Source organism: Bos indicus, chromosome 10 (assembly GCF_029378745.1).
Source record: "Bos indicus isolate NIAB-ARS_2022 breed Sahiwal x Tharparkar chromosome 10, NIAB-ARS_B.indTharparkar_mat_pri_1.0, whole genome shotgun sequence".
NCBI lineage: Eukaryota > Metazoa > Chordata > Mammalia > Artiodactyla > Bovidae > Bos > Bos indicus.
The window spans coordinates 94,358,764-94,430,852 of NC_091769.1; the positions used below are offsets into that span (position 1 = coordinate 94,358,764).

Consider the following 72,089-nt stretch of genomic DNA (forward strand, 5'->3'; position numbering starts at 1 on the left):
AAATGTGTATGTGTAAGAGAGAGAGATGAAAAGAGAGATTCTGGAGTCAAAATAGTTCAAAAGATTGTAATTTCTCTGTGTAAGTTATACGTGCTGAGATTTTCTGTGTGGGCTCAACCTTTTGCTTTACTTCATTTATTTTTGATAAAAGTATTTATGATCTAATTTTAATGTAGAGAAATTCAGTAATTAAACAGAGCAGTTCTGAATGTTGTTAACGCGTAAAAGTCAAGGTTCCAAATAGTCGTTTGGGAACAATAAAAAAAATAGGTTCAGTTTAAATCACTTTCTAAGGTGCTTGGTGTAGGCTTTATAATTTATGCAGATTTTTCTGGTCTCCCAAATATAGCTTGAAAACATGCCGAAAGGGATATAATTCTTCCCCATAACTGTCTGCTCCCATTTGGAATGCAAAGTAGTTCAGAGCAACATCTTACACGGTATTATAACTCTTTCAATTCTGCCGACTGAACTGCAGAGGATAGGAATCCATGTCACTAATATCTGGTAACGTTTTCTAATGTTTGGGGCGAAGTGGAAATTAAGAGGATCAGTGCAAAATAGTAGAAGGACAGGAATGGCTGTTTGAATTTCCATTTCTTGAGTTCACTTGCTAATCCGAGCATTTCATTACTCATCTCCCTTCTTCCTGGAGGGGCTGGTTGACTGGCAGACCTGCTGATATCAGGTGTATGTCTCATAACTTACAAACTGGCATTTCTTCTTTCTGAACTGAATCTTTTGTTAGTGATGATAAATCCCTTTGAGATTTGATTATTTTTTAAAATTCAAAACTGGGGAAGTGAAGCGTTCCCATAGTTACAGCTATTGTATCATTTCTTTCTTTAATGCCAGTCTTTTCATGGTAAAGTGTTTATTTGGGGGGATGATAGGTGAGAGGTCAATATTACAACCTGTCACTGTGTGGTAACCTGAGCTTGTTTTCTATTAAAGATCAGAAAGAGACTTTTCTTTCCTGCTTCTTGAATTGCGTTGAGCATGTGCGGCACTGGTTTCAGATCTTCCTGGTTCTATAACCTCTTTGCTCTCCAGCTACTGTGTGCTCAGGCTTCCCTGGTGACTTAGTGGTAAAAAACCCACCTGCCAACGCAGGAGATGCAAGTTCAGTCCCTGAGTGGGGAAGATCACCTGGAGAAGGAAATGGCAGCAACCCACTCCAGTATTGCCTGGGAAATCCCATGGACAGAGGATACTGGTGGGCTACAGTCCATGGGGTCACAAAAGAGTCAGATACGGCATAGCAACTAAACAGCAACACCCTGTGCTTAGTGATTCTAGAGAAAGAGATACTACTCCCTGGTATGAGTAGCAGGTATTAAGACTATCATTTTTATTGAGAGAGATTTTAAAAAATCAAGATTACTTGAAGAGATAAAATTACTTTTACTGCAATTTTATGAAAAAGAAAGCTAAAGCAAATAGTTTGTAATGATAAAACCTGAGCCCCGAATGTGTGTCAATTACTATGCTGATGTTGAAGGACCTGTAAATAGACCTCATCTTCTATACTCAAGGAGTTAAGAAGTAGGAAAGAAAAACATTTAAACACTGACTCAGGACTCCCCTGGTGGTCCAGTGGCTAAGACTCCATGCTCCCAACGCAGGGGCCTGGGGTTCAATCTCTGGTCAGAGAACTAGATTCCACATGCAGCAATTAAGAGTTGGCAAGCTGCAATAGAAAGACCCTGCAAGCTGCAGTGAAGACTGAAGAGCCCAAGTGCTGCAACTAAGACCTAGCACAGCCAAATAAATAAAAATACATATTTAAACACTGACTCTAAAAACTATGCATAGAATAAACTGTCACTTGTTAGGACTGTGATGGGGAAAATCTAGTGGAAAAAAGGAAAATAAATAGGTTGGGCCTTGAAGTATGCATAGGAGTTCACTAGCCCCAAAGAGGAGAATGGAAAAGGAAGGAGATGGTTCCTTGAGATGGTTCTCCTCAAGGAAAGAGACTTGTCAGGTTGCTGTCTTAATAGCATGGGCTTAGGCAAAGGCAAGCAGAGCCCAGCAAACACAGAAGTGGCCCGCCTTTGGCATGCCTGGGTACCGAAGGAGAGCGGGTGAGACTGGAAGAGACACTTTTCCAAGGGGCCGTGTCCTAAGGCCAGGTAGAGAATAAGCAGGTTCTTGATAAAGATATACTTAGCCCCGTTCATTCGAATGAGTTCCAAGTGTGTTTGTAAGTCTGGCACATTCGAAAGTATGACAGTTAGCTTAGGTAACACAATCAGCTATATAGTTCAGTTCAGTTCAGTCACTCAGTCGTGTCTGACTCTTTGCGACCCCATGGACCGCAGCACGCCAGGCCTTCCTGTCCATCACCAACTCCCAGAGTTCACCCAAACTCATGTCCATTGAGTCAGTGATGCCATCCAGCCATATCATCCTCTCTCGTCCCCTTCTCCTCCTGCCCTCAATCTTTCCCAGCATCAGGGTCTATTCAAATGAGTCAGTTCTTCACATCAGGTGGCCAAATTATTGGAATTTCAGCTTCAACATCAGTCTTTCCAGTGAATATTCAGAACTGATTTCCTTCAGGATGGACTGGTTTGATCTTGCAGTCCAAGGGACTCTCAAGAGTCTTCTCCAACACCACAGTTCAAAAGCATCAATTCTTCGGCACTCAGCTTTCTTCACAGTCCAACTCTCACATCCATACATGACCACTGGAAAAACCATAGACTTGACTGGATGGACCTTTGTTGGTGAAGTAATGTCTCTGCTTTTTAATATGCTGTCTAGGTTGATCATAACTTTCTTGCCAAGGAGTAAGAGGTTTTTAATTTCATGGCTGCATATAGTACGATAGCTATATAGTACTATACAGTAATAGGTTTATAGTACTTTTCACACAAATAATACATATAAAAAGCAAACAAAAAATAAAGAAAACACTTGTAACCTTACAGTGCAATACCCTGAAAAGTATAGTAGTGCAATTCAACAGCTAGCGTACAAGGGCTGGCATCGAGTGAGCAGGCAAGAAGAATTCTTGACTGGAGGAGGAAGCAGAGGTGGGAGATGGCAGAGCTGAAGCATCGCCAGCAACAGGAGATGAAGGGCAAGCTGCAAAGTCACTCACACCTGCCGTTGATGGCACAGGCTCTGGCTCCTTACTGGCACCAGTTGCACATCTGCATCTTTGAAAATTCACAACTTGAAGGGTTGTATGTAGAGGACTCACTGTATAACATAGGGAAAGGGCAAAAAGGTTTTCCACACTGTATAAGGAAAATATATTTCTCTCTTTTCAGAAAAAAAAAAAAGACCCAGAGGGCTAGATTGCCACAGAAGCCTTACTGAAGGTAGCAGAGAAAGAGAAGAGAAGAGTGTATCAGATGCTACGATTAAGGAGTAACAGCTTTATCTGCAGGGAGCATGAGGGGTCAGTTGCAGGAATCAAAGCAGAAAGAGGACATATGCAGAGCCCGTGTGTAGGAAGATTCATCTGGCAGAGTGATGGCTCAGAGGGACAAACGGGAGGCGGCCAGGGGCTGGGAACAAGCTATTAGTTCAAAGCCAAAGTGATAAAGGTTGCTATGAGGATGGTGTCTGGGAAACTGAGATCACACAGCGGCCATAAGCAATGACCTTACACACACAGTGTAACTTCTTATTCTCCAGCTCCTCCACTCACCCAAGTTGCCCCCTCTAGTGCGAGGCCAGGATGGACCTGAGACACGGCCTTCCTTCACAGGTGAGCAGTTACTTTTGCAGCACAGATTTCCACTAGATCTTCTGATTTTGAGAATGAACTAGAAAAGACCAGGAGGAGCCGCTTGTACACCCTACAGCAGGAATAAAGGAGGCAATAAACGTTTTCATGTTCCTTTACTTTGGCAGTGAGAGCTCTTCCTCCCTTTCATCTGCTCCGTGCTTGGAGCAGCGAGTCAGAAGACAGCAGATGAGTGTAACTGCAAAGCCTTTGTTTTGCTACCAGAGGCATTAAACATAACCCCTTGTTTCATGACACTCTGTCCCAGAAAAATGGAGTACTTCTTCTGCATGGCCTCGGCTTTCTCTGCTCTACTCAGATTCAGTATAAGGAGAAAAACACCAGGGGGTGAAGGGGAGAAGCCAGCCTGATATTCTGTGCACTGTGGGGGAGAATCCTGCTGAATAATTCACTGATAATGCAAACAGGCTCCAACTGGCAAATAATTCCTGTTCATCCAAATGATTTATCTGAAAATTAAAAAGTCTAACTAAAATCAAAATAGCAGTATTAATTTACAGAACTCAGAGCATGAATTAGAGGGAAACATTCAATATGTATACCAAGAGAGCATTTTGGGAATGGAACTAAAACAGTACAATTTTTTAAACTTAAAAAAAAAAAATCTATGAGCAACTGCCATTTATATTCAGTTCAACCTGGAAATTAGATTGCAATGATATATAGATGCTATTAAGGTACAGATAGTAGGGCTATACTCTGGTCCCCAAGAACTGCTAATTGAATTGTTTCTGTGATAATGGATAAATGTTAAAATTGCTCTATGCAGAAAGAAAAAATATATATATATATATGTATTTCCTGTGATCCATTTTATACTCACGCCACAGGCAAAGCCCACTAAAGACATTCAGCCTTTATTCAGTCTCCTTAAGTCCCCATCCTAAAGGTAACATTTCAACCACTTTTCTAAATGATGATAAATACATGAAGCCAAGATATCCAAAGGATGGAATTATTTTATCAAAGTTAATTCCTCCACAGAATCACCACCTTACCGTTTTCCGTCAAAGGTGAGTGGCCAAGGCTGAGTTGAATTATGTTACCTAGGCAAGAGATGGATCAGAAATAATGAGTGGAAGATTGGATGCTATCTCTAAGAGGCTTCTTTCTTTCTGACACAGAGGATTTATCTGTTTTCCAGAAATCAGCTAGGCGGATGTGTGTGAGAGAGAAAGTTCCACACATGTGCTTCATACATAATATACCCTAAAATCATTTAAGAGTTTAAAAAATTGGATAATTAGAGTTTCTAAACTTTAGTTGCCCTCCTGGTTTACCAAAGAGTCGAGAAAAATAAGTAGATGGTAATGCAAATTTATATGATATGTGTGTAACAATGAAATAAATTCACGTGAGTTCAAGGTTTCATTTGAGCGCCCGTATGAAAATGCAATAGCTTTCCCGAAACCTTTCTGAATGCAAAATTGGCTCTAGAATTCCCATGCGAAGCAGGCTCCCAAGTGATATTCTTGGCACTTGCGCTGTTAATACCTCCTGGAATCCAAAGGGGAGATGGCACATGAAAATGAGAAAGTATGGTAAAATAGGTTCAAATAATGGCCACAGAAATGAAAATTACATAAGCCGAATAACACCCTGAGATTAAGGTTTGGGGGAGGTGCTTGTCTATTTTATAAAAAAGATTATGATTTTTGTAACTAAAATCATTCTCCTTTCTTCTTCTCTTTATATCTCTTATCATCAGATTGTGCCTCCAACAAATTATATTGCCTTGTTGGAGTTATTCATAGGCCTCTGCCTCACTGGTCTTTGTTTATGTACATAGTAAGGTTTAAGTAGCATTGACATAAGGGGCTTCCTTGGTGACTTAGTGGTAAAAACGTGGCTAGTGGTGAAGAACCTGCCTGCAATGTAGGAGATGAAAGACATGTGGGTTTGATCCCAGGGTCAAGAAGATCCCCTGGAGAAGGAAATGGCAACCCACTCCAGTATTCTTGCCTGGGAAATCCCATAGACAGAGGAGCCTGGTGTGCTACAGTCCATGGGGTCGCAAAAGAGTCAGACATGACTGAGCGATTGAACAACAGCACTGAAATAGCCTGTTTTGTCTGCCACCCCCAATTACCTCCTAAACTTTAAGCCCGGTCTCCTTCATTTCTTTATTCCAATGCCACTTCTGCAATGTCCCTCCCATCCATTAGCCAGAACACATAATCTACTTTATTTTTCCACAGTCATTACCTAATATTAATTTCTTCACTCACAATTTTGTCTTTATTCTTTGATTTCTCTCACTCCAAATACAATCTCTGTAAGGAATGGCACTTAGAATTGTCTCCTGCATGGAGATATTAAATAAATATCTTGTTACAAGAACTATTTTTCTTAGGAAGAACCAACCTCTGGAAGTTTGTATAACCTTTGCTAATGATTAGAAAAATGTCAGCTCTAGCTGCTAATGAATCTGTGAATTAAGTATAACAACAAAAGACAGGAGGAAGTGATGAAAAGTGGAATTTTCTGTTTCTGAGGCCTCCAATTTTAAAGGGGAAAAAAAACAGGAGGAAGTGATGAAAAGTGGAATTTTCTGTTTCTGAGGCCTCCAATTTTAAAGGGAAAAAAAAAGGCAAACTGTATAATTCACTATAATTTAAATTTTGAGGATCCCTACAGAATTCTGTAGCATCAATTAGAAATTAACTATCTTCCTTTTGATGGGGACTATTATTTAGATAAATTTAAGTCCTGCATAAGAAACTAATAGAGTGAAGGAATAGATATTGTTGTTCATATTGAATCTATGACTTTGAAAGAAAGAGGAAATTTGGAAAGTAAGTGTGGGTGGTATCCTCTTTATGAGTTATATTTGTAGACCATGATTTCCATATACAAGGACAAAGCACTCCTGATGGGTAAAAGCAATCACACCATTGTGAAGTTGGGAATGCCCAAGGAATACTAGCACTAATGTGATAAGGCACGGGCATATATTCTCTCTCTTTTGCAAACACACACACACATGTGTGCCTATTCACACATACACATACTGAAGCCCACAGGTGAGCAATCAGAACAGTAAAGATTTATGAGTAACAATTGAAAGATGAGATGTGAATTGAAGGATTTTAACAGCCCTTAGTTAAACATTTTCATGATTATCTAGATATAAGGAGGTCTCCCAGGTGGCGTTAGTGGTAAAGAACTCGCCTGCCAATGCAGGAGACGCAAGAGGGTTCGATCCCTGGGTGGGGAAGATCCCCTGGAGGAGGGCGTAGCAACCTACTACAGTATTCTTGCCTGGTGAAGCCCATGGACAAAGGAGCTTAGGGGGCTGCAGTCCATGGGGTCGTAAACAGTCAGACACGATTGAAGGGACGGCATGTATGCATGCAAGAAGGAGGTTTAGTTTCTGTCTTTTCACTCATTCAATAAACGTTAAGTATTTTTGCCCATTGCCAGGACACATACTAAAGGATATAGTTTTAGATGGTAACAATAACCCTGTATACGAGACAGCAAAAGAGACACTGATGTATAGAACAGTCTTTTGGACTCTGTGGGAGAGGGAGAGGGTGGGATGATTTGGGAGAATGGCATTGAAATGTGTATAATATCATATATGAAATGAGTCGCCAGTCCAGGTTCGATGCACGATACTGGATGCTTGGGGCTGGTGCACTGGGACGACCCAGAGGGATGGTATGGGGAGGGAGGAGGGAGGAGGGTTCAGGATGGGGAACACATGTATACCTGTGGAAGATTCATTTTGATATATGGCAAAACCAACACAATATTGTAAAGTTAAATAAAATAAAATTTAAAAAAAAATGCACTTGATAAAAGCTTCACCCTGATGAAGCTTACACTCTTGTGAGAAACAGTAGAAACAAATGGATTGAAATGAACTAGTGTATAAAATTAAAAGGAAGAATAATTTAACTTAATTGGAGAATGTGATCTTCAGAAATAAAATATATTTCTTGTGAAGACTGAGCTCTTTATCACTAGAAATAATTGTATAGAAACTCATGGAAACTTTAAAAATGTTCTTTAAAATCTTACCATATCGGAGAGAGGATAATTCGAAAAGTTTAAGTGTTAGTCGCTCAGTCGTGCCCGACTCTTTGTGACCCCGTGGACTGTAGCCCACCAAGTTCCTCTGTCTATGGGATTCTCCAGGCAAGAATACTGGAGTGGGTTGCCATTTCCTCCTCCAGGGGATCTTCCCAACCCAGGGATCAAACCCAGGTCTCCGGCAGTGCAGACAGATTCTGTACCATGTGAGATACCAGGGAGGATAATTTAGACAATTCTTAAGCTACTTTCCTGGAGAAGGGAATGCCAACTCACTCCATTATTCTTGCCTGGAGAATGCCATGGACAGAGGAGCCTGGTGGGCTACAGTCCATGGGGTCGCAAAGAGTTGGACACACACACACACACACACACACACACACACGATAATTTCCAGGCTTCTCTGGTGGCTCAGACAGTAATGAATCTGTCTGCAATGCAGGGGGCCTGGGTTCGATCCCTGTGGACGGTCCCTGGAGAAGGGAATGGCAGCCCATTCCAGTATGTTTGAGTGGAGAATTTCAGGGACAGAGGAGCTTGGCTGGGTTGGAAAAGAGTCCGAGACAAATGAGCAGCTAACACTTTCACTTTTCACAAGGTACTTTTCAACTCATGAATTCTATGATTCACTATTCAAGGGGCTCAGTATCCACAACAGGATTATTTAGTTTATTGATCTATTATATAGCTGTGGGAGAAATTTACCATCAAACTAATTGCCTGGAGTGGCCCAGTGGCTAAAAATTCGTGCTCCCAATGCAGGGGGCCCAGATTCCATCCCTGGTCAGGGAACTAGATCCCACATACCTCAACTAAGTGTTCATATGTTGCAGCTAAAACAATTCATGTGCCACACCTAAGACCTGGTGCTTCCAAGTAAATAAATCATTCAGTCACTAAGTCGTGTCTGACTTTTTGCAACCCCATGAACTGCAGCAAGCCAGGCTTCCCTGTCCTTCACCATCTCCTGGAGTTACTCAAAGTCGTGTCCAGTTAGTCAGTGATGTCATCCAGTCATCTTATCCTTAATCACCCTCTTTTTCTGCCTTCAGTCTTCCACAGCATCAGAGTCTTTTCCAATAATTCAGCTCTTCGAATCAGAAGGCCAAAATATTGGAGCTTCAGCTTCAGCATCATTCCTTCCAATAAATACTCAGGGTAGATTTCCTTGAGGACTGACTAGTTTGATATCCTTTCTGTCCAAGGGATTCTCAAGAGTCTTCTCTATCACCACAGTTTGAAAGCATCAGTTCTTTGGTGCTCAGCCTTCTTGATGGTTCAACTCTCACATCTGTACACGACTACTGGAAAAATCCTAGCTTTGACTATACAGACCTCTGTCAGCGAAGTGAAGCCTCTGCTTTTTAATACACTGTCTAGTTTTGTTATAGCTTTTCTTTCAAGGAGCAAGCCTCTTAATTTCACGACTGCAGTCTCCATCTGCAGTAATTTTGGAGCCCAAGAAAATAAAATCTGTCACTTTATTTACTTTTTTTTGTTAATAAATACTTTTTTTTGTTAATAAAAACATTTATTTTGCATTTTATACAGAACAACCTGAAGTCTGCATCATGACAGTTACCCAAGGGTTTACAGACAGTATTATCCATCTCAACAGCATGGTTCTGGGGATTAGGAATCCACACAAACACAGGCAGGAGTTGCAAGGGAGGAAGGGGGGCACAGCAGGAGTGTATTTTTAATCCTTTCTTAAAAAGACAGTAAAACCTTCTGAGTCACTTGAAACCTGTGCATATGGGGATTCTAAAACAAACAGTGTACTGTGAGCTCTTGGGGAAGGGACAGGATAAGAACCTTGATAAATAAAGGGATATTGGCTTGTGGCAGGGGATGAGGAGGGAGGTTTACTATTTTTAATGTCCTCAGCCCCAGCACCCGATAGTCAAAGGAGACCATGTCCAATCTTAAAAATCATTTCCCTGTTCAGAAAGAGGTACTAGTACTCCTGGGATCAGGCCATGAAGATATCATGCTGGTCTTTCCTAAGTCCCTGTTCTATAGCCCATAGCATATTAAAGGGGAAAAAAAAAAAGGTCAGAGGGTAGTGGTTTGTGTTCCAAGGAAGTAAAAACTTAGTTCACATTAAGCACTGATAAAGCCAAATAACTAGGAAAGACCACATAATAGACAGTGCTGTATATACCTGCTGAAAAGAGGTCTCTAGGACGGACCAGTAGGGAAGGTCCACAGCAACCTTGGCTTGAGGTGCAGCAGGTACAGAAAGTCTGGAAAGAGGTGAGTATTCAAGTAATGGGGAATAGAACACTCCTAGATCTTAATTTTAATAGGATAATTTTAAAAAAGAAAAATAAGAAAAATAAAAACCAAATATTGGTTGCCAGTCAACAACAAATACCATGGCCTTTATGATCATCTGGTAGCTTAACCAAAAAAAAAAAAAAAAGGCCACACCATCACCCAATAGATCTTGCTAGGAAGTGTCTGTGTGCATGGGAGAAGTTAATGGGGCTTAGTACAGCTGACAATCCAACATGATTCCTATGGAAACAGAAGGGGTAAAGTCCTGGTTTGCTGGTCTATTAAAGGGTGGACAGAGTAGAACCAAAAGTTCTGAAGTGATGGCAAATTCTCTGCAACCAGCTTTGACCTAGGGAAAGAGGAGCCAGATTCCCACTCTGAAGATGGGGGTGAGGTGAAACCTAACCCACACTACATGCATTAGTCCTGGTCATCCTACAGTTGGTGGGCAACTCACACCAGGCAGGGGAAAGGAGCTGGTCAGGGAAGAACGGGTTACTTTTCTTCTTTTAAAAATCTTAATTTATATTTTAACCTCAGACTTATCATCAGTGCCTCAGATACAATGTAATCTTAAGTCTTTAAAAGCCCCGAAACAAAAGTATACTTTTTTTTTTTTAAAGATCCCTCACTCTCTGGTGGATAGTTTCCTCCCCATCTTCAGTTTCACCCTGACTTAGAGTCCACAAACTTCATCAGACCGTCTGTGCTCATGGACTTGGGTCTCTCTAGAGGGAAGCCTAGGGCTCGGCTCCAAATGAGCTGTGCTAATACACCTAGTGCCCATGATACCCCAAACAGGACTGTGTAGTAATTCATCTCCATCATGCCGTAGTACTGGAGCAGCACCCCGCTGTGAGCATCTACATTGGGCCACGGATTCTTTGCCTTGCCCTGCTCTAGGAGGATATTGGGCACAATCTTGTACAGCTGAGCAACCAGCTTAAACATGGGGTCCTGAGGCAGGTGTTTCAGAGCAAACTCTCATTGACAGGTATATCGTGGATCAGTCTTCCTTAGTATTGCATGGCCATAGCCCGGGACAACCCGTCCTGAGTTGAGTGTGTTCCAGATGTAGTCTCGTAACTTCTCATCTGACACGTCTTTGCCAACTTCCTTCTGAAGTTGTGTCAGCCAAACAAGCACTTCCTGATTTGCCAGTCCATGCAGGGGCCCTGCCAGCCCATTCATGGCTGCTGCAAAGGACAAATAGGGGTCTGAAAGGGCACTGCCCACCAAGTGGCTGGTGTGGGCACTTACATTGCCACCTTCATGGTCACTGTGGATGGTGAGGTACAAGCGCATGAGCTCCGTGAACTGAGCGTCAGTATAGCCTAACATGTTGGTGAAATTGTGGGACCAGTCCAGCTTATGGTCAATGGCCCCAGTACTGCTGCCCTCTCGGTACAGGTTCCAGTAGATCTTTGCTGCAACACAAGGAAGCTTTGCGATCAGATCCATACAGTCTTCGTAAATCAACTCCCAGTACTTGGTTCAGTTGATACCCTCTGAATATGCTCGGGCAAAGTTACTTTCACTGTTGAGAGCTGTAACAGCTGCACTGAGCTGAGACATGGGGTGTAGATTAGTGGGAAAGTTGTCCAGCATGGTGACCACGTGGGAAGGCAGAGCTGCCCTCTTTGCCCACTCCTGTGAGAGCCAAGATACCTGTTCCTCTGTTGGGATTTGTCCAGTTACCAGCAGCCAAAATAAGCCCTCTGGCAAGGGTTCTTCGCCCCCTTTAGCCTTTGGCAGCAGTTTCTGGCATTCAGGGATGCTGTAGCCTCTAAAACGGATGCCCTCATCAGGATCAAGAACTGATATTTCATATACCAATCCCTTCATGCCTCGCATGCCACCATACATCATGTCCAGTGATCTGGCCCACCACCGTCTTGCCATGTTGCTGCCTGAAGGCCTTCACTCTGGTCTGCTCCTTAGGTATCACATCAGCCAATATGTCTTTCAAATTTGTGGAAGTGCTTCTTCCACGAATTTAAATAAATATTTTTAAAAAATAATTGCCTAACACCTATAAACTGCAGCCCAGTCTCTCTCCTATTATTAAAAGACAATATATGATACAATTTGAACATTGGCAAGTCTGGCTTTTTACTGGCTGTGAAGCAGTTTAATCAGTAATCTGCAATTAAAAAAAAAATTGTATATACCCCACTCCGCCCGAAAAAAAAAAAAAAATCTGCAAGAAAGCTTTTCATTGCTTTTTAAAAAATACCAGAATTGAGCAAGCTGTGGAAATCCTCCAGGACTATGGCTTTGGAGGAGTTATCCTTCACTATGAGTCACAGTACAGATTTTTACTGAAGTCTATTTGATATGATCTCTGATTTATATTGTGCTTGGGAATCCACTTAATGGGGGCTCCTGACAAATGACACCCAGCTTTATTTGTGACAATTGCCAGAAGGATAGTCTGCATGATGCATTCTGATAGCTCCTAATAAACGATAAATGTGGCATTGAGTTTGAGTGTGCATAGCACACCTGGCTCCGCAAACCCACACAGCTGTTGACAGGTGAGAACACTTGTTTACCTGTGTTACTGGCATTTGCTCATGTGAGCCGTCTTCCCGGGTTTACCACCGCTGCTAAATGAGGCAAACTTATCTTCATAGCCGTGTTCCCAGTGTCTGTGCTTTCCTGCCCTGCTTAATTTAGAAGAAATCGGTGTAATTGAAGAGTGACTTTCTTACAGCTCATTTTGGTTTGATCTTCCCAGGAGTGGGGACTTGGTTTCCAGGGCACATATCTGTTTACTCTGGGGTTTCTGCCAAAGAAGAGAGTCTGCCATACCAGCAATGCATTTGCAATGATCAGACCTTGCTGGAGGGAAGCGTTCATGAATTGGAAAACTGCCTGAATGTATCCAGGAAGAAAGTTCAGAGAGTGGAGACGAAGGGAACTCTTTCTCCCTCGAGCATTTTACAGCATATTACGGTTTAGATTCATCTGGCAAAGTTTAAAATCAATGGTCTCTCCCTGGGTACTATTTTCTTTGCAACAATTCTACCTCTATACCCTCGAGGATCAGGGTTTCATGTTGGTTATAGGAGTTAAACTTCACCTAAGCTTTCAGGGGGAAAAAAAGGATACTCAAAGGGTTTTTGATACAAATTCCTGTAGCTGTACTGTGAATGTTGTTGGCATGGAGACAATCTGACAGTATTTGGATTCTCTTTGACAGCCGACACCATCAGTACACGATTCCCCTCTGTCACTGAGGAGGTGTTCGCAGGCCTGAACGTGACTTGTCATTGGTACAGACCTCAGTGTACAAAGACACTGCTCAAGTGAAACCAGTTTGTCCTTATCTGGGAGGAGGGCACCCAACAGGCTCAAACGGAATTGGATCCGTTAGGTTGTGAGGGGTGAACGGATGAGGGGAGCAAAGTTCAACATCCCTCGTAGACCGTAATTAAGGAGCAAAGAGCAGGGCAGAGAACACTTGGCTAAGAACAACTCTCCCGCAGCCCCATGTGACAGGCTTCTGTACATTATTTCATCATGTAGGTCTCACTAAAACTGAAAGAACATTCCTTCATCAAGCAAAAAAAATTTAATAATTTTATCCATATTTTAAGGACAACTGTTATGAATAATTAAATCAGGTGATGCTTTGACAAGCCAGATCTATATGCCAGGCCTATACATGTGTGCTCAGTCATGTCTGACTCTGTGAGACCCCAGGTACTGTAGCCCCCCAGGTGCATGCCTCTGTCCATGGCACTTTGCAGGCAAGAATACTGGAGCAGGTTGCCATTTCCTCCTCCAGGGGATCTTCCTGACCCAGGGATCCAACCCATATCACCCGCATCTCCCTCATTGGCAGGCATATTTTTCAGCACAGTGCCACCTGGGAAGCCCATTGGCAATCCAGAGATGATTCTACTGAAAAAAAAAAAAAAAATCACAAAAGAGTTGACTACATAAAGGGAGACCCTCAATAGCAAACCAGGTTTCTTAACCAAATGTAATCTTGTTATCTCTGGGCCACTTCTTTCTTAACAATGGTTATTAATCCTTTATACAGTGCTATTTTCCCGATGTTATTAAATCACCATAAATGATTAAGATCAAATATTAGAACCTACTTATAAAAGAACAGTCAGTTGTTCTTGTTCTGAAGCCAAACTTAGGATCCTCTCATGTTCTTTATAATTAGTCTCTTGGCTCATAGCTTTGCCTCCTCTCTGCTGTTTCAGAGGCTGGTGTCACTGTGAGAAAGATGGGCAGGCCTCATCTTGAGTACACTCTGCTTGGTGATGGCAGGGTTCTAAGGAAGAAACCACACTGTAGGCTGACTTTTAATTGCAAAATTCCTTACAGTTATTTCTCCTTTGTCTCTCAGTTAATGCTGGTGTTACAGTATAAACAAACTCACCTAGGACATTGTCAGCAGAGCATCCCATCGCTTTCTTGAATTGACTACATTCTCAGGGAGTAAGCTGAGCAATTTCTGACACCCCGGGGTGACTTTTCCAGGTACTAATTAATCCCTGTTGGAAGGTAATGTAGAAGGATCCTCGGGGTGTTGATTGAGATTCTGTAGAGCTGAGTACCTGAAAATTACATCGACTTATAGAAATAGAGAAACTTTGAGGGCTTTCCAGGTGGGACAGTGAGAAAGAATCCACCTGCAATGCAGGAGACGAAAGAGATGTGGGTTCAATCCCTGGGTTGGGAAGATCTGGAGAAGGAAATGACAACCCACTGCAGTGTTTTTGCCTGGAGAAACCCACGGACAGAGGAGCCTGGCAGGCTACAGTCCATGGGATTACACAGAGTTGGACATGACTAAACAGGCAGGCACTTGCACACTTGAACCACAGAGTGAAGTTGCTCAGTTGTGTCTGATTCTTTGCAACCCCAGGACTGTAGCCTGCCGGGCTCATCTGTCTGGCAAGAGTACCAGAGTGGGTTGCCATTTCCTTCTCCAGAGGATCTTCCCGACCCAGGGATCAAACCCTGGTCTCCCGCATTGTAGGCAGACACTTTACCATCTGAGCCCCCAGGGAAGTCACCTATATACTGCACAATATGTGCCTTTGTTGTGTTTATTTGCCCATATGCATCTTTCTGAGTCTTCCACAGAAGTGTTTCCTCGCACCCTGTGGCATTAAAGGAAGGAAGAATAATGGAAGAACTGGATTAAGCACATTTCTTTAGCCTATTCTAGAATTTAGGGACCAAAAATATTAGATACAACTGAATACGTAAGAGAAAAGCCTTTGAGCTCCACACATATATAGATAGGTAGATAGATAGAGAAAGAGAGAGAGAGAGAGGCTTCTTCTGGTTTTATAAGAGAAATATCTTTGTGTTAGATAAGATTTAATTTACTAGGAGAATGTGAAGGGTCAGTCTCTGTGACATTTACCTCTCCAGAAGAATTCATTCAGTTTAATTTCTATCCCTACCACCAAGCTTGCTTCTCAATTTATTTAAACACCAACCCAATTATACTCACTGAATTCTTTTTAAAAATGTGTGTTTATTTGGCTGTCTTGGGTCTTAATTGTCGCATGTGGGATCTAGTTCCCTAACCAGAGACTCCCTAACCCATGCATCGGGAGTGCAGAGTCTTAGTCACTGTACCACCAAGGGAGTTCCATGAATTCTTTTTAAATCATTAGAGAAGGCCAAAATTTCAGCAAAACCCTCATCTTGTTGTCACTTAATGCAGTTTCCCATCCTTCAAGGTCTGTATTTATCACACTTCTTGCTTCCTGGGAACACACCATCGATTGCTCTAATCCCAGCCACCAACAGTGCAAGAAAACTCATTGAGTTTCAGTGTGTATGTTTCCTCCCCCCATTTCAGATCAGTTTCCAGCTAAGGAAGAGGTCTCTTCTACATTATATTGAGAATAGAAAAAAAAAAATCAATAAATCTCTGGAGCTGAGATGACTAGCTCCTAAAAAAAGCAGGCGGAGAGCCTTTATTAAAGGACTTTTTCATTAGAGCACTACTTCAATCATAAAATAATCATAAAGGAATTATGCAAATGTGCTGAAATCATATCATGCATGCTAACATTCAGTTCCAAGTCACTCTGAAGAGAACCTGAGATCAGACCTTGTTGGGAGAAAACATGAAGACCTTCAGAGTTAGCTGATAAGAACTTGACTGATTATAAAACTTATGACTGCCTGTGTGCTCAGTTGCTCTGTCCTGTCCCACTCTTTGTGACCCCGTGGATTGTAGCCTACCAGTGTCCTCTGTCCATGTAATCTTTCCAACGAAGAACACAGGAGCGGGTCGTCATTTCCTACTCCAGAGAATCTTCAAGACTCAGGGACGGAACCCATGTCTCCTGCATGTCCTGCATTGGCAGGCGAATTTACCACTGTTTTCCCTTGGAAAGCCCCAAGTGACTACATTAAGTAAGCACAATTTTAGCTAACATCAAATTAGGTTACTCTTCAGGGAAGAAGTCACTGAATTGTCTGATAGAACATGCGCAAAGGTTTTAAAAATATTTACTCTTTTATCTAAAACATCACTCATTGATTAAGAAGTTACCATGTCAGACAGAATTCTAACCACTTATGTGTATTATCCCAACTAATTTCATTTATATAACAACCTTGTAAGATCCTAGTAGATTTTCCATTTTACAAATCAAGAAAATTAACTTCAGAAAGGTTAGGCAATATGTCCTGGGTTACAAAGCTGTGAAAAGCATATTTTTAAACACTATCCTATAAAATTTGGAAACTTCAGAACATCAAGCCTAGGAGACATTTCAGACATTGTTTTTCCATGTTACTCAAGCTTCTACAAATGACTCAAAACTGAGCCTCACATGTTAATGACTTGCTTGAGGTCATATTTAAAGGCTCTGCCTCCAGGCTCCTACCTCAAAACAACAGCTTTAGCAACTTGTCTTCATTCATTTACCTATTCACATGGGTCAGTGTTGTCATTCTCCATAGTTTGTATTATCTCTTACTGAGAAAATGCAGTCTCTGCTCCCAAAGTAAACTTTCTAATGATATTTTTATGCATATTTGTAGAAAAGACAATGCTGTGACTGTCTTTATTCCAACTTGAATAAGTGAACCTCATTATGTCATGAGCCACAGTGTGCAAAGACTAACTCTACTTGAAACCTGTACTCCTGTTTGTCTTATGAAATCTTTGTCATTATAGCTTTGGTTGTTCTGTCACTTAGTCATGTCTGACTCTTAGCGACCCCATGGACTGTAGCCCACCAGGTTCCTCCATCCATTGGATTTTGCAGGCAAGAATACTGGAGTAGTCTGACATTTCCTTCTCCAGGGGATCTTTCCAACCCAGGGATTGCCTGTGCTGCAGGCAGATTTTTTACTACTGAGCCACCAGGAAAGCCCTTGAAATCTTTATACAGAAGAATTAAGACTTCTTAGGACAGCTATCTATTAGTCTAACTCTTTTCCCCACTCCATCCATAAAATCCACAGCATTTGAACTTTTCTCTCCCAAACTTCTATGGGTCTCAGGCAAGATTGACTTAGAAGTGGTTTATGATCAGATGCAAGCATGCTCAGTTGCTCAATTGTTTCCAACTCTTTGTGACCCCATAGATTGTAACCAGCCAGGATCCTCTGTCCATGGGATTTTCCAGGCAAGAATGCTGGAGTGGGTTGCCATTTCCTACTCCAGAGGATCTTCCCTACCTAGGGATGGAAACTTCTTCTCCTGTGTCTCCTGAATTGGCAGGCAGATTCTTTACCATGAAGCCACCTGGGAAGCCCCAGGTGGCATTCATGAGTACACTTTAGAAAAAAAGAACTACTTCATTTGTAAAAGTGTCAAATGTATTTGTCTCACATGCTAACAAACTGCATAGTTATTAACAATAAAATTCAGAGCTTTTAGAGATCTGTTTATAATGATGGGGATATATATATATTTTTCCTTATCATCATTCAAGGCCAGTCTATTGACCCTGAGTTAAAGGCCCCTATCCTAAAAAATGTAAACCAAACTAAAACAAGAACATAATAATAATGAGTGAAAAGTGAGTGAAAGGAAGAACGAGAGCTCTAAAACTTTGATGTTTTCTAAGACTATAGGTTGAATTATATAAACTTTATAATTAGCCTTTAGATGAAAATCCAGGTCACAAGTTAGTTCAATTAACCTCTTGAGTGTCTCATTAATCAAAACCTGCTTAAAGTGATTTTCTCATTCTTAGCACAATGTAATGTGAAATACACTATGTTTATAAATCCCCACTGTTTGCTCCAGCAATGTTATAGCAGACTTTTGTGTGTTTCTGTCTTTGTTTATGTGGTTGGTTTGGAGTTTGTTTACTTCTTTGCCTTATCTTTCAAGACATTTATGAGAAAAGAATTACCTGCCCATTTCATGGTGTATACCTTTCCATTCACTAGTCCACTGCTTTAGGAAATATGAGATACATACAAAGAGGAAAGTTAGTTTAAATTTAAAATGTGTAAGTCATGGTAGACAAGCAGCTCAGAGATTGTATCAATGCTATTACAGTCACTGACAGATTTGGAGAAAGCAAAAAAATATATATATATATATATCAGATCAGGACAGTTGGAATCTGCCTACCATTCTCCCCTAACATGTATTAAGTTAGATATGACTGAAACAGTAACTGCAGAATTTTCTCAATCTGTCCATCACTTTACTCAACAGTAGCCACAAGGATAAAAATGACACATCTATAGGTTATGATAACTTTAAAGGAAAATGTGTTATGGTGCACTCGGTAAAATATGCAAATTATCAAGGCAGCAGAGATAATTAAATTTTCTCAAATCAGAACAAAATGACCTTCTTTGATTGAACCCCCCTTTTTTTTTGGAAGAGACACAAATTCACTGCACTCATTGTTATAAGAGCATGTCTTATAATAGTCAAACTTGACAGATGTGGAAATTAAGAAGCTTGAGGATTTATAAGAAAAAAGAATCAGTAAATTGAGGCAAAGAAGATGCTAGATTCCTGACATACGCCTCCTTTTCCTCTCTACTATTTCAGTTGTTTTGATAATTCTTGTATGTACATGCTCAGTCACTCAGTCATGTCTGCCTCTTTTGCAACCACGTGGACTGTAGCCTGTCAGGCTCCTCTCACCATGAGATTCTCCAGGCAAGAATACTGGAGTGTGTTGCTATTTCCTCTTCTAGGGGATCTTCCTCACCCAGGGATCGAGTCTGTGTCTCCTGCGTCTCCTGGCAGGCAGATTGGCAGGCAGATTCTTTACCACGGTGCCAGCTGGCAAGCCTTTGATAATTCATGAAAGTGAAAGTGAAATCGCTCAGTCGTGTCCGACTCTGCGACCCGGTGGACTGTGTAGCCCACCAGGCTCCTCCTTCCATGGGATTCTCCAAGCAAGAATACTGGAATGGGTTGCCATTTCTTTCTCCAGGGGAATCTTCTTGATCCAGGGATGGAACCCAGGTCTCCCGCATTGCAGTCAGACACTTTAACCTCAGAGTCAGCAGGGAAGCCCCTGATAATTCATAGGTGCTGTTAATTAAATCTAGCAGAGTGCTGTATACAAGTAAGCAGAGCTATGTCAGAAGACGTGAAAATGCTTATTTAATCAGAGGTGGATCTATGATACTTTTATTGAAAATAGATACGCATGCTTTTGTTATTTACATTTTCACTGTGACCTGACACTTAGTGAAGTGAAAGTGAAGTCGTTCAGTCGTGTCCGACTCGTTGTGACCCCATGGATGGTAGTCTATCAGACTCCCCGGTCCATGGGATTTTCAGGCAAGAATACTAGAGTGGGCTGCCATTTCTTTCTCCAGGGGATCTTCCCAACCCAGGAATCGAACCCGGGTCACCTGCATTGCAGACAGATGCTTTACTGTCTGAGCTACTAGGGAAGCCCAGTGAAAGTTGCTCAGTCATGTCTGACTCTTTGAGACCCCGAGGATTATACAGTCCATGGAATTCTCCAGGCCAGAATACTGGAGTGGATAAGCTTTCCCTTCCCAACCCAGGGATCGAACCCAGGTCTCCAGCATTGCAGGAAGATTCTTTGCCAGCTGACCACAAGGGAAGACCAAGAATACTGGAGTGGGTAGCCTATCCCTTCTCCAGCGGATCTTCCCTATCCAGGAATTGAATCAGGGTGTCCTGCATCTCAGGCGGATTCTTTGTCAACTGAGCTATCAGAGCTACCTTGACACTTAGTAAAATGTTTGGAAATTCAAAAGAACTCAATATTTGTAGAATTAATGACTAAATAAAATAATTAAAAAGTTATTATAGTTTATTGATTCAGTTTCTCATTTCAGACTCAATGTAAATGTCTGTGTGATATTAGTACCAACTAGTGCCACCCAAGTTGTTATTTTCTTTAAGCTAGATAGATTTCTCAGTGAATAGTTGGGCTTGAACAGATTAAAATAAACATTTGAAAGCTCATTTTGTCACAGGTGCATACTAAACATTTTAAAGTCAGTTATCTACCTACCTTGTCTACTGCACTGATCCTCCTTGTTTTAAGTTAAAACTAGAAATGGTGTGGGTGCACACATGTGAGTGTGCAGGTGTGTGTACACACTCACATGCATGCATGAATGCATGGTTTTCCTAACTGGACATCTTTCGATTTGGCAAACCTTTTGTTTCCTCCTGGGCGATGCTACCTGCACCATAATCAGGACATTAATTTGGCTTTTAAAGTCAGCAATAAGACTATGAAATGAGCTTTGGGTTGTAAATCACTGCTTATATCCAGAATTACCAATTAGAAGATCTGTGACTTGGAGACAGTAATTTCATTTCTCTGGCCCTTGCTTTTCTTGTCAAAAATAAGAAGGACTTAATCTGTAATTACTCTCAATATTGTCCATAGCTATTTTGAGATGCAAAGAAATTTTGGGTTCTAAAGAGCTATAAGTGAGAAATTTTCTAAATTAACCAATATGGTTTCAATAAACTTATTTAAAGGGCTTCCCAGGTGACTCGGTGGTAAAGAATCTGCCTGCCAATGCAGGAAACACAAAAGTCATGAGTTCAGTCTCTAGCTTGGGAAGAGCTCATGGAGAAGGGAATGACAACCCACTCCAGTCTTCTTGCCTGGAAAATTCCATGGCCAGAGGATCCTGGCAGGCTACAGTCCATGGAGTTGCAAAGAGCCAGACGGGACAAAGCAAGTGAGTATGCATACACGCAGCTTATTTGAGAAACACTTGTAATGCCTCTAAGAACACATCTAGTTCTATATCTAGCAGTTTGCCAATGAAGATGCGGTGGGCAAGGCAGTGTAGTGGCTGATGTATGTACAAAGGTGGGAGTGGGGGCTTCCTCTGTCACCGCGTTTGTTGTAGCTACAAGTCGCTACACCTTTCTCTCCTTTTAGCCACCTCTTCCATCCCTGGGATTCTCCAGGCAAGAACACTAGAGTGGGTTGCCTTTTCCTTCTCCAATGCATGAAAGTGAAAAGTGAAAGTGAAGTTGCTCAGTCATGTCTGACTCTTCGCAACCCCATGGACTGCAGCCTACCAGGCTCCTCCATCCATGGGATTTTCTAGGCAAAAGTACTGGAGTGGGGTGCCATTGCCTTCTCCATCTTAAAAGTATATATTTTGGAAAACCCCTCCTAAATTAAAAGAAAAAAATCTAGGGCTAAAATACTTAGATTTGATAATGCAAATTAAATGTCTAGACAAATCACGGAAGGGTAAGGAGAAAGTATGACTTGATATGGACATTTCATTATCTTTTTCTGTACAGACTTCCACTTTCTTTACTACAGATATCATGGCTTTGAAGTCATGGTCATGGATTATTCGTCTCTATTTGCACTGCTCAGACGGTGAAGAGTCTGCCTGCAGTGCAGGAGACCCAGGTTCAATCTCTGTGTCAGGAAGATCCCCTGGAGAAGGGCATGGCAACCTACTTCAGTATTCCTTCCTGGAGAATCCCATGGACAGAGGAGCCTGATGAATTATAGTCTATGAGGTCGCAGAGTCAGAGGAGACTGAGCAACATCACTTTCACTTTCCCACTTTATTTTTTCAAATAGCTCACTCTTCTCTAGACATCGATATTCAGCCCCTAGTCAGGAGTATGGAGAACGCAATGACACCCCACTCCAGTACTCTTGCCTGGAAAATCCCATGGATGGAGGAGCCTGGTAGGCTGCAGTCCATGGGGTCGCTAGGAGTTGGACACTACTGAGTGGCTTCACTTTCACTTTTCACTTTTATGCACTGGAGAAGGAAATGGCAACCCACTCCAGTGTTCTTGCCTGGAGAATCCCAGGGACAGGGGAGCCTGGTGGGCTGCTGTCTATGGGGCTGCACAGAGTCGGACACGACTGAAGCGGCTTAGCAGCAGTCAAGAGTAAACCCTAAACTTCATAGTCAATAGAGTTCCAAATTAGCTGGGAATCCCTTGCTATGGTGCACAGACATCCTTAAACCTTCTCTTTCCCAGTTTCCTGAACATAACAGCCTGCTAAGTACCTCCTACCTGTCATTCCTTTTATCTGTATTTACCATTAGTTTTAGCACATTCTTAGTCTTTATTTTCTATTGAGCACACATTTCTCATAAGCTAGTTTCCTTTTCCTTCTCCAGTCTCAATCATGTCATGCTTAGTTAACGTTTCTTATTGAAACCAAATTTCATTTCTATCCTGTTCTCTTTTTAATTCACACTACTATGCCCACTTTGCCCCAATCACATTTTATCCTAATTTTCCTTCCTTTTCTTCTCATCTGTGGTGCAAATTCTCAACTGTTTCCTGCCTGAGTCTAAGTTAAGTTCCTGAGTGTAAGTTAAGTTCTCATCTGTGATGCAAATTCTCAACTGTTTCCTGCCTGAGTTAAGTCAGTTCTGTCTAATTTGATTTCAAGCTTAAGCATATTCATGTAGATGAAATTTATGACACTGTATTATAAAGAAAGGAAACTGTTGATATTTAATGTGTTAATTAGTAAAAAGAAACTAGTTCCATTTCTTTCTTTCTAAGATGTTAGCACACAGCTAATCCTGGAGAGTAGTTTTAAAAAGATGTTTTAAAGAATGTAAATTGTATACTTATTGTTAGTATGGATATTGATAATTTAAAAATATATAATTTCTTGAGGGCAAGGGCCATGTATTATCTTCATAGCCTCAATAATGAAAATTAATTACAGTATCAAACAATTATTATATTCTGTCTTTAACATATCTTGTATAATTGAATCTGGCCTCTTCTATTACTTGGGTCATGACAATTTTATAAATTTATCAATCTTGGTCAACAATGGATCCTACCTAATTGATTCAATTATTGATCTCTTATGTCAAGTATTTTTCTCAGCACTTGTAGAAAAATAAGTGGTGTTTATATTATATATTAATTGTTTAATAATATAAATTTTCATACTTTATGTAAATATTTTGCAAATACTGCCTAAATTCTTTTGTTCAACCATTAAGTTGACAAGCCCCATTCCTAGTGTTGCCTATATTTGTAGATTGCTCATCACTGTTGCTGCATGGTATTCCCTGACATGTGTACATCATAATTGCTTGAACTGTTTCACTGTTGATGGATATTTGGGCAGTTTTCAGCTTGGAGTTATTAAAAATAATATGCTGCTATAAATATTCTAGTCCATTAATATGTGAACCATGAACTTCCTGATGTTCAAGCTGGTTTTAGAAAAGGCAGAGGAACCAGAGATCAAATTGCCAACATCTGCTGGATCATAGAAAAAGCAAGAGAGTTCCAGAAAAGCATCTATTTCTGCTTTATTGACTATGCCAAAGCCTTTGACTGGGTGGATCACAATAAACTGTGGAAAATTCTTCAAGAGATGGGAATACCAGACCACCTGATCTGCCTCTTGAGAAATTTGTATGCAGATCAGGAAGCAACAGTTAGAACTGGACATGGAACAACAGACTGGTTCCAAATAGGAAAAGGAACAACAGACTGGTTCCAAATAGGAAAAGGAGTTTGTCAAGGCTGTATATTGTCACCCTGTTTATTTAACTTATATGCAGAGTACATCATGAGAAACGCTGGACTGGAAGAAACACAAACTGGAATCAAGATTGCCGGGAGAAATATCAATCACCTCAGATATGCAGATGACACCACCCTTATGGCAGAAAGTGAAGAGGAACTCAAAAGCCTCTTGATGAAAGTGAAAGTGGAGAGTGAAAAAGTTGGCTTAAAGCTCAACATTCAGAAAACAAAGATCATGGCATCCGGTCCCACCACTTCATGGGAAATAGATGGGGAAACATTGGAAATAGGGTCAGACTTTATTTTTCTGGGCTCCAAAATCATTGCAGATGGTGACTGCAGCCATGAAATTAAAGGATGCTTACTCCTTGGAAGGAAAGTTATGACCAACCTAGATAGCATATTCAAAAGCAGAGATATTACTTTGCCAGCAAAGCTTCATCTAGTCAAGGCTATGGTTTTTCCTGTGGTCATGTATGGATGTGAGAGTTGGACTGTCAAGAAGGCTGAGCGCCGAAGAATTGATGCTTTTGAACTGTGGTGTTGGAGATGACTCTTGAGAGTCCCTTGCACTGCAAGGAGATCCAACCAGTCCATTCTGAAGGAGATCAGCCCTGGGATTTCTTTGGAAGGAATGATGCTAAAGCTGAAACTCCAGTACTTTGGCCACCTCATGCGAAGAGTTGGCTCATTGGAAGACTCTGATACTGGGAGGGATTGGGGGCAGGAGGAGAAGGGGACGACAGAGGATGAGATGGCTGGATGGCATCACTGACTAGATGGATGTGAGTCTGAGTGAACTCCGGGAGTTGGTGATGGACAGGGAGGCCTGGCGTGCTGCGATTCATGGGGTCACAAAGAGTTGGACATGCCTGAGCCACTGATCTGATCTGATCTGATGTTACCATTTCTGAAGGCAGGTTGGATTTCCCCTGATTTTAATTCTTCTATATAATTCAAATAAATTGCCAAAAGATAGAGATAGAATTCATCTTGACTACATATCCACTTTTTGGTTGAGCCTCATTCCTCTAGGAGCTTCCCTGGGGGCTCAGAGGTATAGAATCTGCCTGCAATGTTCAAGAGATGCGGGCTTGATCCCTGGGTCAGGAAGATCCCTTAGAGCAGGGCATGGCAACCCACTTGAGCATTCTTGACTGGAGAATTCCATGGACAAAGGAGACTGACAGCCTACGGTCCATGCAGTTACAAAAGAGGCAGACATGACTGAGTGACTGAGCATGTACACACACACAAGAATTATCAAAACAACTGAAATAATAAAGAGGAAAAGGAGGCCTATATCATGAATCTAGCATCTCTTTGGAGAAGGCAATGGCAATCCACTCCAGTACTCTTGACTGGAAAATCCCATGGAGAGAGGAACCTGGAAGGCTGCAGTCCATGGGGTCGCTAGGAGTCGGACATGACTGAGCGACTTCACTTTCACTTTTCACTTTCATGCATTGGAGAAGGAAATGGCAACCCACTCCAGTGTTCTTGCCTGGAGAATCCCAGGGACAGGGGAGCCTGGTGGGCCGCTTTCTCTGGGGTTGCATACAGTCGGACACGACTGAAGTGACTTAGCAGCAGCAGCAGCAGCATCTTCTTTGTCTCAATTTATTGATTCATTTTTTTTTTTCTTCCTGGGGCAGAGGAGCCTGGCAGGCTACAGTGCATAGGATCACAAAGAGTTGAACACGACTGAAGCAACTGAGCACATATGCAGGCAGGCATTCCTTACTCCCATTAGGAGAAAATGTCCTACAGAGAGTTATTTATACTTTTTCTCTTTTTTTCCTTGAAATCTCTCCTAGCTAAAATGAAGTTTCGGATTGTCGAATTGGAGTTAGATGTTTCACTACTTTAAGCATTACTATTAATTTGAAGGAAATAAGCAATCAAGGAGCACAGGTGAAGCCAAGTGTCCCCTGTGTTCTTCACTGCACTCTCAGACGTTCTCTTTAACCCAGGTCAAAAGTAGTCTCTTAACTGAAATGGGCTTCCCTGGTGGCTCAGATGGCAGAGAATCTGCCTGCAATGTGGGAGACCTGGGTTTTATCCCTGGGTTGGGAAGAACCCCTGGAGAAGAGGATGGGAACCCAATCCAGTATTCTTGCCTGGAGAATTCCAGAGGAGTCTGGTGAGCTACAGTCCATGGGACTGCAAAGAGTCGGACAAAACTGAGTGATACATAGACATATTAACTGAAATAAAAGTTATCTCACACAAGAGGAGAAATTTAGGTAGTGAAAGGTTTCCATTCTAAATTCAAATGGTTACATATTTTATACAGTACTTTTCCAGGAACTCAGACCTTATAAATCTTATAAAACAATGATACTCTACTAAATTAATTCAATGAGTAAGAACTCTCCTCCAGTACTATAGGTTTATTTGATAAAATATTCTTATCAATGTTCTAAATGGAAAGAAAACTGGAGTCACCTGTGTTCATTTGTCCCTGGAAAGGTAAACAAACAGACCACAAGCCAGCTGGTAATATCTTTCTTCCATACTGCAAGGGAGTATCTTTCCACATCTATTTATGAAGGCCATCAACGAAACCTAATAATTTTTTTTTTTTTTAAAGTTCAGTGATTCATTCTGGATGCTTTACCTACTTGATCTATCAGCAGCAGTTGACACAGCTGATTATCCCACATACTTTCCTCACTTGGATTCCAGGGCAGCATTTATTTTTCTCTGTCTCTCTCGTATTTTGCCTGTCTCACTGACCACTCCTTTTTTTTCTTCTTTATGATTCCTTCTTATCTTTGGGATGCCTTAAAATGGGAATGTATCAAAGGGCATGGTCCTTGGAAGTCTTCTCTCTTATTCCCTTTTTATTTCACACAGTCTTCTGACTTTAATTCCCGTCTATAAGCTGAAGATTCCCAAATTTGCATCTTCCTTCCAGTCCTTCACCTACCTTTCTTTTGTTCCCCTAGGCTTATTGAGGTATACTTTACAAATAATATTGTATATGATTAAATAATTAATATTGAATATTTAAATTATTATATACAACATGGTGACCTGATATAAATATGTATTGTGAAATTACGCTTTCTACCCCCACCCCCGATCTCCAGATTTATGCATCCAGATGCCTTTCTAACATCTCTATTTGTACATCGATGACCTATGTAAATTTGATATGGCCGAAACTGAATTTCCCATTCTTAATCTCAATTCAGTCCCAAATATTCATTGGAAGGACTGATGCTGAAGCTGAAACTTCAATACTTTGGCCACCTGATGCGAAGAACTGAACCATTTGAAAAGACCCTGATACTGGGAAAGATTGAAGGCAGGAGGAGAAGGGGATGACAGAGGATGAGATGGTTGGATGGCATCACCGAGTCAATGGACACGGGTTTGAATAAACTCCTGGAGTTGGTGATGGACAGGGAGGCCTGGCATGCTGCATTCCATGGGGTCACAAAGAGTCGGACACGACCGAGCGACTGAACTGATTCTCAAATATTCCCCTCCCATTGTCTTCTCCATCTGAAAAGATGACAACTCTCCTCCTCCATTAACTCAAGCTAGAACCATGGTGCCTTCCTTGCCCACTTTCCTTCCTTTACACTCACACTGACTCCATCATTGTCTTCTTGATTCTATCATCAACATTTATAAAAAATTAGACTTTTTTTTTCCCCATCTCCACTTCCAAGAGTAGACTTCACTTCAAAGTAATAAAGCTTAAACTTCATAACCTTTTTGTGCCAGCTCTTTATACCCCTCTGGGGATTCAAGAGAAAGTAATCTAGCCATGGGCTGGAGGCACAGAGTATAGTCTGCACTGTGATACCCTCCAAAGGGGGGCCTGAAGTGGGGAATAGGGTGTAAGATGCTAGCAGTACTCTTCTCCAGAGCAACACTTGCTCCTGGCTGAGCTTACCAGTGTCTGGACTCTCCCACTCACACCAAGGGGAACTCCCTAACAGCATCATGGTTCTTCTGTCTGCTGGGTGACCGTTATGACCCAGGCTTATCCAGCCCCTAGGGACTGACCCTGTGGGAGTGATGGCCAGGGGAAGTAAGAAACCCCAGGAGATAAAGATTAAGTCAAGATAAACCACAGTATGGGGCCATGGATTTCTCCTCTCCAGTGGTTGAGGAAGGGAGATTAAATGGCTGGAGCTTTTGAGGGCTTCCATCCATCAGTTGGCACAGCCTCAGCAAGAACCACAAAGGGAGTTGGGAAATTAAAAGTTATTTTTCTACACTGTCAAAAATAAAAGGCAAATTTTGTTCAAGCAAGTTTGCACAAAAGAACAAGTTTTGATTTTTCAATGAGAGAATTATCCTTCTATTCTCTCTACCATAAAATTGCTACATGAAAATGTGATCAAGGAAAATGCTTTTAGACATGTAGGGGAAAAAAAACAGCAGAGAAGTGTATCAGGCACCTAATAATAAGAATAATTTATAAATTTGAAGACTTTTATGATGGCTGTGTTATTTGTCAGCTTTTTAACGTTTGTAATGTCTTATATTTTGAGAGGACACCAGAGCAGCCCTTCTGCTCCTCTGCGTTGTTATCACCTGTGTCTAGAGGTCCATCAGTCTCTAGCCTGGATTAACTCAGGAGTCTCCAAACTTCCGATTTGGTTTGACCCGCCCCTCCCCGCCCCTTCCTAGTTAATTCACACAACAGCCCCTCCCCGCCCCTTCCTAGTTAATTCACACAACAGCCGTCAGAGTGCTTGTGTTAAACTCTAACCCAGGCCACGCCCCTCTTCTACTTGAAACCTGCCAGTCCATTCCTGTCTTGCTCAGAGTCAAAGCCAAAGCTCTTACCTTGGTCTGCTTCTTGTCTCGCCTAACTCCCTGAGCATGTCTGTCCTCTCTCTTCTCTTCCTCATTCAGCTTCATTCGGGTCTGTCTCTTTACTGCTTTGGCTACGTATCTTTCTGCCTTGGGAACTTCTTAAATGAATGACTCCCTCTTCCTGGAGGATTCTCCCCAAGACACACAGACAGCCTTTCACCTGGTCTCTTTAGGCTGCTTGTAAATAGCAGTGTCTCAGTGAGATCTCCCCAATCATCCCACGTAAAAGTGATTGTTCCCATCACATGCGACGTCTTCTCCTCTCTTTTGTTTTTCTACATACTCTTATCATCTTCTAAAACACTCTAAAGTCAGCTTTCTTATTTCTCCATTCCCTTCTCCTCTCATCGTTCCATGAAGACTGGGGTATTGTTTTCCGGTAGGTCTACTACTATTCTCCCTTCCAGTATCTAAGCAATGCCTGGCACATAGTTGGCCCTCACTAAATGTTTTATGCATTCATGAATGAATAAATAATTGGATGAATGACTTATGTTTCCTGTATTCTTGCAGACCAGAGTTTAGAGACAGAAATATCTTAAGAGCTTGTTTGGAGGTTCTGGCAAGGGAGCTCAGTTACTCGTATACCCTTGACCAAACAACAGTCCTCCTCTGTGGGGGAAGGTAGTCCTCTTTGACGGAGAGTGTGGCTTCAGGAGGGACACACATGCAGAGGTGGAGGAAGAAGGGGACACCCGTCTAGCCATCTGAATCAGCTGAATCAATCCTGGCGGATCAACCGGATGACAGGTGTCACAACCAGATCAGCCTCACATATTAAAGATAGAACTATCTCAACAAATATTGTTTTGGTTCTACATGTAACAGAAAGTCGTTAAAGGTTGTTGACTGAGTAAGTAACATTATGAGACCTTTGTTTATGCAAGATGGTTAAGAAAATGTCCCTGAAGATGATCTGATTAGAGTCAGAACAGAGACAAGCAGACCAACTATTTAGGAGTATTGCAATAATGGTCTGCACTAAGATAACAGAACAGAGGCTATAGTCCTTGGCACACTGATGCTGAAAATTTTGTAAATGACATTCTGGGGGTCTCGGGGGGGGTGCTTTTCTAATTTAACCCAAATATTTAAGCTGTGTGGGAAAATCCTGAATTTAAAGTTGAATAACCAAAGGGTATCCAAAGGATACCCAAAGAATTCAAATGTAGCATTGGTGGGATGACATGTCTTCAAGATATTTCTTCCAGAAGGGTAAAGTTTAATACATAAATATGCATTTGTTACCAAAATTTTAGCCTTTGAGGAATACCTGTGAAAAATACCACCTTAGCATTTGTTGTAAAAGTACATCCATCAGTTGCGTCTATCTATAAAACAGTAGAGCATAGAGCATCTTATCACATGGAATACAAAAGAGTTGCAGTGGGAACAGTAGGTGTTTCTTCATCCTTGGGTCCCAATGTCTGTGGGCATCCCCTCCCCCCCAAAACTGAAGATAGCAAATTGATTTTCACAGACAAAAACACACGAGAAACTGGTGAAAAAGGAAACCAGATGGAGAGGGAGAAGGAGGGGGTGGAAAGAAATGGAAGCGAAGCACGCTGACACCTGTTTTCCAGCACAATGATCATTAAAGTTATTGCATGTTATGCCAGAAGCTTTATTTTAAATATCCTGTCTGCTACCTTCTGGGTTAAATAAATAGTTTTGAATATGCATCTCATTCAAATTACTTTCCATCACAGTCAGTGACTGCAATTAAAGTTACAGTGCTGAGTAGCTTTGAGTTCTTCTAGAAAACGACAAGGCGTAAAAGCAATACTATCCCCATCTTGTTAACTCTGGAACACACCTTGCTCCTGGATGTAGTCATGTTCAGTACCTCAAAAAATGCTCACTTATAGGGCCTGCTATTAGTATTCCAAAGTCAGTGTCACCACCACCACCATCATCATCATCGCCATCATTTCCTAGGGGATGAGTAACAGGCAGTTGTTGTTTAGTCTCTGAGCCATGCCCAACTCTTTGTGACCCCGTGAGCTGTTGTCCCCCAGGCTCCTCCGTCCATGGGATTCTCCAGGCAAGAATACTGGAGTGGGTTGTCATTTCCTTCTCCAGTGGATATTCCTGCCTCAGGAATCAAACACGTATCTCCTGCATTGGCAGGCAGATTCTTTACCACTGACCCACAAGGGGAGCCTGAGTAATGGATTGGGACAGGCAATAATTTGATAGATTAGCACTGGTCCCAAGAGAATTTCTCATCATTAGGCAGAAATTAATCTTCAAATGGAAATATCTGGATATATAAGCCATACTTACATCAACTAAATTTTTTTTTTAAACAAAGAAGTAGTGTGTTGTGTTATCAACTATTTCTCTCTATATAAATAATACATACACACACACATATGTATATCAGCACTGGTAAGTACAATGTCCACCTATGTATAGCAATAAATTTTTAAATTAGTTTTTATTGATTAGTAAATATTCATATGCTTCACTGTTATCCCAGTAATAATTATATGAAAGTAATAATTGTTGCTGAGCACAACAGTTGGATTCTGTTTTCTCTTGATATTTATATGTTTATTGCAATAAACATATTGATGATCTGGAAATCTTAAGTTCTTACTGTGCTAACACTTAAGTTTCTAAACTAGTTTTTGATATAATTAGTAGTTATAGAATTTATTACAGGCTCTTAGCGTAACTGGTTGCCTGGCAAAATGGTTGTCTGAGGAGGACTTAAAAATAGCTGAGAAAAGAAGAGGAGCTAACGGCAAAGGAGAAAAGAAAAGGTATACCCATTTGAATGCAGAGTTCCAAAGAATAGCAAGGGGAGATAAGAAAGTCTTCCTCAGTGATCAATGCAAAAAAAAAAAAAATAGAGGAAAACAACAGAATGAGAAAGACTAAAGATCTCTTCAAAAAAAGTAGAGATATCAAGGAAACATTTCATGCAAAGATGGGCACAATTAAGGACAGAAATAGTATGGACCTAACAGAAACAGAAGATATTAAGAAGAGGTGGCAAGAATACGCAGAAGAACTGTACAAAAAAGATCTTCATGACCCAGATAATCATGATGGTGTGATCACTCACATAGAGCGAGACATCCTAGAAGCCAAAGTCAAGTGGGCCTTAGGAAGCATCACTATAACCAAAAGCTAGTGGATATGATAGAATTCCAGTTAAGCTACTTCAAATGCTAAAAGATGATGCTGTGAAAGTGCTGCACTCAATATGCCAGCAAATTTGGAAAACTCAGCACTGGCCACTGGACTGGAAAAGGTCAGTTTTCATTCCAATCCCAAAGAAAGGCAATGCCAAAGAATGCTCAAACTACTGCACAGTTGCACTCATTTCACACACTAGCAAAGTAATGCTCAAAATCCTCCAAGCCAGGCTTCAGCAGTACACGAAACGTGAATTTCCAGATGTTCAAGCTGCATTTAGAAAAGGCAGAGGAACCAGAATGCAAATGGGCCTCATCCACTGGATTATCAAAAAAGCAAGAGAGTTCCAGAAAAATATCTACTTCTGCTTTATTGACCACACAAAGCCTTTGGCTGTGTGGATCACAACAAACTGGAACCACCTTACCTGCCTCCTGAGAAATCTGTATGCAGGTCAAGAAGCAACAGGTAGAACTGGACATGGAACAACAGACTGGTTCCAAATAGGAAAAGGAGTACGTCAAGGCTGTGTATTGTCACCCTGCTTATGTAACTTATATGCAGATTACATCATGCAAATGCCTGGCTAGATGAAGCACAAACTGGAATCAAGGTTGCTGGAAGAAATATCAATAACCTCAGATATGCATATGACACCACCCTTATGGAAGAAAGTGAAGAAGAACTAAACAGCCTCTTGATGAAAGTGAAAGAGGAGAGTGAAAAAGTTGGCTTAAAACTCAACATTCATATATCAACATGCATCTGCCACAGGTATACACAGGATAAAATAAAATTAAAAAAATAAAAATAAACAAAAAAAACAAACAAAAAACTCAACATTCAGAAAATTAAGATCATGGCATCAAAATTAAGATTCATGACAATCAATGGGGAAACAATGGAAACAGTGAGAGACTACTTTAAGGGGCTTCAAAATCACTGCAAATGGTGACTGCAGCCATGAAATTAGAAGACCCTTGCTCCTTGGAAGGAAAGCTATGACAAACCTAGACAGCATATTAAAAAGCAGAGAGATAACATTGCCAACAAAAGTCTGTCTAGTCAAAGCCATGGTTTTTCCAGTAGTCATGTATGGATGTGAGAGTTGGACTAAAAAGAAAGCTGAGCACCAAAGAACTGATGCTTTAGAACTGTAGTGTTAGAGAAGACTCTTGAGAGTCCCTTGGACAGCAAGGAGATCCATCCAGCCAATCCTAAAGCAAATCAATCCTAAATATTCATTGGAAGGACTGATGCTGAAGCTAAAGCTCCAATACTTTGTCCAGCTGGTGTGAAGAACTGACTCAGTGGAAAAGATCCTGATGCTGGGAAAGATTGAAGATGGGTGGATAAGGAGCCGACAGAGGTTGAGATGGTTGGGTGCTATCACTGACTCGATGGACATGAGTTGAATAAGTGCCGGGAGTTGGTGATGGATAAGGAAGCCTGGCATGCTGCAGTCCTTGGGGTCACAAAGAGTCGGACACGACTGAGTGACTGAACTGAACTGAGTGTAAACATTCACTTTTAGGATATTAATAAATATATATTTAATTTTTAAAAAGTATATTCTTAGATGAAGTTTTGCAAAGCTCTAAAAATATATTACTATTATACAAAGAGCTGTAACCTGCCCCATTGCTATTTCTTGTTAATTCTACAAATTTACTTAATGGAGGCTAACACTGATGTCCTCACACACTGAATAATATGTATGAGTAATTTTGGTAAGTACACAATTAGTTGCTATCCCACCACTCCCTCCTTCCCAAAGAAAACAATCCTAAAATCTAGGCATAATTAAAAAACTAGGCATTGGACAATGATCAGTAGCAGACAGACTCTGGTGGGAAGGATCTGCATTGGGAAAAGTGGAATGATAAAGAGAATTCCAGTCCTAGGATTTAAGCCTGGGGCCAAGGATAATCGGCATAGTACAAGCCAAATGTGTGCTACAGGTGTACTAATACTACTAACTTCAGTATTTTGACCTGGAAGATCAGAGAAGTGAAACCAGGGAAGCTTTGACTATTACAGAGAGCAGGATGTCCCTTAAAGGTGATCGTCTATTCTATCACAGGCTCTGAACTACACATACATGGTACCCACTCAAAGCACCTAAGCTAAAGACAGAAGGCATGGACTGAGATGGGGTTCCATCCAAGAAGCAGCTGCTGCTGCTGCCAAGTCGCTTAGGTCGTGTCCGACTCTGTGCAACTCCACAGACGGCGGCCCACCAGGCTCCTCTGTCCCTGGGACTCTCCAGGCAAGAACACTGGAGTGGGTTGTCATTTCCTTCTCCACCCAAGAAGCAGAGTTTACATTTAAAGTCTACCTAAGGTAATGGCCTGCTAGACAGGAGAAGCAATATCAGGCTGAGAAAATAACAGATTCCACAGAGTGCAATTAAAAATTGATCAGTATGTAAGAGGAATAAATAAAATGGAACACTTTTCAAGAGAAAAGAAAACTGACTCTGAAATGTCCTATATGTTGAAACTAGTAAATAAAAGGTTTAAAGTGGCTCTTCCCATTCACCCCAGAGAAGTAAAGCAAGTATAATCACATGAATGAAACTGTAACAAGTCTCAGCAGAGTCATACTGGCAATATAATATAAAAGAAATAGAAATTGTAAAACTATAAAAGGTATACATTATATTAAAATTAAAATTTTTAATGAATGGATTTAACAATGAATGGATATAGTAGATGAAAGATTTCAGTGAACTTAAAAAAGTAATTAATGTAAAGAAAGAAAAATAAATACTAAAAAATTATTTAATAGAGCTTCAGGGATCTTTTATAAAATATAAAATAGTCTAATGTTCATGCCTTTAGAGTCCTAGAAGGAAAGGAAAGATAGAATGAACCAAAAGAAAAATGAAGAAATAATGACCGAGGACTTCCTAAATTTGATTAAGGACAGAAATTTCATATATTAAAAGCAGAGAAAACAACACAAAAATGCTCTAGCACATCACAGTAAAATTGTTGACAACTTTCCTGAAAACCAAAAACGGTAAAATCTTGAAATCAGCAAGTGATAAATGACACATTGTATAAAATACATAAATAGGATCAATGACTTGATTAATAATTGACATCATCAGAAGCATACATGACCACTGTAGCATTAACCTACACAGTTGCAAGTTTTACCTATTTTACATGACTGTAAAATACATAAAATTTCTAGTACAACTTTAAATTTAGTGCCTAGTGAAAGCAATAAAATTCTGATAAGAGAAGCGGAGCTAAAAAGTTAACAGGAAAATTGAAATAGTATCTTAAAGAAAATGTCAAATAACTTTAAAAATGCAGAAAACAGTACTAGAAGAACAAAAATGGGAGAGACAGAAAACAGATGATAAGAGACTGGAGCATCCCAAACATTTGTATTAAATGTTCACAGACAAAATCTATAATCGAAACGTATGAATTGTCAGGGTGGAGTGGAAAGCAAAAATCCAAATATGAACACATGGAAAAGAGAACCACTTTACAGGGGGGCTAGGTGGAAAGACCCTGTAGTCACAACATCCTGCTGCTGCTAAGTCACATCAGTCGTATCCGACTCTATGCGGCCCCAGAGAAGGCGGCCCACCAGGCTCCCCTGTCCCTGGGATTCTCCAGGCAAGAACACTGGAGTGGGTTGCCATTTCCTTCTCCAATGCATGAAAGTGAAAAGTGAAAGTGAAGTCGCTCAGCCCTGTCCAACTCTTAGCGACCCCATGGACTGCAGCCTACCAGGCTCCTCCATCCATGGGGTTTTCCAGGCAAGAGTACTGGAGTGGGGTGCCATTGCCTTCTCCTACAGGCACATAAAGATGACAACTATTCACAGAGCATCTGTCTAGAAGGATGGCCTGAAGACTAGCAGAAATGGTGTTCTTCATCTAAAGATATAAAGAAAGAACTGCAGTGAGCTGAGTGGGAGGGCTGAAGATGTCAATATATCAAGACCCACACTCCCAGAGAAGCAACTCACAAACAGGAGGGTGATTGCAGAGGTTTTCCTGAAGAAGCAAGTGGTCCAAGGTCCACATTAGGCTCCCCAGCCTGGGATTTTTTTACGGGGAAGACAAGATGTAGGATCATTTGGCGTAGAAGGCCAGTGGGGTTTGCACATGGGAAAGACAGGGAACAGAAACTGCTCTTACAGGATGCATGCAAAACCTCTCCCACTCTAAGTCCCAGCACAGGGGCAGTAATTTGGAGGGATTCAGGGTCAGACCCACTTGCTCACTTGGAGAGCATCCCGGAGAAGTAGGAGGCAACCAGGTCTCCCCTTGGAATAGAGTGGCAGCAACAATTTGGGGGAGCACAGGGACCCCAGTGCTGGCAGGCACCCTTTTGGTCTCTCTCTAGCCTACTAACACCAGGGCCTTACCTGCCAACCAGCAGGCTGGCACCAGCACTGGGATCTCCATGCCACATATAGAGTCCTACCAGGACCCAGCCCAACCCACAAGAAGGCCAGAAGCTGCTGCACAAGTAAGGGCTCTGCAGTCAATTGGTTGGAGGACCAGCCCCACTTGTCAGTGAATGCAAAATAGTCAGCCCATCACAGCAGAAGGGTCCATGCAGCCCACAGAGGGGCATGCCTAACCCTGAGAGCATATCGCTCTGGCAACCAGAATGGAGTATGCTGCTGGATCCCATAGGACGTCTCTTATATAAGGCCCCTTTTCCAAGATCAGGAGACATAGCCAACCTACCTAATCTGAGGCTGCTTTCAGGTGCATGCACTCTTGCCTGATTCTGTGACCCCATGGACTGTAGCCCCCAAGCTTCTCAGTCCATGGGGTTTCCCATGCAGGTATAGTAGTGTGAGTTGCCATTTCCTACTCTAAGGCATCTGCCTGACCCAGGGATAGAACTGGAGTCTCCTGCATCTCCTGCACTGGCAGATGGTTTCTTTACCACTCTACTACCTACCTAGCACATAGACATAAAAACAACTGCTACTGCTAAGTCACATCAGTCGTGTCCGACTCTGTGCGACCCCATAGATGGCAGCCCACCAGGCTCCCCCGTCCCTGGGATTCTCCAGGCAAGAACACTGGAGTGGGTTGCCATTTCCGTCTCCAATGCATGAGAGTGAAAAGTGAAAGTGAAGTCACTCAGTCGTGCCTGACTCTTCGCAAACCCATGGACTGCTGCCTACCAGGCTCCTCCACCCATGGGATTTTCCAGGCAAGAGTACTGGAGTGGGGTGCCATTGCCTTCTCCGACACAAAAACAAAGAATCAGGCAAAATGAAGAAACAGAGGAACACGGAATACAGTAAGTTCCCTACGTATAAATGCATTGCATTCCAAGAACAGGTTCTTAAGTCCAACTAAGTTAGCTTAGTTCAGTTCAGTCGCTCAGACGTGTTGGACTCTTTTCGACCCCATGGACTGAAGCATGCCAGGCCTCCCTGTCCATCACCAACTCCCAGAGCTTGCTCAAACTCATGTGCATCGAGTTGGTGATGCCATCCAACCATCTCAACCTCTGTCATCCCCTTCTCCTCCCTCCTTCAATATTTCCCAGCAGATTGGTACCCAACTAACACAAATATGATTAATACACTATGCTTATATAAAAATCCCAAAGAATCTAAAAAATTCTACTAAAAATGGTACATGAATTTAGCAAGATTATAGGGTACAAGGTCAAGGTACAAAAATCAGTTGTGTGTGTGTGAATAACACACAAGTAGAACATTAAATAATATTGCACTTCCTTTTAAAATAGCAAAATATATATGAAATGTTTTAATAAATGATGTACAAAGTACTGAAAGCAATACATTTCAAAGGGAAATTTCAGAAGAAGTAAATAAAAACATATACAATGGTTATGAATCAATATAACCATATTATTAATATCATGATTTTTCTTTGATCAATAGAATCAATGTAATCATTCAAAATCACAGCAGACATATTTTTAAGTTCACATATTGATTCTAAAGTAACTATCTAATGCTATAGGTCTAAAAAGTCAAAGCAAACTTTAAAAATATTAGAAAACACAATATCTGATTTTAATGGTTTACTATGAAAACATAGTGTAATTAAGATAGTGTGATATTAACATACATATCCCATGGATGGAGGAGCCTGGTAGGCCGCAGTCCATGGGGTCTCTAAGAGTCGGACACGACTGAGCGGCTTCACTTTCATTTTTCACTTTCATGCGTTGGAGAAGGAAATGGCAACCCACTCCAGTGTTCTTGCCTGGAGAATCCCAGGGACCGGGGAGCCTGGTGGGCTGCCATCTCTGGGGTTGCACAGAGTCGGACACGACTGACGCGAGTTAGCAGCAGCAGCAGCAGCAGCATATATATGCATAGCTCATTGGAACAAAGTAGAGTAGACCTATCCATATAAAGATAATTGATTTTCAATTAAAAGCCTGAATAATTCAATGAGAAGACAGGCTCTTTAACAAATGATGTTAGAACAACTGAAATGCAATAGGAATTAAAAAAAAAAAAAAAGAATAAGACAAGAAACTCTCTACTTTTACCAAACACCATTCATAACTAGAAAATGCAAAAGTACACTTGCTAAATTATATCAATGGTTACCTTATTCTAGGAGAAGACTGACAACATAGAGACTCAAGGGGTGTTTTAAGTGTGATGGCAATATTCTATATTCTGATAATGGTGGTACTATTCAATTTTATAAAATTACTAGTTTTACCCTTAAAATGAATAATATTGTTCAGTGGAGTTATATCTCAATACAGATGGATAGAAATTGAAATAATCATATTTTAGGATACTTCTAAATTTTACAAATTAGGGACTTCTCTGGTAGCCCAGTGGTTAAGAATCTGCCTTGCCATGCAGGGGACAGAGGTTCAGTTCCTTGTCAGGGACCTAATATCTCACAGGCCGAAGAGCAGCTAAGCGTGGGCATTGCAACTACTGAGCCTGCCCGCTCTGGAGCCTGCCTGGCACAACTAGAGAGCTCACACTGCAACCACTGGGCCCAAGCACCACCACTAGAGAATCTGTGTATCCCAGTGAAAGATCCCACAGGACCCGAAAAAGAACCCTCATGCTGAAAGTAAGACCGGACACAGCCAAATAATTATTTTTTTAAAAAATAAAATTTGCTAGTAAATAAGGCAGATAAAGGTGTTTAAATTATAAATTACAAGTTCAAGATGCTATTATTACCATATCAAGAATATCGACAGTTTTATTAGAAAAATGTATCATATAAATTAAATGCATCCCGTGTCATGTCATTTACATACATCCTCACATTTTCTTGAAATGTGCATTTATTATTTTGTCATTTCTAGCAAACACATTGACAGAGTGTGGATGACAGTGAAAAATCAAATGGGCAAGTGAACTGCAGAACTAGGATTGAAACAGAACCTTTCACTATGAAGCTAAAACCCTTTCCGCTTTGTCATTGTTCCTTTTGTAGTGGAAGTGTATCGGTTAGGCTTGAATGCCAGACATGTACGTAGGAACAAGTATTTCATAGAAGTTTAGTCATGAACGGTATTTTTTTTTATGCTTATGTTTTTGTCATAATAATTTAAAGATAATCTAATGAAGAATGATATCCATATCTTCAGCAAATGTTTGTGGTTTTTAATACAGTTTATTCAATAGTACTTACAAAACAATTTCCTCCTTGAATTTAGTACAGAAATACACTTGATGATCAAAACAACATGAGTTTAAGTTTAATCTGGGATTTAAATGATGTTTATAGGGAGGATTTTGCCATTCAAAAGCATATATGTAGATATGTGTCTTTAATAATATTTTAAATGGTATTATCATTTTACCCCATGCATTTTATATTTTTAACTTGGCTGACAGGAAGTTTAAAACAAGTATTAACATTCAGTTTTGATAACTCTTAGTCCTAAAATGACTGGAACACCATTCTTCCTTATTACCTAATTACATAGACATTTAATATTCATCTTATATGTGATTTAATATTTTATGCTAACAGTAAAACTTTTGAGGCAGGTAAACTACAAAAGAAAGTTAGTTTAAAAATTGTTTTTTAAGTTTTTGTGTTGTTAATTATCGTTTTGCTCTTAAAATTTAGCATTCGTTGTTTTGCTCAATATCCCAAATCAGGCATCTAGCAGCAAGTGCTTTTAATAAGGTTTATTACAAATTATAATGGTTATTATTCAGCCACTAAGTTGTATCTGACTCTTTGTGACCCCATGGACTATAACTCTCAGGCTTCTCAGTCCATGGAGTTTTCCAGGCAAGAATATTGGAACGGGTTGCCATTTCCTTGGATCTTCCCATATGCTATTAGGATAACAATTCACATTGGAAAGCTCTTTTGATGTTGTATACCAAAAAATGCACTTGCCTACACATACACAACTGTCTTCCATGTATGTATGTTAATCTTTGAATATGTAAGATATACATTTAAACTTGGATAACACACACATATTCATTGTACTTAATTCAATTATTTAACATATGAGTATTATATAAGAAACACATAAATCTCATGAAAGGTAAAAAGAGAAAAACAACTACCAGCTACAGTAATGCAGTGACTTAGTGACATTAGCCTCTGAGCAAAATATTCAAAGAAATGCATAAAATTTTCCCTGTTTGATAAAGGTTGGAAATAAAGGTATAAGAATCAAGTATTATGATACAGAACAATTTTATGAACACAATATTAATATCTATATCACCTATATATGATAACAGACATAGAGATTATTTCAAATTTAATTGACATTATGGGTCATTCTCCCAAAGAATTATCTGTTATTCAGCCACTAGGCTGTGTCTATGACCCGAGGACTGCAGCTTGCCAGGCTCCTCTGTCCTCCACTATCTCCCAGAATTTGCTTAAATTCATGTCCATTGAATCAGTGATGCTATCTAACCATCTCATCCTCTCCAGCCCTCTTCACATTTTGTCTTCAATATTTCCCAGCATAAGGATCTTTTCCAGTGAGTCAGCCATTTGCATCAGGTGGCCAAAGTGTAGGAGCTTCAACTTCAGCATCAGTCCTTCCAATGAATATTCAGGGTTGATTTCCTTTAGGATTGACTGGTTATATCTCCTTGATGTCCAAGAGACTCCAAGAGTCTTCTCTAGTACCACAGTTCAAAATTCTTTGGTGCTCAGCTTTCTTTATGGTCCGACTCTCATGTGACAACTGGAAAAATCACAGCTTTGACTACCTGGACCTTTGTTGACAAAGTAATGTTTCTGCTTTTCAATATGCTGTCTAAGTTTGTCATAGCTTTCCTTCCAAAGAGCAAGCATCTTTTAATTTCATGGCTGCAGTCACTGTCTGCAGGGATTTTGTAGCCCAAGAAAATAAAATCTGTCACTGCTTCCATTTCCCCCCTTCTATTTGCCATGAAGTGATGGGACCAGATGCCATGATCTTAGTTTTTAAGTTTTTTTGAAAGTTGAGTTTTTTGAATTTTGAGTTTCAAGCCAGGTTTTTCATTCTCCTCTTTAACCTTCATCAAGAGGCTCTTTACTTCCTCTTAACTTTCTTCCATTAGAGTGGCATCATATGCATATCTGAGGTTACTGATATTTCCCCTGGAAATCCTGATTTAGCTTGTGACTTATTCAACCTGGCATTTCACATGGTGTATTGTGCATAGAAGTTAAATAGCAAGGTGATGATATACAGCCTTGGTGTACTCCTTTCCCAGTTTAGAACCAGCCTCTTGTTCCATGTCTGGTCCTATCTGTTGCTTCTTGATCTGCATTCAGGTTTCTCAGGAGACAGGTAAGGTGATCTGCTTCTCCATATCTTTAAGAATTTTCCACAGTTTGTAGTGATCCACAAGTCAAAGGCTTTAGCATAGTCAATGAAGCAGAAGTAGACATTTTTTCTAGAACTCCCTTGCTTTCTTCATGATCCAGCAAATGTTGGAAATCTGATCTCTGGTTCCTCTGCCTCTTCGAAACCCAGCTTGTACATCTGGAAATTCTCAATTCACGTGCTGCTGAAGCCTAGCTTGAAGGATTTTGAACATAACCTTGCTAGCATGTGGAATGAACACAAGTTACAGTACTTTGAACGTTCTTTGTCATTGCCCTTCTTTGGGATTGAAATGAAAACTGACCTTTTCCAGTCCTGTGGTTACTGCTGAGTTTCCCAAATTTGCTGACATGTTGAGTGCAGCACTGTCCCAAAGAATTAACCAGGACATATTCATTTGTATGGCATTATAAATTATTAGAGTAGATACTCTGACTAAAAGAGAATACATATATACACAGACCTGGTTTACATTATGCATTTACTAGAAGATTGCAGCCATGAAATTAAAAAAATGCTTACTCCTTGGAAGGAAAGTTATGACCAACCTAGACAGCATATTAAAAAGCAGATACATTACTTCACCAACAAAGGTCCACCTAGTCAAGGCTATGGTTTTTCCAGTGGTCATGTATGGATGTGAGAGTTGGACTGTGAATAAAGCTGAGCACTGAAGAATGGATGCTTTTGAACTGTGGTGTTGGAGAAGACTCTTGAGAGTCCCTTGGACTGCAAGGAGATCCAACCAGTCCATTCTGAAGGAGATCAGTCCTGGGTGTTCATTGGAAGGACTGATGCTAAAGCTGAAACTCCAATACTTTGGCCACCTCATGTGAAGAGTTGACTCATTGAAAAAGACCCTGATGCTGGGAGGGATTGGGGGCAGGAGCAGAAGGGGACGACAGAGGATGAGATGGCTGGATGGCATCACCAATGAGATGGACATGAGTTTGAGTAAACTCTGGGAGTTGGTGATGGACAGGGAGGCCTGGCATGCTGTGATTCAGGGGATCACAAAGAGTCACACACAACTGAGTGACTGAACTGAACTGAACTGAACTGAGCAAGTATGGTAGAGTGAACTAATTCTTGGTAATCTGCTATTCTATGTGTTGTTTAGATGTTTATTTTAAATATCCTCATATCATACTCATGCTGCTGCTGCTGCTGCTAAGTCGCTTCAGTCGTGTCCGACTCTGTGCAGCCCCATAGACGGCAGTCTACCAGGCTCCCACATCCCTGGGATTCTCCAGGCAAGAACAATGGAGTGGGTTGCCATTTCCTTCTCCAGTGCATGAAAGTGAAAAGTGAAAGTGAAGTCGCTCAGTTGTGTCTGACTCTTCGTGACCCCATGGACTGCAGCTTACCAGGCTCCTCCGTCCATGGGATTTTTCAGGCAAGAGTACCAGAGTGGGGTGCCATAGCAACCCTAAGTAATATCAAGTACTTTCCCTACTCGTGCCATAAATGTTGATATATAGACACAGGAAGCAAGGTGGAGCCCATTCACAACCAAGGCCACCAGTAATCAAGACTTGGCTTGAAGATCCTAGAAGAACCAGAGATCATATCCTGAGTCTCAGAAGTTGCAATCATATCAAAGATGCTAACAAAGATGAAACATTTAATGGTACCTGAGAAAGGAGGGATGTGAGGGTGAATGGAAGAAATAGAAAATTTGTGATTTTGTAGAACACTAACTTATAGCTTTGACACCCTTATAAGAAAATGAATGTGTTATACTACTATTCAGCTCTTCCTCTGAAAATCCTTTCTAAACTGCTCCATCTACTAATAATCCCTTTGCTTGGAATCCCTCATCCTCCTTCTCTACCTGGTAACTCCTACCTATTCTATATTATCGAATTCACATGGCCCCCCTCCTCTGAGAAGTCTTCTCAAACTGATGGCTGTGCTTAGTGAAAGGTTGTTGTTGAATCACGCGAATACACCGGGATTCTTGGCCCCCGGAGGAGAAGAATTCAATCCGGGGCCAGAGACGAGGCTTGATCGCTCAGAGCTTTTGTGTAGTAAAGTTTTATTAAAGTATAAAGGAGATAGAGAAAGCTTCTGACATAGGCATCAGAAGGGGGTAGAAAGAGTACCCGCTTGCTAGTGTTAATAATGAGGTTATATAATCCAAAGAATGTCTGGAGGTTGTAAAGACCTCCTCCGACCTACTCCCATAATTTACATTTTAAGATAACACTGTCCTCAGGCAAGATACATCCTTGTAAAGACCAGGTATACTCCATAATTAACATTTTAGAATAACAGAAGGTTGAATCCAAAGACTGTCCTTAGGCAGGATATATTATTGGTATATAATCCTAAGGAATGTGGAGAAAGAAAAAAGTTTGTCCTTTCTTCCTCCTTGAGAATTTCCCCTCTCTCCTTGGGGACCCCTAGACTCCCTATCAACCTGTCTAGGAACTGACTCTCTCATTAGTTGCTCAGTCATGTCTGACTCTTTGTGACTCCATGGACCGTAGCCTCCCAGGATCCTCTATCCATGGGGATACTCCAGGAGGGAATACTGGAGTGGATTGTCATGCCCTCCTCTAGGGGATCTTCCCAACCCAGGATCAAACCCAGGTCTCCCTCATTGCAGGCAGATTCTTCAGCATCTGAGTCATCAGGGAAGCCACCCATGTCAGACTGATGAGATTATTATAGGTATCGATATTCTCTCCTAGATACGCTCATAATATACTGTGTATTCTCTTCTAGATCTTAGCCAACTGAACTATGATTATTTGCTTACATGACTTTCCCATTTAACTACTATGTCCAAGGCACACATTTTGATTATTTTTAGGTTACCATCCCCTAGTAACTGATCCTGCTAGACTTAAACAATGACAGGGAAGCAAAACTAACTTATGAAGAATCAACTGAATATTTTGTGGCAACACTGATATGACCAAAGTATATATAACAGGTCAAAAAGTTCCAACCCTAAAACACAGTCACATTTCAAGATGTCCACCTGGCCAGTTGTTTTCTGCATTACTCATGGATCTAGCTAAAATTGCAAACATTTTTTTTTTTTAATTTTAAGGCAAACACTTTAGGAACAAATTAAATACTTATTTTTTTAATAAAATTTCCCTGAGTAAAATTTAATATTTTACTGATTTTACAGAATTGCAATCACGAGTCATAGGATCATCATTAACACTTGCCATCACTGATGAGAACCAAGGTGAGGAAAAATAGAATGTTCCAATGAAAAAGAGGCACACAAGTCAGTTTTTACTATCACTCTGATAGACATATACTTATATGTATGAACTATTATTTAAGTATTCTTCTGGGCAAGGGTATGGATTTCTTTGGGTGACCAATACCATAAAGTTGTGCATTGCACTCTGTATACAGGTAATCACAAGGTTCATGAACTTCTCTGACGGAAGTACAGGTTGATTAGGTATTTTGTCTCCTTTTTGTAGCTTGTCATAGTTTGTTCCTGATCTACTCAGGGAAATCTATTATCACTGTTGTTGCTATCATTATAGCTAAGTTGTGTCTTACTTTTTGTGACCCCATGGACTACAGCCTGCCAGGATCCTCTGTGCTTGGAATTTTCCAGGCAAGAGTACTGGAGTGGGTTACCATTTCCTTCTCCAGGGGATCTTCCTGACCCAGGGATGAAACCTGCATCTCCTACATTGGCAGGCAAGTTCTTTACCACTGAGCCAGAAGCTAATAATTCATTCCATCACATATACTCTGTTATTTTAAGAAATATTGTTTGATGTGAAGTTTACCAGTCAGTTTCCAAGTTGGTCCCTGGGTTGGCAATGTCTTACTTTTTGAGTTCCAATATCAGATACACAGCTTTGAATTTGGAATGTTGTTGTCATGGTCTTGAATGTGTCTCTGTAAAATTTGTATGTTGAATCCTAAACCCCCATAGGTGATGTTATTAGGATGTGGGATTCTTGGGGACTGCTTAAGGTCATGAAAGTAAGACCCTGATGAGTGGGATTATTGCTTTTATAGGAGATAGCCCCAGAAAACTCCCTTCTCTTCTGCCTTGTGTAGATAGGGCTAGAGGCCTGTGACCTAGAAGATGGCCTCTGTCTGATCATGCTGACACCCTGATCTCAGACCTTAAGCCTTCAGAGCTGAAAGGAATACATTTCTGTTGTATTTAATCTACTTAATTTTTGGAATTTTGCTATAGCAGTCTGAATGAACACAGATAATTGTTATCTTGACAGATGCAACCATGAAGATTTGAGTTACCTTGCTACATCTAGGGTCTGGGCCTAAATGCCAATAAGTGTTAATCACTCAGTCATGTCCGGCTCATTGCAACCTTATGGACTGTAGCCCACCAGGCTCCTCCGTCCATGGAATTCTCCAGGCAGGAATACTGGAGTGGGTTGCCATTCCCTTCTCTGGGAGATCTTCTCAACTCAGGGATCAAACCCAGGTCTCCTGCATTGCAGGCAGATTCTTTACCAACTGAGTCACAGAGGTCACTAGGAGAATGAAATAGGGTCTTATCTTCTCTGAAAGTCTTGCACAAACTCGCCTCTCTCCAGAATCTGAGGGTGTGAGACTGAGAAAGGCCAGGTCTCTTGGACAAATAACCTAATCCTACCCCAGAACTGGAGCCTTGACAAGAGGTCTGTTGTTAAGAGTTCATATGAGGCTGGGAAAGAGAGCCATTGCCAAGCTCTGCTCTCTAGGAAGCCCAGCTAAGGCCACGGGAAAACAAGACCATTTCCAAAGATCACAGGCTTTGAATTAAGGGAACCCAAAGAAAAACACAGAGTGGTGTGAAAGTTATGAACTGAGATGGCTCTGCTGGCTTCATCTGGGTAGCATGAGCTGGTCTGCCTGGCACATTCCACACACGCAGGCCAAACACCTTACTCCCCATTAACAAGTCCAGCCATCAGCGTTTCTAACACAGTTGGCTTTTTCAGTGATGTGTTAACCACTCTTTAACTAGCAAAGTAGGCGGGTAGAGGAAAACTCTGAGGGTGATAAATTCTCAGAAGATGTTAACTTTTAAAACACGATTAATGACACCAATTTTAAGTCAAGCTGGTTTTTAATTATTGATGTTGCGTGGTCGTGACCCTACAGATTTCAGTCGCTCTGTAAACACATTCCTCTAGTTTGGGCCTCAGAATCCCTGTGGGCTAGAAATTACTTGATGGAATTTCTAATTAAAAAAAATAGAAAGGGCTCCAAGCAATTTAACCCCGAGTTTCCTCGTCAAGCATTCATCCTTACACTCCCTGTTATAAGTGTCCCCATAGTCTCTTATTCATATCGACAACTTGTACTTGACAACACCCGTGGAAGAACTGACCGTTCTCCTCCAAAAGCAGCACCCTTCATACTGAAGTTGCTTCAACACCTTGAGATTTACCTTTCAGACTGAACGGTTTCATGCAGTGGTTAACACCATTCACAAAGGATCTATTTATAAGATTCCTTGTGCACTTGGGTGATAGTTGCTAAGGTAACTTTTTTGATTTGGGTCAAGGCTGAAGAGAATTTTGACTTTAGAGAACTCTCACGTATTTACACAGGTGTGGGGCCCACGTATATTTCACACACAAGTCTTTGCCTCTCTGTGGTTTCTTTTGGTCTCTTCTCTCTTCTGCCCTGTCTCTGTCTGCATCCTTCTCTTATATTCTAGTTGGCTCTTCATTAGAAAAATGCATTGCTTTAAAGTTGGTGGAAGTTCTGGGAAGTGCACACTGGAAACTACTTTACAATTATAACCTTCAGTAAAATTTCTGATTCCAGATTCTTCTTCCCAAGGTGACTGACATTAAAATGGCTTTATTACATCTATTGACAAGCTGGTCCATCTGACTTGTCTGGAATGTCTCAAAGGTTGTTAATAAAAGGATGGTAACAATGATATTTTTCAGTGTCATCGTTACAATTTGGTTTGGATTCTTGAATGGAGCCAGAGTAATTTTGATATCCAAATCACAATTCTCTGCACTGTGGGATTCTCTTGTTATTATTGTGTGTGTGTGTGTGTGTCTGATTTCTGGTAATAAAAATACGCATTATATACTTAAGAGAATAACTCTAGGATACTTGGAGATCTTCTTAAAAAGGGAAATATTACTGTTTACATAGTCAAAGCTATTTTTTCCAGTAGTCATGTACAAATGTGAGTGTTGGACCATAAAGAAGGCTGAGTGCCCAAGAATTGATACTTTTGGAACTGTGATGCTGCAGAAGACTCTTGAGAGTCCTATGGACTGCAAGGAGATCAAACTAGTCAATCCCCAAAGAAATCAACTCTCAATATTCATTGGAAGTGCCGATGCTGAGGTTGAAGCTTCAGTACTTTGGACACGTGATGTGAAGAGCTGACTCACTGGAAAAGACCTTGATGCTGGGAATAATTGAGAGCAGGAGGAGAAAGCAGTGGGGCGACAGTGGATGAGATGGTTGGATGGCATCACTGACTCAACAGACATGAGTTTGAGCAAACTTTGGAGTATACTGAAGGACAGGGAAGTCTGGCACGCTGCAATTCATGAGATCACAGAGTCGGACATGACTGAGTGACTGAACAGCAACAACTGTTTACATACACTTGAAATCCACGCTAGGAAACTGTGCCCCTGATCGTTTTGTCACAGGTAATCTAATGTCCTTGCATTTTGTTAACTTAGACAATAAAACTGACTTCAAGTAAATCAAAACTCAAAAAAGAACATCCCACTTTGTTCCCTACCAAGATATTTCCCTTGAATCCAAGGCCAAAGAAAGTATCCTTCTTGTGGAGGGTTTGTTAGTTGTTGTGGTAGAGATACAGAGTTAAGAAAATGTGTGGTGCCATAGTATATGTAGCCTTTAAAAGTTAAAAGCACTCTAATTATTCCTGAGGGGTAGTGAAACTTTAAGAAGAAATATTACAGTCATAAAACTAAGGAAAGCCTAATTTTATACTAATAGTTCATGCTTTAGATGGGTCTGATTTTTTCTTAGTTTCTTTCTGCTTCTGTTAAAATAATTCTGTTACCACCTGTTCTTTCTGCTGTAGGCCTTTTATATATTGAACACATAAAGAAGTCTGTGTCAGTTAGGGACTGAAGTGCACAGGCTATTTTATTAATAGGGAATCCATTTGAAAAGTGTGTCTTTTATTCTGTTTAACTATTATTATAAATTACATTAATGGAGATCTACCCTTTGTAAATTTCAGGTAATTACTTTTCCTCCATAAGCATTAAATTTATAAATTTGCTTTGTAAATTTGCAAATTTCAGGTAATTAATTCTCCTTTGCAAGCATTAATTTTCCTCCATAAGCTCATATATTTGTTTTCTTAACTTAGACTAAATGGCTGTGGTTGTGCATATATGTGGTCAGTCATGTTCATCCAACTCTTTGTGACCCCATGGACTGTAGCCAACCAGACTCCACTGTCCCTGGAATTTTCCAGGCAAGAATACTGGAAGGAGCTGCCATTTCCTACTCCAGGGAATCTTCCTGACACAGGGAGCAAACTCATGTCTGTTGTGTCTCCTGCATTGGCAAGCAGACTCTTTACCACTGTGCCACCTGCCTTAGAGTAAGAGGAGATTCTAAATCTTAGACATCACAATTGTGAGGGAGCAAAATTTGCCACCCCAAAATGATTCTTGGGTGTGAGAATTGTTTCAAGCTGAAAATAATCAAGGCCCAAAAGTCTCAGAAGAAACTTTGTCTCCTTTACTGCCTAAAGAATGTATGTAGGAAACTTGTTCTGAGAAGGGAGCAATCACTATTGATAACTATAGTATGAATGAGGGGTATAGACATGATGTCACCTAAAAAGTCTGTTTCTTAAAATTCCTCTTTGTGTCTCATTGTCTGTACCTGCATGCATGTTAGGTCACTTCAGTTCAGTTCAGTTCAGTACAGTCGCTCAGTCGTGTCCGACTCTTTGCGACCCCATGAACTACAGCATGCCAGGCCTCCTTGTCCATCACCACCTCCCAGAGTTCACTCCAACTCATGTCCTTGGAGTTGGTGATGCCATCCAGCCATCTCCTCTTCTGCTGTCCCTTCTCCTCCTGCTCCCTAACTCTCCCAGCATCAGAGTCTTTTTCAGTGAGTCAACTCTTCACATGAAGTGGCCAAAGTATTGGAGTTTAAGCTTCAGCATCATTCCTTCCAAACAACACCCAGGTCTGATCTCCTTCAGAATGGACTGGTTGGATCTCCTTGCAGTCCAAGGGACTCTCAAGAGTCTTCTCCAACACCACAGTTCAAAAGCATCAATTCTTCCGTGCTCAGCTTTCTTCACAGTCCAACTCTCACATCCATACATGACTACTGGAAAAACCATAGCCTTGACTAGATGGACCTTTGTTGGCAAAGTAATGTCTCTGCTTTTCAATATGCCATCCAGGTTGGTCATAACTTTCCTTCCAAGGAGTAAGCATTTTTTAATTTCATGGCTGCAATCACCATCTGCAGTGATTTTGGAGCCCCCCAAAATAAAGTCTGACACTGTTTCCACTGTTTCCCCATCTATTTCCCATAAAGTGATGGGACCAGATGCCATGATCTTCATTTTCTGAACGTTGAGCTTTAAGCCAACTTTTTCACTCTCCTCTTTCACTTTCATCAAGAGGTTTTTGAGTTCCTCTTCACTTTCTGCCATAAGGGTGGTGTCATCTGCATATCTGAGGTTATTGATATTTCTCCCGGCAATCTTGATTCCAGCTTGTGCTTCTTCCAGTCCAGTGTTTCTCATGATGTACTTTACATAGAAGTTAAATAAGCAGGGTGACAATATACAGCCTTGACGTACTCCTTTTCCTATTTGGAACCAGTCTGTTCCATGTTCAGTTCTAACTGTTGCTTCCTGACCTGCATATAGGTTTCTCAAGAGGCAGGTCAGATGGTCTGGTATTCCCATCTCTTTCAGAATTTTCCACAGTTTATTGTGATCCACACAGTCAAAGGCTTTGGCATAGTCAATAAAGCAGAAGTAGATGTTTTTCTGGAACTCTTTTTCTTCAGTTCAGTTCAGTTAAGTCGCTTAGTCGTGTTCGACTCTTTGTGACCCCATGAAATGCAGCACGCCAGGCCTCCCTATCCATCACCAACTCCTGGAGTTCATGCAAACTCATATCCATCGAGTGAGTGATGCCATCCAGCCATCTTATCCTCTGTCGTCCCCTTTTCCTCCTGCCCCCAATCCCTCCCAGCATCAAAGTCTTTTACAATGAGTCAACTCTTCGCATGAGGTGGCCAAAGTACTGGAGTTTCAGCTTTAGCATCATTCCTTCCAAAGAAATCCCAGGGCTGATCTCCTTCAGAATGGACTGGTTGGATCTCCTTGCAGTCCAAGTCATGTCCAGTTCTTTGTGCCTCTATTAACTGAAGCCTGCCAGGCTCCTCTGTCCCTGGGATTCTCCAGGCAAGAATACTGGAGTGGGTTGCTGTGCCGTCCTCCAAGAGATCTTTCTGACCTATGATAGAACCCATGTCTCCTGGATTGGCAGTCATGTTCTTTTATCACTAGCACTACTTGGGAAACCCTCATTGTCTGTACATGATGCAGCAAACATTTGTTTACCAAGCATTTGCTTTTCCATCTCCAAGTCAGTTGCCTTCCTCTCCTTTGAGGGTTTCAGCCATTTTGGTGAGCTTCTCAGTTGTCCTGGGTCTCTCTCAAGGATTAATATACTAGTTATCAAACTTTAGTTTAATTTTTTTCTGTTAATATCTCATGTTGATTTAATTCTTAGACCAGCCAGAAAGCCTAGAAAGGTATACGTAAACTTTTTCCATCCAAATACAATCCAAGAAGCGACTTAAGCCTGAATAATACATCAGTCATAGGTAAAGGATTCTCAAATAGAAGATTATGATTGTGCATTTTCTTTATTATCTTTGGATAGAAGTCTAGATATTTGAGATTGTTGATTACCAATGATGAAATGACCTTGATAAGATTTAAACGTGCAGCTGAATAAGCTCTGATTGTTAAATAAACAAAGCAAGTAGAAATGTTTAACTTTTAGTAGATATAGACTAATAAAATTACCAAGGCTTTAAGGGATATCTAACTCATGAATCAACCAGACTTATATAGTCTAGAGGGTTTCTCAGGTGTCACAGTGGTAAAGAATCTGCTTGCCAATGCTGGAGAGGCAAGAGATGGGTTCAATCCCTAGGTCGGGAAGATCCCCTGGAAGAGGAAATGGCAACCTGCTCCAGTACTGTTGCCTGGAAATTTCACGGAGGATCCTGGTGGGCTACAGTCCATGGGGGTCACAAAGAGTCAGACATGACTGAGTATACACACACACACACACACACACACACAAACGCATACATTCTAGAAATAGAAATTTCTTGACCTTTTGTATTTTGCATTTTGTCTATTTCTGGATTAATTTCAACATATTTAGCTTTATGTTTCTCTCACACTAATGTTTCTTCCCAAAATAATCAAAACAGGGAAAAAAGTTTCCATGGTACCTTATATGACCCTGGCTTTCAGTGGAAATTTATCTACAGCAGCTGAGAGATAGAAAATGGTGGGTCACTGGTGAATTTTAATTATTCTCTGAATATTTTCAAAAGCAACTAATAAATATAATAAATTGTTTAAGGATAGAAACAGAGAGAACCCCTTCATTTTTTAAATTAGATAGAGAAATGTATTTCTGTATATTTCTATATAGTTTTTCTATTACTAGGCAATATGAGAAATATTTGCTTGATTTTATATATATATATATATATAGTAGTTTGAATAATCTTTAATTCTCAGAGATTGTTACAAATGTAGAATGGTAGAGTGAATGACAAAATGCTGTCACTTTTGAGAGATTTTCATCATATTTGATACAGGACATTATGACATAAATTGGAAAACATTGTATTTGCAGGCTTACCGAGATCTAAAGTAAGCAAGGAGTTTGAGAATTAATAACCTACTTGTTCTCAAAACTATTTTTATTTAAGGGCAATCAGCCCAGCCTGACAGAATCAGTGTGCTCTTTATTTAAATAATTCCCAGATCAAGAAACTGTTCTGGACCCATAAATTTAGACACCCACTAACCTAATGTGCATCTAAAACAGGCCCAAACACTAAAGAGAAAGGCATGGACTGGCTTTGAATCGACAGACGCATGTTTGATTTCTGGTCCTTCCTCTTAAATTTTTAAGCCAGATTTTTTTTTCATGTATACAATGAGGATAATTGTAGTCACCCCATAAAATTGAAGTAAGAAATAAATGAGGTAATGATTTGAAAGTATTTTGCCAAATGTCAGACGATTGGTAAAGCTCACATAAAAAGGATATTATTTTTGTTTCCTTCTCCTTATTAAACATGTGTTGAGAACACACTATGTACAGAACTCTCTCTGAAAGATATAAATATTATATAAATGACTCATGAACAAAAAAAAACACACAAAAGACAAGGATATTAGCTGTGTTTAGAGAGTGAGAAATTCTCTACTTGTGATGGTACAGAGTATTGGATCAAGGAGGAACTGAACAAGGGGTAAGGAACTGGATGATTATTTCAATATTTTAAGTAATAATAATAACAATAATTTCCCAATGGAAGTACTGGTGGTGAAAATAGAAATAAATGTTTACCATATAAGCCTTAGTACACCTGATGCAAAATTTGAACTCAATTCAGTATCTTACTCCATTGTGATATTTTGGGCTTTTTGCCAGTTGAACATAAGAGTTATTTGAACTTCAAAAGGTAAGGGTGAAGAAAGTCTGCATGGATTTCAAATGGTATGCATGTTGAGAAACAACAAAGCCAGGAAAGGTAAACTGAATACTTGTGATAAAAATCTTTCAGTGGTAGACTATAGGTTTATCCTTAATCCATCAGGCATAAATAAGGCATGGAAGACTTCAGAACTCTATCAAAATGAGGCATAAGGAAGATTAATCTTGCAGTAGTAGATATCAGATGTATTAGATCAGGGAAGAACTGGACATAGGGAAAGGAATCAGATGATTATTTCAATATTTTAAGTAGTCATGATAACACTAATTCCCCAACAGAAGTACTGGCTGTGAAGATAGAAGGAGGTGAACAAATATTTGCCATAATAGGTATTAGTGTACCTGACACATAATTTAAACCACAATGTAGCTGCTGCTGCTGCTGCTGCTGCTGCTGTTAAGTCGCTTCAGTCGTGTCCGACTCTGTGCAACCCCGTAGATGGCAGCCCACCAGGCTCCGCCGTCCCTGGGATTCTCCAGGCAAGAACACTGGAGTGGGTTGCCATTTCCTTCTGTGCTCTTGCTGTTCACATGTTGATGTTTTTCTGTATCCAATAGCTCAATATAATCATTCTGAAAGTAGCAAGGGAACCACTCATTTGTTTCCTGTAATCACATAACTGCAATGTGTAAAGGTGTGCCAAACACATGGGTGGTGAAGTTATCCTTTGCCAGAACCTGCCAAGCACACTGAAAAAAATGCAGAACACATTTGAGAGTGCCACATGAATGCTTTTGGAGCTCTACGTACATTTATTACAGAAGCAATGGCTGCTGTGGCACATAAGTCAAACCAACGTGTGTTTAAAAGGTTGATCACCCTACCGCAGGTCCCTTTTTCACATGACAGATTTTCTTAATGAAGAACCACCTTTGTCTAAACATCCTTTTTCTGTTTATCTACTTGACAAGTAGCAGCCATTAGTGTCCTGCTTCTAGTCCAACAATCATGGCTGCACTATTTGTGATTTAGGATACGGTGGGGAGAGGAAGGGATCAAACATTTATGAGTTTCTGAACATTTCCAGAAACTCATTTTCTACTTCATAAACTCAAAAACATTCTTTCCTTTCCTAACGTGTTGTGATCTCTTCAATAGAGATTGAATGTCTTTCCCTTATCTCCCTTTATTCAACTCAGCATTTGCTTCTGCAGTCTGTTTCAGAATCATGCTTTGTCAGAACTCTCTGTGCCACCTCTGAACTGACTGCTCCACACATACATACCTTGGACACCCTGTCCCTGTACTATGATTTTATTCTCCTTTTAATCATGGAGTTGAAAGTGAAGAGACAACAGTTGAGGTTTTATTGTGCCAGCTTCAAAATGTTTCAATAAGGAACCACATGGAAAACAAGGAGTGTAGAAAGGGGGCTGGTAGACAGGGGATCACAAATACTTCTTAACTTCAAAGCAAAAGGAACAGGATAAATAGGTCATTCTGTAGCGATCAACAACATGGATTTATTACCTTTTGAAAATGGCCAGAGGTCCTGGAATATAAATAGAAGGGACTATTTGGAAGCCTGTCACTTTTCCACCCCTTCTGAACTACGCAGAAATGCATTTACTCTGAAAACATTGTACACTTTTCTTTTAATCCTTTTGTTTTGGCTAAATAAGAAAAAGATGCTTACTTAAAAAAAAAATGTCCATAGTGAAAAATGTAAGCCCTTCTCTGCTTTCTTTTCCCTTAATTACTCTCTGTTTACTATCCCTTTACATTTTTCCTGTGCAAAGAAATATATATCTTATGTGTTCATCTACGATTCTGTGTTGGTCTTTTAAGCAGATTGGGATCAGATTCTTCATTTCCTTGCTCAGCTTGGTACTTTATTTAACAATATGCCGTGGATATTTTCCTGCGTCAGAATCTAATTCAATTGTTTTCATGGCTGCACACTTTCCCATTTATAGACATTGTGTAATTCTTCTCTTTCTCTCACTTTTCCTTTTTTCCTAACACTAGCAATGCTGCCATGAGCTTACTCAAACGTATATTTGTATATATGTGTTCAAGTCTTTTGTAGAAAAGAGTCCTACATGGTATTCAACAGTTTAAACACCTTTTCCTCCTTCATCTAATGAATGATATTCATTTATACATGCATATAGTACAGATATATTTTGCCTTTGTCTTCATGATCTCTATAGACTAGAGAGGATCTGTTTGACACATATTTGGGAATTTAAAAAAACAGAGTGCTAAGCATCATTAAAAATAATTCTCACGGATGAAATTTTCTCTGTAAGTTATACTGCCTCCATCCTCTTAACTATGAATATTCACTAAGACACTCAAATACCCTGTCCCCATTCTGTATCTGCACCCGCGGTCGTGTTTGCTTTGTGGTCCAGAATCTTCTTTACTTGACATTCATCAAGATGCTCGTGATTCCATTTTATTTTTTTCCTTTCTTCCAGCAGTTTTAGTATCAGCCTCTCTCTGCAGTAAAGAACAAAGCTACAGTGGAAATGACAGCTTCCCTGGAAGCCATCTAAATACCTTCCTACGCTCTGGGTTTGTTTGTTCTTTTTCAAAGATCAGAGAACACAAGACATGGGCTACATTGACAAGATGCTGGGTTGAACTCTCTTTTAGCGGAAATCATGCTGTGCCTGACAGATTTGCAGCCAGAAGTGTTATTTGGGACACTGGAAGGAAGAATGGGACAGTATACAGTATTTAATATTTTCTTTGTAACTTCATTGTTTTTTAAATGCTTTGTGATATGACAGATATAATTGTCATTTTTTGGTGGGAAAAAAAAAAGCCACAGAGTTGAACTGTCATTAACTTTAGAAGAAGATAACCAATTAATTTAGTAATTAAGGGTAGGAGGGCTTCCCTTGTGGCTCAGCTAGCAAAGAATTTTCCTGCAATGCGGGAGACCTGGGTTCAGTCCCTGCGTTGGGAAGATCCCCTGGAGAAGGGAAAGGCTACCCACTCCAGTATTCTGGCCTGATGAATTCCATGGACTGTATAGTCCATGGGGTCACAAAGAGTTGGACACCACTGAGAGGCTTTCACTCATTCACTAAGGGTAGGAAGTTTATTTCTGCCTATAATTATGGAAAGACTTAGAGATGGGTATAAAAATTGGAAAAAATAAAGGAAAATGCATTTTACTCAGTTATTGTAAAAGAAATTCTGGAACCATTGAGGTAAATAGAAAGGAATTATGTTTCTAAAACTGTTGTGAGAATTAGGGATGCCAAAGTCTATAAATCACAGGTTTAAAAGAAACATTTATTTATAAAAATAAGAATAATTGTACGTTTATCTCGGGGACTTATTTAAATAAACAAACTCTCCTGCTTCTCTGCATATGATAGCCCACAATATATAACTGGAAGTATGTGGGTTACCTCCACAGCCCAAGGTTGTTTTCTCATCAACAAATGGAAGTGATAAGTATATTTATACTGGGTAGCAGTCACATGACAGAAAAAACAAGTGAATCAAATGAATTGTCTTAATATTCAAGAAATTAACTATTCCAAACTGAAAACCACATTCATTTAAGTTGATCAGCACTAGCTGAAAATCATTTTGATGGGATCGTTTGGTAATCTATGCTCTTTTCTATTATCTGTATTATTTGATTTATCCCCTGTAGCACCCACTGAGGCAAGAAGACATTATTTATACAGCCTACCTAAATGCCGTTGAGGCTATAAAGTCATTTTAAACTATTTAAGTTTTATTAGTCTGGGAAATCTAAAATTCAGGAAACAATACACTGTGTATAGTTTGATATTTAATAGTAACAAAGAGGGACATAAAAAAGGCAAGATGTTCTTTTTCTTCCCTCATATTTGCATAATCTCTCTATATCCCTAATGAACAGGAGTAAGATTCATTGTGCTCCTCTCTGACGCAGAGGTATTATAAACTAGATAGCTAAGAGAGTTGCCTTCAATATTGAAATTATGCCAGTCTAAATACAATGCTGCCTTTAACTTCTCAACAACTTGAATTCCTCCATGAAAACATCAATTAGCCTAAATACCTGAGCATCTGGAAAAATGTCTTTTTATTTAGAACTTGCCTACTAGACAAATCAAGAATGCACTGTGTATTCAGGATAGGAAGTCCAAACTGAACAGATTCAGAAAAGCCATTGGGCTAAAGTGAAATTGTATCCAATTAATTCCACCCTGTAAATATATTGGCAAATTATTTAGACTGCTCAATAGCTTTGGGAATGTTGCCAACATAACTAAGGTGGGAGGAAATCCTGCTTTTTAACAGTGACTACTTCTTCCACTACAGAATTGAGACCTCATGACTCTGAAATGCCTGATGGTGCTCTGGATCCAAGGCTAATGGAGCTTAAGTGATGCCCTCTTTAAATTCTGGGTCACTTTTTAGCAAAAAGGTACTTATTTATCTTAAGACAAGCTCTCTAGGTTCACTTAAAAGGATGTGAACGTTGAACACGTGATGTTCAATTGCGCCTGACTCTTTGTGACCCCACAGACTGTTGCCCACCGGGCTCTTCTGTCCGTGGAGTTTTCCAGGCAAGAGTGAGTCCGTAGGTCTTTCACTTCAGTTCAGTTTAGTCGCTCAGTCGTGTCCGACTCTTTGCGACCCCATGAATCGCAGCACGCCAGGCCTCCCTGTCCATCACCAACTCCCGGAGTTCACTCAGACTCATGCTCATCGAGTCAGTGATGCCATCCAGCCATCTCATCCTCTGTCGTCCCCTTCTCCTCCTGCCCCCAATCCCTCCCAGCATCAGAGTCTTTTCCAATGAGTCAACTCTTTGCATGAGGTGGCCAAAGTACTGGAGTTTCAGCTTTAGCATCATTCCTTCCAAAGAAATCCCAGGGCTGATCTCCTTCAGAAAGGACTGATTGGATCTCCTTGCAGTCCAAGGGACTCTCAAGAGTCTTCTCCAGCACCACAGTTCAAAAGCATCAGTTCTTCGGCACTCAGCCTTCTTCACAGTCCAACTCTCACATCCATACATGACCACAGGAAAAACCATAGCCTTGACTAGATGGACCTTTGTTGGCAAAGTAACGTCTCTGATTTTGAATATGCTACCTAGGTTGGTCATAACTTTCCTTCCAAGGAGTAAGCATCTTTTAATTTCATGGCTGCAGTCACCATCTGCATTTATTTTGGAGCCCCCCAAAATAAAGTCTGACCCTATTTCCACCATTTCCCCATTTATTTCCCAAATATCAAATTCATTTTAGATTCTTTTTTTTTTTTTCAGGGCTACTACTACTCACTCATTTGGCACTTCTGTGTGAATTAGAGAAAGGTGCTCCTTAGAGTTGGAGAAGGCAACGGCAACCCACTCCAGTACTCTTGCCTGGAAAATCCCGTCGACGGAGGAGCCTGGTGGGTTGCTGTCTATGGGGTCGCACAGAGTTGGACACGACTGAGTGACTTCACTTTCACTTTTCACTTTCATGCATTGGAGAAGGAAATGGCAACCCACTCCAGTGTTCTTGCCTAGAGAATCCCAGGGACAGCAGAGCCTGTTGGGCTGCTGTCTATGGGGTCGCACAGAGTCAGACATGACTGAAGCGACTTAGCAGCAGCAGCAGCAGCTCCTTAGAGTAGACACAGCCCGAGTCAGCACCCCTCAGCCTCCACTTGGCACCCTCATCTGGGCAGCATTTGGCAGCCACAATCTGCCCCACTCTACGTGATAGCCCTGCGTCTTTGAAAAATCTCTAGTTGAATACTTGTCACGTTCCTCCACATGCTCTGAAACATTTTTCCTGATCTCAAAACTTTAGACTATATCCAGATCACTGATCCTTTGCCAAAGATTTCACTTCACATTTTAATGAAATGAATTATTTAAATGTGATTTGTATTTCTGATTTATATTTCTTGTGATTTATATTTCTTCAATATCTATTTACTCCAGATGAATATTTATTCGTCCTCTTCTTATCTCTGAGAAAGGAGTGTCTCCCTTTCCGTCTGAGATTAACATGTTCATCAGCTCCCCCACCAGCACAGGTTACTTGCTACTCCCCATCGTCTCCTCTCGGTTTTGCACGTTCTAGTTTTCTCTCTGCATGGGATACTTAGTTTCAGTTTGTATATGTTCTCAAACCTCCACTACATGGCCTTGAAAACTTGCTGCTGTATGCTTCATTTTCCCAAAAAGATTGCCAACATCTTGCCAACGAAACTCACATATGTTTCAGCCTCGATTCCATAACTCGAAAAGTAGAATGGTGTGCACGTATTTGGCACTCGGTATGGTGGCTCAGATGGTAAAGAATCTGCTTTCAATGTGAGAGCCCTGGGCTTGATCCCTGGGTCAGGAAGATCCTCTGGAGAGGGAATGGCAACCCACTCCAGTGTCCTTGCCTGGAAAACTCCATGGACAGAGGAGCCTGGTGGGCAACAGTCCATGGGGCCGCAAAGAGTCAGGCACAACTGGGTGGCTAAATACTACCACTTTATATTTTGTAATAATTTGTGGAAGGAATTTCCTATTTAATTGTATAATGCTTTTCTCACTTTTTAGCATTTCACTAATGATTTTTAATAGATTTTATTTTTTTAGAGTTGCTTTAGTTTCACAGAAAAACGAATAGAAGGTATAAAGATATCCTACATAACTTCTGCCCACACACATGCATGCATGCATGCTCAGTTGCTGTCATGTCTGATTCTTTGCACCTCCATGGACTGTAGCCCACAAGTCTCCTCTGTCTATGGGGTTTTTCTGGCAAAAATACTGCAGTGCATTGCCATTTCCTCCTCCAGGTGACCTTCCTGACCCAGGGATCGAACCCACATCTCTTGGGTCTCCTGCATTGGCAGGTGAACTCTTTACCACGAAGCAACCTGGGAAACCACACACATGCATAGCCTCCCCCATTATTAACATCTTCCAACAGAATGGTGCATTTATTATAGTTTATAAACCCACACTGACACATCATAATCAACCAAAGTTCATAGTTTATGTTAGGGTTCACTCTTGGTGTATACATTTTGTTGGTTTGGATAGATGTAGAGTTTTGGGCATGAGATACAGTAATCACTTGGATAGTCCAATGGAATTCACTGCAAGCACTGGCAAATAAGAATATACTGCTTTGAGAGTGTATAATCATTTCATTCATCTTTTCCTAAATGCTTTACATCCTTTAAAACAAAGGTAACTATAAAGAAAATAAAGTGTTAGTGAACTTACCCCAATTTAAGGATGTGTGTTTATATATATGAATTAATTTCAAGCATGTATATATATATAGAAAGAGAGAACAGAAAGGAGAGAGAATAACATAATTTTTCTAAGATGGCTCTCAAATTTAAGCTCTCTTTACCAAGATATATTTGGACACCAGAAGTGAGCAAATACTATTTTCACATATGTAAAAGAATTTGCAATTATTTATCTTGATAAGAGAGAGATAACCCTGAATTGAGAACAAGAACATGTTTACTTCATTGCCAATCCTGCTACTTACTATCTGGCCTTGTTAATTTGGATGTTCCTCAATATTTACTTGCTTCATTATGTGCAAACTTACATTAATGTAATCTGAATTACATATGGCATGGAGCCATTATGAGACTAAAAGCAGCAACAGAAACATACTATATAAATGCAGACCGTTACACACGTATTTAAGTAGAACTTATAAAATGAAGAAAAGAATCTGCAGTTTCCACATGTATTTACTGAGTAGCCACTATTCTAGGCAAACAGGTTTCAGAGGTGAAAAATTCTGAGTCTCCTGGAGTGTATCTTCTATTGATGGAGACAGAAAAGAAACAAATGTATTGATGTGATTTAATTATATGTTCACATAATAAAATATTCTTTCTAATTCCATCTCAGGTTTTCTTTTAAGCTGAAATTAGAATGAAAATTCAAATTAATACAGTTCTATAATAATAATTTCTTCATTGTGGAGAAATGCATACAAGAAGAGATGCTTTCTTAGAAATACATATCTGAATATTACACTATTTTAAGGTTCATAGTTTAATAAGACCACTTTTATTTACGCTGTTCTGATGCCATAATGTGTTGTCTCATACATAATTCCAGCCTATCTACATTTCAGAAAGTGTATTAAGGTCCACCGATGCTAAGATCCTGCTTGGCACCAGTGGCGTGATTTCAGAGCCCTTGGAGAAGAAACCCTGCCCCATTAGGACTGACAAGATGTTAAACACTTTTCATAGCAGAGACTTTGATAAAATTATGCCAACATAAACTTATCTTGCCTATAAGGAGGTTTTAATAAAAGAGAAGATGGAGGGAAGCTTGAAAATGATGCATATTTACATAGGCAGAGACATGGCTGAATCCAATTAAGAAGGCAGAAGGCAGTCATGGTAATCTCTGTGGATGTTTAAACATAAAATCATGGAGGTAGGTGTTTAATCAGGAAAAGTATTGAGCTTTCACTACGTGTACATCACTGTACTGGGCTTTGACCCAAGATTCAGGTCGGGCCTGCAAGTTGCCTACAGTCAACTGGGGAGAGGTGGTCATGGAAACACACAAGTATCTCGCACTACTTTACTGTCTTGACAACAGGGAGTCCCAAAGAAGCAGCAGCTAATTCCTTACAGATGGACAGGAACAGTTACAAAAGTAAGTTTAGTTGGTTTTTGAAATAATAGATGTTCATCTGAAAGATGTGATGAGGTATAGCATGGTGTTGGTGGTGGTGGTGGTGGTGGATTGGGTGGGGGCGGTGTGAAGAAAGTTTTCCAGACAGATAGCGGGATTAAGCATTTTAAATGCAGGAGAGGCAAGAGACATGGGTTTGATTCCTGGGTCAGGAAGATCCCCAGGAGTAGGAAGTGGCAACCCACTCCAGTGTTTTTGCCTGGAAAATTCTTGCCTGGAAAATCCTGTCAGAGGAGCTTGATGGGCTACAGTCCATGGGTTCACAAAGAGTTGGACACAAGTAAAATGATGAGGATGGTGATAACTTGCATAAAGGTGGAATTTAGTGGGCACTTCTAGACTTACAAAATTTCAGAACATGTTTTTATTATGCCACTCTAAGACATATGTGTGAAAGTTGCTCAGTCGTGTCCGACTCTTTGTGACCCCTATACAGTCCATGGAATTCTCTAAGCCAGAATACTGGAGTGGGTAGCTTTTCCCTTCTCCAGGAGATCTTCCCAACCCAGGGATAGAAACCCAGTCTTCCATAATTGAGGCAGATTCTTTACCAGCTGAGCCACAAAGGAAGCCCAAGAATACTGGAGTGGGTTAGCCTACCCCTTTGCCAGTGGATCTTCCCAACTCAGGAACTGAACCAGGGTCTCCTGCATTGCAGGAGAATTCTTTACCAACTGAGCTATCAGGGAAGTCCCTATGACATATGGACAATTATTATTCTGTAATATTTGATTGTTTCATTTTTCTTGATCTACACATACACAAGAGAGGACCGTAATTTACATACATGTATGTAAAAAAAGAGCTTAATTAAAGTCTTTAGAAAATATTTTTAAAATGGAGAGGGAAAATCTAAGCATCTTTTTAGTGCTTTTATTATCCAGAGAATTATGGGAAAATAAACACTACCTAGCCAAGAGATGGGAATTATTTAAAACTGTAGTTTTCTCCAGTCTTAGGATGTTTTGTATTTTTTGTTTTTCTTCAGTCTCTAAGTTGTGTCTGACTCTTTGTGACCCCGTGAACTGCAGCACAGCAGGCTTCCCTGTCCTTCATTATCTCCTAGAGTTTACTCAATTTCATATCCATTGAGTCAGTGATGCTGTTGGTGCTGCTTTGTATTATGCAATGTAAAATATTCTTCAAAGCTATCATCATAGATTAGCATTGGAGAACAGATGCACAGAATATAAATTCTAACACTAGGGATCTGTTTGGGGTTCTACAAAAACACAAAAGAAAACACAAAAAAAGATGTAAAAAACACAAAAAGATGAAAACCACAAAAGAAGATGTAAAAAGTTATACAGCATCTGAAAAATATTGTATTACTATTCTTTGGACCACTATCACACAAACCCCAATGCTCCAGAAAGTTTTGTCTGTAGGTTTCTGAAATACTTACAAAGCTTGAGAAGTCTTGATTCTCACTATTAAAAATAGAGAAGCTACCTTTGCCCACTTAACATCAAATTGCCATTTTGATAGCCAGCTGGTTCAGCAAAGACTGAACGGCCTCGCATAGACCATGGATCTTCCTGTTGGCAAATAAGTTGGTGTTTAGTTCTGAATTAGCTGAATAAAGCTTATCAACCTTTCAGAATATACTGCTATGAAAGTATGAGGGAATAGTTACATGAAATTAGACTGTTTCTTTCCCTAAATATATATATTTTAAGTAATCTTCCATATGTAAGGAATTGGATCTGAAATAAAGTTTGTCCTCCATTCACAATTTGCTCACCTACTAGAAACGCATGCTGTTCTCCATTAAGAAAAAAGCTTCAGCCACACAGATGAGGTGCAGCCCACTTTGCAGTTCCAAAGGTGTAAGTGTGGGGCAGGGCAAGAAGGAACCGTGGAAAATAAAAGGGACTCTGGAGGCTCATGCCCAAGAAGTTTTCAATCACACTTTAAAATTAAGTGTCTCAAATCAGGATTTAATTTACAGTTTAAGATTTAATAACACAGTCATTGCATGTTAATTAAACAGCAATGGATCATTTAGCAACCTGTTTAATGAGGTGTAACAACTATTGCATATAAAACATACCGACATTATTATTACATTGCCATTAAACTTCAATAAATCTGTTTGAATAATTATTGGTATTTAAGCACTATAAAGGCAGTAACATAACTAGGCATACCTATTTATATTCAATAAAACAAGAATTTTATTGTAGGAATAATTAAATTCCCAGGACCACATTCCTACATTTGTATGACACAAAATTCCTCCTGGTAACAGTGGGAGTTGCAGCTCCAGTAAAATGAAGAATTCAAGAGAGAAGAATTCAGCCCACACAGAAGGAACTGTCCTCATCATTAGTTTTAGAATCTCACCTTTCTTTAGGGGCCAAGCTCATCCATAATTTAATTAATAAATATAATTGAAATACCAGTTCCTCCATTATTCTTTGGACTAGGGGATCATAAATCCACACACTACCTCCTTCATGCTCACACAGGATAAATTAGAGAGGCCTGCCTAAGAATGTGACCTGACCAAAGATGCAGAAAAGCTATAACTTTTATGTTGGGAGGACTTGGTGAGCCAGCAAGGTGTAGAGGGCTCTGCTGACTCAAATAAACATAGGGAATGGCCCCCGTTTGGCATATATGTTGCTAGGCTGCCTGAAAGACGAGGAAGGTGTGGTGCCATCGAGAACTGATGTACTCTGAATAATAAAGTACAATGTTTTGCTGCCAGAGAAAATCTCAAAAGGCCTGTGGGTGGAGAGAGCAAAAGAGGATGCTATCCAGACCATGGGAATACGGAACTCAAGTAGATGAATACACTGACTTAAAAATTCTAGATTATTAATACCTATATTTTAAAAATTTTTACTGGAGTATAGTTGATATACAGTGATATACAATTGATATACAATGTTGTATTAGTTTCTGCTGTACAGCAAAGTGAATCAGCTATGCATATATACATAGCTGATCCTCTTTTTTGGATTTTCTTTCCATTAGGTCATCACAGAGCACTGAACAGAGTTCCCTGTGCTATATAGTAGGTTCTCATTAGTTATCTATTTTAAATGTGTGTGTGTGTGTGTGTGTGTTAGTTGCTCAGTAGTGTCTGATTCTTTGTGACTCCATGGACTGCTGCCTGCCTGGCTCCCCTGTCCAAGGAATTCTCCAGGCAAGAATACTGGTGTGGGTAACCATTCCTTTCTTCAGGAGATCTTCTTGACCCAGGTATCAAACTCACATCTCCTACATTGCAGGCAGATTTTTTTACAGTCTGAGCCAACAGGGAAGCCCATTTTAAATGTAGCAGTGTATATATGTCAACCCCAGTCTCCCAATTCATCCCACTGTCTGCCTTTTTCCCCCTTGGCATCTGTATGTTTATTCTCTACATCTGTGTCTCTACTTCTGCTTTGCAAAAGGGCTCATCTGTTGCATTTTTCTAGATTCTGCATATGATATATATGTTATATATATTTTATTTTTCTGATTTGCTTCACTCTGTATGGCAGTGCCTAAGCCCAGTCATGTCTTTGTAAATGGCACAATTTTGTTCTTTTTATGGCTGAGTAATATCCATTATATATATTTATATGTGTGTGCCACATCTTCTTTATCCATTCCTCTGCTGATGGACATTTAGGTTGCTTACATGTCCTGCTGCTGCTGCTACTGCTGCTAAGTTGCTTCAGTCGTGTCCAACTCTGTGCAACCTCATAGATGGCAGCCCACCAGGCTCCCCTGTCCCTGGGATTCTCCAGGCAAGAACACTGGAGTGGATTGCCATTTCCTTCTCCAATGTGTGAAAGTGAAAACTGAGAAGTCGCTCAGTCGTGTCCAACCCTTAACGACCCCATGGACAACAGCCTACCAGGCTCCTCTGTCCATGGGATTCTCCAGGCAAGAGTACTGGAGTGGGGTGCCATTTCCCTGGATATTGTAGTGCTGCAATAAACATTGGGGTACACATTACCTTGCAATCCCACTCCTGGGCAAATACCCAGAGAAAACCACAACCCCAAACGATACATGCACTAAAATCTAATTTTCATATGATTGTTTTAAATATTAATATTCCCCATTTATCCAGAATGTTTATTAAAATTTGGCCAGAGTAAATAGATAAGTGTGAAATATAGTTTGAGAGCAACATTTTGTGGAAAGCAGATGATATATACTAGAGATATAGACAAGATTACAAATTCAATTAAAGTTGGATACTAAAGGAGAAAATAGTAACCCACTCAAGTATTCTTGCATGGAAAATCCCACAGACAGAGGATCCTAGTGGGTTACAGAACATGGGGTTGCAAAGAGCTGGACATGACTTGATGACTAACACTAACTAACTATTGGAGCTAAATGCTACTAGGGTACCCGTGGACATCCAAAGAACATCATCAATTGTGGATTGGGCATTCAAATTGTTTTATGTATATTTTAATGGCAAGATGGCCTTGTGAAGTCTAAAGATGTGAAAACCTGGCAGCTGACACTTTATATGTAAAGACACATATGTCTTACAAGGGTAAACATAAGCTGTCATCACATTAGAGAGTTAGTAAACAGATCAATGATCGACACAGCTAGAGGGGAGACTGGGAGGTTGGAACTGACGCTTTCAAACTGTGATGTTGGAGAAGACTCTTGAGAGTCACTTGGACTGCAAAGAGATCCAACCAGTCAATCCCAAAGGATATTAACCCTGAATTTTGATGGTAAAGCTGGGCTCCAATATTTTGGCCACCTGATGAAAGGGCTGACTTACTGGAAAAGACCCTGATGCTGGGAAAGATAAAAGGCAGAAGGAGAAGGAGATGACAGAGGATGAGATAGTTGGATGGTGAGTTTGCTGCTGCTGCTAAGTCACTTCAGTCATATCTGACTCTGTATGACCCCATAGACAGCAGCCCACCAGGCTCCCCCATCCCTGGGATTCTCCAGGCAAGGACACTGGAGTGGGCTGCCACTGCCTTCTCCAATGCATGAAAGTGAAAAGTGAAAGTGAAGTCGCTCAGTCGTGTCTGATCCTTAGTGACCTCATGGACTGCAGCCTACCAGGCTTCTCCATCCACGGAATTTTCCAGGCAAGAGTACTGGAGTGGGGTGCCATTGCCTTCTCCACACGGTGAGTTTGAACATGAGTTTACAAACATGAGTTTGAGCAAGCTCCAGAAGATAGTGAAGGACAGGGAAGCCTGGTGTCCTGCAGTGTGTGGGATCGCAAAGTCAGACATGCCTGAGCAACTAAACAACAACAAAAGAATTTTTAGAGCATTGACACTATATACTATTAACATGGTAGATGCATGTCATTATATATTTGTCCAAACCCATAGAATGTACAGCACCAAGAATGACTCTTAATCTGAACCATGGACTTTGGGTGATTATTATGAACATGGAAAAGGCAAAAAATAGGACACTGAAAGATGAACTCCCCAGGTCAATAAGTGCCAAATATGCTTCAGGAGAACAATGGAGATAAAATTCCAGAAAGAATGAAGAGACAGAGCCAAAGCAAAAACAACACCCAGTTGAGTATGTGACTGGTGATGGAAGTAGTCTGATGCCATAAAGAACAATACTGCACAGGAACCTGAAATGTTAGGTCTATGAATCAAGGTAAATTGTAAGTGTTCAAACAGGTGATAGAAAGAGTGAACATCGAAATTTTAGGAATCAGGGAACTAAAATAGACTGAAATGGGTGAATTTAACTCAGATGACCATTATGTCTACTACTGTGGACCACAATCTCTTAGAAGAAAGGGAATAGCATTCATAGTCAACAAGTGTCTGAAACGCAGTACTTGGGTGCAATCTCAAAAACAACAGAATGATCTCTGTTCATTTCCATCGCAAACCATTCAATATCACAGTAATCCAAGTCTATGCTTGACCAGTAATGCTGAAGAAACTGAAGTTGAATGGTTCTATGAAGACCTACAAGACCTTGTAGAACTAACACCCATAAAAGATATTCTTTTTATTATAGGGGACTGGAGTACAAAAGTAGAAAGTTAAGAGATATCTGGAGTAACAAGCAAATTTGGCCTTGGAGTACAAAATGAAGCAGGGCAAAGGCTAACAGAGTTTTGCCAAGAGAACACACTGGTCATAGAACAAGAAGCACAAGAGAAGACTCTACACATGGACATCACCAGATGGTCAATACTGAAATCAGATTGATTATATTCCTTGCAGCCAAAATGGAGAAGCTCTATACAGTCAACAAAAACAAGACAAGGAGCCAACTGTGGCTCAGATCGTAAACTCCTTATTGCCAAATTCAGACTTAAACTGAAGTAGGGAAATCCACTAGACTGTTCAGGTATGACCTAAATCAAATCCCTTACGATTATACAATGGAAGTGAGAAATAGATTCAAGGGATTCCATCTGATTGATAGAGTGCCTGAAGAATGGTGGACGGAGGTTCATGCCATTGTACAGGAGGGAGTGGTCAAGACCATCCCCGAGAAAAAGAAATGCAAAAATGCAAAATGCTTGTCTGAGGAGGGCTTACAAATAGCTGAGAAAAGAAGTGAAGCTAAAGGCAAAGGAGACAAGGAAAGATATACCCATTTGAAGGCAGAGTTTCAAAGAATAGGAAGGAGAGATAAGAAAGCCTTCCTCAGTGATCAATGCAAAGAAATAGAGGAAAACAATAGAATGGGAAAGGCTAAAGATCTCTTCAAGAAAAGTAGAGATACCAAGGGAACATTTCATGCAAAGATGGGAACAATAAAGGACAGAAAAAGTATGGACCTAACAGTAGAGGATATTAAGAAGAGGTGGCAAGAATATATGGAAGACCTATACAAAGATCTTTATGACCCAGATAATCATAATGGTGTGATAACTAACCTTGAGCCAGACATCCTGGAATACAAAGTGGGCCTTAGGAAGCATCATTACGAACAAAGCTGGAGAGGTGATGGATTTGCAATTGAGCTATTTCAAATCCTAAAAGAAGATGGTGTGAAACTGTTTCACTCAATATGCCAGCCCAGAAAATATGGAAAACTCAGCAGTGGCCACAGGACTGGAAAAGGTCCATTTTCATTCCAACCCCAAAGAAAGGCATTGCCAAAGAATGCTCAAACTACTTCACAATAGCACTCATCTCACATGCTAGCAAAGCAATGCCCAAAATTCTCCAAGCGCCTTCAACAGTATGTGAACCATGAATTTCCACATGTTGAAGCTGGATTTAGAAAAGACAGAGGAACCAGAGTTCAAATTCCCCACATCTATTGGATCATCGAAAAAGCGAGAGAGTTCCAGGGAAACATCTACCTGTGATTTATTGACTATGCCAAAGTCTTTGACTGTGTGGATCACAACAAACTGTGGAAAATTCTTAAAGAGATGGGAATACCAGACCACCTTATCTGACTCCTGAGAAATCTGTATGCAGGTCAAGGAGCAACAGTTAGAACTGGACATGGAACAACAGACTGGTTCCAAATCAGGAAAGGAGTATGTCAAGTCTGTTTATTGTCACTCTGCTTATTTAACTTCTATGCAGAGTACATCATGAAAAATGCTGGGCTTGATGAAGCACAAATTGGAATCAAGATTGCCAGGAGAAATATCAATAACCTCAGATATGCAAATGACACAACCCTTAAGGCAGAAAGCAAAGAAGAACTAAAGAGCCTCTTGTTGAAAGTGAAAGAGGAGAGTGAAAAAGTTGTGTTAAAGCTCAGCATTCAGAAAATGAAGATCATGGCATCCTGTCCCATTACTTCAAGGCAAATAGATGGGGAAAAAATAGAAACAGTGAGACTTTTTTGGGGGGGGCGGGCAGGGGAGCTCCAAAATCACTGCAGACGGTGACTGCAGCCATGAAATTAAAAGATGCTTGCTCCTTGGAAGAAAAGATATGAGCAACCTAGACAGCATATTAAAAAGCAGAGACATTACTTTGCAAACAAAGGTCCATCTAATCGAGGCTATGGTTTTTCCAGTAGTCATGTATGGATGTGAGAGCTGGACTATAAAGAGAGCTGAGCACCGAAGAATTGATGCTTTTGAACTGTGGTGTTGGAGAAGACTCTTGAGAGTCCCTTAGACTGCAAGGAGATCCAACCAGTCAATCCTCAAGGAAATCAGTTCTGAATATTCATTGGAAGGACTGATGCTGTAGCTGAAACTTCAATACTTTGGCCACTTGATGTGAAGAACTGACTCATTGGAAAAGACCCTGATTCTGGGAAAGAGTGAAGGCAGAAGGAGAAGGGGATGACAGAGGTTGAGATGGTTGGATGGCATCACTGATGACTCAGTGGACATGAGTTTGAGTACACTCTTGGAGTTGGTGATGGACAGGGAAGCCTGGCATGCTGTAGTACATGGGGTCGCAAAGAGTCAGACAAGGCTGAGCTACTGAAATGAACTGAACTGATGTGTCCATGTAGGTTTATCACTTTAAAACAATGTACCACTCTGGTGGGGAATGTTGATACTGGGGAGGCTATGAATGTGTGTAGTGGGATTATATATGGGATATATCTGTACTTGCCACTCAATTTTGCTATGGACCTAAAATTGCTCTAAAAAAAGTTTATTTTTTTTTAAAGTGCCTATTGAAGTTGTAATTATGTGTAGTAAATGTTTCATGGAGCTGAAATTTGAAAAGCGGGAAAATCAGTGAAAACTTGGAAGGCTTTGTAGAGTAGAAATATGAATTATGCCATAAAGAGCAGAAAATGAGCAAGGAGAGATAAGCAGACTGGGTACTTCAAGATAGAGAAAAAGTTTGAGACAATGTAAGTTAATGTGTGGAAACATGTCTTAGCAGAGTATAAATCACACCAATTAGAAGATGGGATCTTTTTGTAAACATAAAAATTCTAAGTGTTCTTATTAGAGTATAATGGGGTAATTATTAAATATCTCATTGTTGAATCAAAAAGGTTTAGCTTTGATACCAAAAGAAATATTGGACCACTGATGGATTTTGAGACAAGAAATGCCATGTCAACTGATGACTTTCCATCTTTATTGTTGTTCTTTATCAAAGGATGGGTAATGATTCACGGAGACCCCAACAGTAATTTAAGTAAATTATTATATCATCTTCACTGCCTTGTATGGCTCATTAGTTTCTGCAAGCAGGTCAATACATATCTTACCTCCAACTTGCTTATGCAAATTCCTTGTCATAGAATGTCCTTGCTACTTTGTAAATTTCATAATAACTTACTCATAATTCAAGTGTATGTGGTCTTTTTTGGGAAACTCTTGATGATTTAGCAGGCCTTTGGTAAAATTAATAGAATGGAGCTGCCTCTCCTTTAGGAGAAGGCAATGGTACCCCACTCCAGTACTCTTGCCTGGGAAACCCCATGGACAGAGGAGCCTGATGGGCTGCAGTCCATGGGGTCGCTGGGAGTCAGACACAACTGAGCAACTTCATTTTCACTTTCACTTTCATGCATTGGAGGAGGAAATGGCAACCCACTCCAGTGTTCTTGCGTGGAGAATCCCAGGGACCACGGAGCCTGGTGGGCTGCCGTCTCTGGGGTCGCACAGAGTCGGACACAACTGAAGCGACCTAGCACCAGCAGCAGCAGCAGCCTCTCCTTTAAGTTAACCTGCAATCCTGCACTTAGTAATTTCATAGCACCTGCAAATGTGGTTACATGCCACTATTTACATTCTCTTCTTCTGGGTAGGCTAAAGACCTTTGATATCAGTTTAATGTTTTACTCATCTACTATTATATATTTTAATTTACTTTTCCAGCTTTATTGAGATATAAGTTCAGTTTAGTTCAGTCATTCAGTCGTGTCCGACTCTTTTGTGACCACATAGACTGCAGCATGCCAGGTTTCCCTGTCCATCACCAACACCCAGAGGTT

The 72,089-nt window shown here is 40.5% G+C and overlaps 1 pseudogene; it reads right to left on the minus strand.

The window, feature by feature from the left end:
- Window positions 1-9,310: 9,310 nt before the first annotated feature.
- On the minus strand, window positions 9,311-36,474 carry LOC109564428 (citrate synthase, mitochondrial pseudogene; annotated as a pseudogene).
- Window positions 36,475-72,089: the final 35,615 nt, after the last annotated feature.